This window comes from Neltuma alba, unplaced genomic scaffold (assembly GCF_004799145.2).
Source record: "Neltuma alba isolate B1F8T4 unplaced genomic scaffold, ASM479914v2 tig00012088_pilon, whole genome shotgun sequence".
In the NCBI taxonomy this organism is placed as follows: domain Eukaryota; kingdom Viridiplantae; phylum Streptophyta; class Magnoliopsida; order Fabales; family Fabaceae; genus Neltuma; species Neltuma alba.
In genome coordinates this window covers 440,907-506,823 of record NW_021636646.1, presented here as the reverse complement: position 1 = coordinate 506,823, position 65,917 = coordinate 440,907, and the positions used below count along the sequence as shown (strand labels likewise).

The 65,917-nt window shown below is 38.3% G+C and overlaps 9 protein-coding genes across 14 annotated transcripts in view; 4 read left to right on the top strand and 5 right to left on the bottom strand.

Annotated features, from left to right (window-relative positions):
• The first annotated feature begins 10,742 nt into the window (after positions 1-10,742).
• Positions 10,743-12,950, top strand: LOC114722294 (F-box protein SKIP2-like). Its single transcript, XM_028908288.1, is given in 3 exon segments — positions 10,743-11,527; positions 11,530-12,564; positions 12,787-12,950. Coding segments are annotated over 2 exon segments (1,650 nt in total). The 5' UTR covers positions 10,743-10,851; the 3' UTR covers positions 12,504-12,564; positions 12,787-12,950.
• Positions 12,951-13,990: 1,040 nt separating this feature from the next.
• LOC114722278 (cysteine proteinase COT44-like) lies at positions 13,991-16,587 on the bottom strand. Its single transcript, XM_028908267.1, is given in 5 exon segments — positions 13,991-14,614; positions 14,698-14,720; positions 14,723-14,837; positions 14,961-15,196; positions 16,140-16,587. Coding segments are annotated over 5 exon segments (1,101 nt in total). The 3' UTR covers positions 13,991-14,335.
• A 1,123-nt stretch (positions 16,588-17,710) lies between these two features.
• On the bottom strand, positions 17,711-21,132 carry LOC114722295 (probable beta-1,4-xylosyltransferase IRX14H). The gene is made up of 3 exons (XM_028908289.1): positions 20,200-21,132; positions 19,418-19,975; positions 17,711-18,479 (listed from the first exon to the last, which is right to left on the bottom strand). The coding sequence occupies exons 1-3, from the start codon at positions 20,943-20,945 to the stop codon at positions 18,251-18,253; spliced, it is 1,533 nt and encodes a 510-aa protein (XP_028764122.1). The 5' UTR covers positions 20,946-21,132; the 3' UTR covers positions 17,711-18,250.
• Positions 21,133-28,247: 7,115 nt separating this feature from the next.
• LOC114722296 (probable WRKY transcription factor 15) lies at positions 28,248-30,674 on the top strand. 2 transcript variants are annotated; one of them, XM_028908291.1, is made up of 3 exons: positions 28,248-29,068; positions 29,180-29,308; positions 29,558-30,674. In XM_028908291.1, the coding sequence occupies exons 1-3, from the start codon at positions 28,344-28,346 to the stop codon at positions 29,715-29,717; spliced, it is 1,014 nt and encodes a 337-aa protein (XP_028764124.1). In that variant the 5' UTR covers positions 28,248-28,343; the 3' UTR covers positions 29,718-30,674. The 2 variants fall into 2 exon arrangements, with proteins under 2 accessions (XP_028764124.1, XP_028764125.1); XM_028908292.1 differs by having other exon boundaries at positions 28,250-29,068; positions 29,183-29,308.
• A 475-nt stretch (positions 30,675-31,149) lies between these two features.
• LOC114722297 (probable 2-oxoglutarate-dependent dioxygenase At3g50210) lies at positions 31,150-34,698 on the bottom strand. Of its 2 annotated transcripts, none has more exons than XM_028908294.1 (12): positions 34,442-34,698; positions 34,049-34,146; positions 33,223-33,341; positions 33,053-33,116; positions 32,659-32,726; positions 32,459-32,517; positions 32,176-32,341; positions 32,041-32,060; positions 31,910-31,956; positions 31,718-31,798; positions 31,540-31,629; positions 31,150-31,427 (listed from the first exon to the last, which is right to left on the bottom strand). In XM_028908294.1, the coding sequence occupies exons 1-12, from the start codon at positions 34,473-34,475 to the stop codon at positions 31,296-31,298; spliced, it is 978 nt and encodes a 325-aa protein (XP_028764127.1). In that variant the 5' UTR covers positions 34,476-34,698; the 3' UTR covers positions 31,150-31,295. The 2 variants fall into 2 exon arrangements, with proteins under 2 accessions (XP_028764127.1, XP_028764126.1); XM_028908293.1 differs by having other exon boundaries at positions 34,031-34,146; positions 34,442-34,696.
• A 1,835-nt stretch (positions 34,699-36,533) lies between these two features.
• Positions 36,534-37,922, bottom strand: LOC114722298 (protein IRX15-LIKE). Its single transcript, XM_028908295.1, is given in 2 exon segments — positions 36,534-36,945; positions 36,948-37,922. Coding segments are annotated over 2 exon segments (924 nt in total). The 5' UTR covers positions 37,726-37,922; the 3' UTR covers positions 36,534-36,799.
• Positions 37,923-41,478: 3,556 nt separating this feature from the next.
• LOC114722293 (probable inactive receptor kinase At5g67200) lies at positions 41,479-44,653 on the top strand. Its single transcript, XM_028908287.1, has 2 exons — positions 41,479-43,006; positions 43,734-44,653. Exons 1-2 carry the CDS (start codon positions 41,593-41,595, stop codon positions 44,285-44,287), a joined length of 1,968 nt encoding a protein of 655 aa, XP_028764120.1. The 5' UTR covers positions 41,479-41,592; the 3' UTR covers positions 44,288-44,653.
• On the bottom strand, positions 44,593-56,675 carry LOC114722292 (kinesin-like protein KIN-4A). Of its 2 annotated transcripts, none has more exons than XM_028908285.1 (26): positions 56,075-56,675; positions 54,747-54,893; positions 54,506-54,655; positions 54,095-54,348; positions 53,616-53,803; positions 53,379-53,503; positions 52,978-53,014; positions 52,668-52,759; positions 52,439-52,546; positions 51,539-51,634; positions 51,248-51,338; positions 50,761-50,873; positions 49,783-49,881; positions 49,570-49,683; positions 49,342-49,458; positions 49,168-49,248; positions 48,275-48,346; positions 47,746-47,839; positions 47,640-47,671; positions 47,313-47,410; positions 47,092-47,187; positions 46,757-46,978; positions 46,357-46,519; positions 45,916-46,068; positions 45,533-45,835; positions 44,593-45,091 (listed from the first exon to the last, which is right to left on the bottom strand). In XM_028908285.1, exons 1-25 carry the CDS (start codon positions 56,189-56,191, stop codon positions 45,620-45,622), a joined length of 3,075 nt encoding a protein of 1,024 aa, XP_028764118.1. In that variant the 5' UTR covers positions 56,192-56,675; the 3' UTR covers positions 44,593-45,091; positions 45,533-45,619. The 2 variants fall into 2 exon arrangements, with proteins under 2 accessions (XP_028764118.1, XP_028764119.1); XM_028908286.1 differs by having other exon boundaries at positions 45,533-45,817.
• Positions 56,676-64,189: 7,514 nt separating this feature from the next.
• Positions 64,190-65,917, top strand: part of LOC114722299 (SUMO-conjugating enzyme SCE1) — a 4,211-nt gene continuing 2,483 nt past the window's right edge. For all 3 annotated transcript variants that reach the window (XR_003738145.1, XM_028908297.1, XM_028908296.1), the window contains exons 1-2: positions 64,190-64,607; positions 64,738-64,821. Coding sequence is in view for 2 of the 3 variants with exons in the window: in XM_028908297.1 (XP_028764130.1) it covers positions 64,329-64,607; positions 64,738-64,821 (363 nt within the window). In the remaining variant the exon portion in view is untranslated. The remainder of the gene's footprint in view (positions 64,608-64,737; positions 64,822-65,917) is intronic.

The following is a 65,917-nucleotide window of genomic DNA, read 5'->3' as shown; positions in this document are numbered from 1 at the left end:
ACAACTTTTAACTTTTTCAACTGATTTTTTAAAAGTATCTATCCAAACATAAATTGCATTACACTAACTGACTTTTACTCTAATTTCAGTTACAAAAGTCAGTTGGGTTATAAGTCAGTTTTACCCAACACTAATCCAAACATACCCAAAAAATGCCCAGCACAGCATTAACCTCTCTAAAACAACCCTTTTTGTTATTTCACTCATTTGAGATTTGAAATTCTTCAAAACCAACTAATTAGCATCTCATTACTTCTCGAAATTATTTAATAATCACAAAAAGATTTCCCATAATATATTATTTAACTATTATTATTCTTATCATCTCTCATAAACTTGTAATAATATTTGTTGAAATTACATATCTTAAGTTCAACAGAATAAAAATAACTTTTTCCCAGCAAAATAAAAATAACTTCTAAAATATGTTTATAATCTAGCGCAAACAAGGTACTGAAAACGAGATTCATCATGAACTGGTAGAGTTTTAAATGTAAGCGATAGATTGAATGAGAATCAGATTGGCTTTAATTAAAATAATATAATTGTGTAAAAAGTTTTCACACGTAATATAAAGACGTACCACTTCTTAATATAAGAATTAATTGATTAATTTAATTAAATTAAAAAATTAGTTAAATTAGTTATTTGTAATGATTATGTACTGTCTTTCATAGAATACTATTTTTAATCATGTTTATTAGCTATAATTACTATTTGATAAAACTTTTAACATATACAGATAAATAAATATGAGAGACAAAATGGACTGGAGTATTATACTCCTCTGGTCATATTTATAGATCACTTTTAACTTGTTTCATACAGACCAAGAAAAATCTTAAATTTCATTAACCCTTATTTAAAATTCATCAACTTTATAACTTTATTCCTATTTAATACTCCTTCGGTCCTAAATGTGTGACTACAAGAGCCTTACATTTAGGACCGGAGGAGTATATATTATACTTTATGTAAACAAAACCAACACAATAATCAATAAGGGATAAAATTGTACATTCATATAAAAAATTTCTCTCAATACCTTATAAACAGGACTACAAAATGTCTTTCCCTCTTTGACCTATAAATAAGACCAGGGGAGTATTTGTGAACAAATTAAATGTAAAATTAACTTTTATATTAAATATCAGAGATAGTAGTATTTAAATAAAAGGCATTAAGTAGGATATCTACTTATATGAATATATGTAACCCAATCTATCTGTCCAGCCTGTTCGGTTGCGTTGAGTTTGGTTCAGGCCAACCATGATTTTCAAGTTTTATTTTCTGGTTTAGGTGACTGATTGGAGTGGTCAGGTGACGGTATCATCCATCCCACCGTCTGATTCGGTTTCTATACGATGATCGCGGGGAGGTGGTAGTACGTATTAACTCACAATATTAACTCACAAGCAAGTGAAAATCCCAAAAAAGATAATATTGAGTCATTTGTAATGATTTATAAATAATTTATAAAATATAAGGTGAGTATATACTCCCTCTGTCCCTTTTCTAAGCAACATCGAAACTCATCATATGGAGGAGAGAGAGTATAAGAGAAAGAATAAGATAATTATTATAATAAAGAGAATTACGAAAGAAATAGAATGTTATGAAGAGATGATGATTTGAAAAATAAGATAATAAATATATTCAGTATTAAAATAAATAATTAATAAAGGTAAAATAGAAAATCTGCTGTAAAAATTTAAAATAACTTACAAATGCTATTTATATCTAGGGATAAGAAAAATATGATAGTTTGTTGCTTATAAAATGGAACAGAATGAGTAAGAAAAATTTTATGACAGCTTACATAAAATATATTTATAAATAATTTTAAATGTGATGGCACATTGTTATTTCACTATTTTTTTTTTTACCCGCACTATTTCACTTATTTATTGATGGGATTTTACTGAGCTCTCACAAAGAAACAGCTGGATCTGGGCCCCTGTGACGTCGCCTCCACGCGCTGGTTTTTTTAACCTCTCTCCCTGGCAGTACATTACATTTTACGGAGAAATGGAAAAGCGTTGACCGCGTGTCCCGGAAAGTGCCATGTTTTGTCGTATGAAGAACGCGCCACCTTCTTCATCACCAAACCTTACCCCTTGTAAGTACTCTTGTTATGTTACCTAACAATCTGTTACGTCCACTTTATTGTAGATTGGGCACGATTCTAATATAATTACTACGTTGCACGACTACTCTACATCACGCAATTTTGCATCACAGGACTTAATAAACCAGAGTACCAACGTACGTAAATCAAAAGAGAATTAATATGCATTAGTTGAAGAATCAATACTAGTTGCTAGCCCACCGAATAATTAGCAAGGAAATGACAGCTCCGGTGGGTGTGGGTTTTGTCCGGTAATTAATTGCAAGCCCCAAAAGCAGCTAAAATCCAACGAATCTCGCAAATCGTTATGTTGTTTTGCACACAACAAAAGTAAAATACCAAACGAGAAAGGAAGGGGCACAACTAAGGGCTCTGCCGTCTTCTCTAACCAGGAGGAGAAAAGAGGATGGAAGAAAAGGGGGAATATAAATAGAGCCTAGGTAGCTACATGGAAACCACAAGAGCAGCAGCAATTAATTAAAGGCCACGGGAGAGAAACACACGCCGTACGGCGTTTTTGATGTCTTCCGTTCCCAATTTCCCAAATATATTAGTAATTAATTAATTAATAATTAATGATCCTGCGTATTGCTGCCAACTACACGACATGTGCCATAATATTGGAACCTCGTTCGATGCTCGCCTTCTTCGTCCCACTCTTCCCTTTAAGGCGACGGGTCTTGGTATTTAGTTCTGGTAGATGCATAATTAAACTCTTCAATGCTCCAACCTCTGCATCTTATCATTAATATCAGCTTCCTATATGATTGGCCTGGCCCTTGACCTTACCCACGTGAATATCTTACCGTTTCTCCCTTATCCGCACACCTACACTTCATTTATTCCATCTTCTTGTTTCTTTTCATGATTAATAATCTGCTATACGTCTTCTTTTAAACTCGCCTGGGTTTCTTTCTTATGGCTCTTAAAAACAAAACTGGGGAATATCCCGGAGGTCGCCTTAGATGGGTTTCAATCATTTATGCTGATGCAATTAAGAAAGCCATCATGGCGCATCATTGTCCTTTTTGGTTTTATTACATGTAATGGGTATGTCCTCTGTGATATTACCAGTCACTAATGTCCACTACATTCCATTGTTAAGTGTGTTGTTTTTGGGTGCTTGCAATCACATGCTTCCCCCGTTCTAAATATTCCATTTATTATCCTAATCAAACGTAAAACTTCTAACTGATAAAATTATTCTCTCCGTTTTTTTTTTCCTTGGTAAGTTTTAAATTTAAAGTTGATCACTGAACGAATCTACACGCACTTCTTTCCCCTGCTGCCTATGAAGAAGATCTTTATGTTCTTAATATCGCTGATCGACTTTTAGCCCAGAAGCTGATAATTAAGGACTATAAAAAGAAAAATGGAAAATGACGACTTATTTGTCGTCAAATATTCTGTGTTTCTCTGGCCCTGCCGCTCTTACTCCAACTGCTAATTTCTTAGCGAAGACCCTGACGTTTTATAAGGCTTTTTTTTAAAATTATAAATTATTATTCTAAGAACAAATCTTGATAATATATTTAATACCAAAAATTCGAATTAAAAACCCGGCGATAAAGAGTGCGCTTGAAAAGATTACTGCACACTATACTATAGTGTTTATTGGATAATCATTTCTTTTCAGACGAAAAAGCCGCAGCCCAGGGGCAGACATATATAAAACGTATTCGGGACACTTTCTCGTGGTTTCCAACGTAAATATTTACCAATCCCTGAGACTCAGAGTAAGCTTAAATATCACCATTTTCTTTGGAAGAAAAGGAGCCCAAAATAAATCATGTCGTGATTGATAAATCCTTCACCAAAGGACAAAATTTTAATTGTGAGGCTGAGATTTTTTTTGTCTTCGAAGAATGAGCACTTCATTGAAAATAAATCATCAAACTGGCAATTGTATTTATAAAATCTGCTGCTGCTGAGTAAATTTTTTGATTGAGGTACACGATAAAGGGTCTGAGATGACAGCGAAGAGAGAAGAAAGTTGTATAGGTTCAGAAGAGAAGAGATTCATATTGATTTTGTATTCACCTTTCCGTCTTAAATATGAGTCCTCCCTCTGTTCCTTTCTCATCTCCCAGGGCTCATCCTGCGAGGTCCACCCTCCCCACAGTACACCAACTCCCAGCTTTGAAATAAAAAGCGCATAGGTTCCTGTGGTTTACTTTTCTATTTTCAAGGTCCTTCCCCCCCTTTTTAACCCTAAAGTTCAAACTTGTTTACAAAAATAAACTGGGTTTAGTGGATTTAATTCAATACAATATGTTAAAACGTAAAAAGGCGAGGGGCCAGCCGGCCAGGGTTTGGTAGTAAAAACAAGCACAAGAAACAAAGGATAAAATAGCTCTGTGTCTGCATGCCATTAGCCTTGTTTGAACTTGCAAGTCAACTAATACGTGTTTAGGGTGCCATTAAATGTCACGAGACATTAGTTTGGGGTCAATTCAGCTCTCTCGCACACGCTCTAAGCTCCTTTATCTCTTTTCCCATTTGTAATCTTTTCTTTCACCGTCCTCCACGGCAAATTCCGTATCAAAAGCATGTAAAAGAGTTAAAGAGCCGTGTAACGTACTTCTCTTGGTCTCACTTCCTCTTTCTCCCCACTATTGATTGATTATGCATCTGGCTTTTTCACTCTGGACCATAACCCAACCCGTGACGTGATTCCTTCTAAAGAAAGAAGCAGCAAGAAAAAGCTAATTTGAGATTATGGACTTTTTTTTTCCTTAGCTTTTATTTTTTCCCTGGCCAAACAGGATTTACACTCAACACTTATAGAAGCATGCATGGGCGGATAACTATTCACCAGATAGGAAATTTAGCATGAGGACAAAGGATGCGAGTAGCTGGGTATGGGAAAAAGGGCCCTTTTCAACACAAGCTTGGTACAGATTGAGAAATTATGTTAATTATCAGAGCAGCCAGGTCGGGTGCAAACAGTATTAGCTATCATGAACCAGAATTGCCAGAGAGTGCAGGTATTATAGGTATCTGAGATTGCCCGAGTTCATTACTGATTATTAATTATAATTAATAGGGTGCTTTACGCTGCTTTAAACTACCTTTTAGTCCAAAAATTTATGATTCAGGTAATGAAGTTGTCACTGTCATTTCGAGGGTCTCTTTTTTTCCTTATTTGTTTTCCATCCTTTCCTGTATACATACGCCAAGAGTGATACTTGCCTCCTCTTTTCTAATACTACTTCTTTTTTGTACTAATTGGCCTCTTTAAAATACAATCATGAAAGGAGATAGCTCAATAGGCCTCGAGGCATCCACCTGGAAGCCATCATGGGAGACAGATGATATTATTTTGCTGCGACAGGCAAATGGCAAAAAAAAAAAAAAAAAATCCACGAGTGATGCAAATGAAAGAGGAATAAGTGGGCATTATTAGTTTTTGGATCGAGTGGGAAAGGGCTGGTAGATCTGAGCACTGAGAGCTGCACAACATAATCAAGATTTGAGCACCAAGAAGGCATGCTCTTGCCTTCCACCTAAGCTACAACGTTAATTGTGAAAACCCCATTTAAATTTAAAGTGACACAATCATGCCTTTGACTTGAGGCCGAGAGATTCAAAGCAAAGCTATAAATTGCTCCCCCACCTCCCAACCTGACCATGTTCGGTGACTTTTAATTTGACTGCCCACATCTCCAGCTTTGTCCAATTATTACAACCACACTGCTTTGTTCCATCCTCATCATCTGCCATGTGTTGGATTAACGTCGTCCCACTTTATTCTAGAAACTAAACTAGCACATGCACATTGATATATCCTATATTACTCTTGATCTGCAGGTGTCGATTATATTTGCTTGTCACAAGTTTACGGGGCCTGCCGGCTCATGATTCATAAAAACCAGTGGTTTGTTTGGTTAATTCGGGGGAAACTTGATCTAATTTTAAAACGTATATCATTTATTGGGATCTTATTATCCGTATAATAGATATCAGTTCATTAGACTAAACTATTTTATTTGCAATAGTCAGAGGCTAAGTTTTGATGGGTAATTTATCGCAATTAAATTGGGTTTATATTTTTTTTGGATCAAAGACAAGACTGGCTTCATATTTCACAGGAATTGAATTGAGAAAGAATTACAATCAGGTCTAAATGAAGGAATTTAATTACACTAAAGTTCATTGATAACTAAAAATCATGTAACAAGATTAGGTTAATCACTTGTCATTGGAATTTTTTGATAATTACTTTTTTTTTTTTTTTTGGATCTCATGGTAATTCTCCTTTGAATTAAGTACACACCGCCTCTCTTTTGTTTAATGCTCAAAAAGTCCAGGTAAGTTAAATCCTGAAAAAAAAAAAAAAACCTTTTAATTCAGGCATTGCAGTCTGTGAAGGGCGTGCAATTATTAGAGGGTGTTTTAGGAGGCGTTTACATTGAATTGGGCTGCAGAGCATGTTGGTTAAAGGCGGCGTCTCAGCCTCAGTCACTGACTGGAAGGCCCAATTTGGGGGATTATTTGGGAGCCCAAGGACCATCCTGGAGAAATAGTAGAGAAATAACCGCAATTATTGGACAGAAGCGGTCGTGCCAGAGAGCATTTTGAATTGAATAGAAAAGCGGAAGCACATAGAATCTCTGTCTCTATCCTGTAGGCTGAGGATGATATATACAAGCTGGTGTTGGGACCACCAAAAAAAAAAGAAAAAAAGGCATGTTCGTGTCTTCATGAATAAGTTGATCAAATCAGGATGGGTCCGGCCTCTCTCCTCAGCACCACCAGCAAGACTCTTTCTTTGCATCATGTGATCCCATTTGGCAAGACCAAACTCAGTCGCTTCAACCTTACACCTAATTGTTCGATGTGATATGTCTAAAATGCACACGCCACGTTTGAAGAATCCCCCGTGATGTGTTGGGTGAGTGGATTGTTATTATTATTTTGTTTCTCTTTCTCTCTCTTTATATATACTATTCTGTTTTTTATTATAGCTCACTTTTATTCTAAAAATTTGTTTCAAAATATAAGTCACCTGTAATATAATTAATGATATTTTTTCAATTTTATCCTATTAATTTAATAAAAAATTAATTAATTTAAGTCTAAAATAATGACTTTTCAAAGCACGTCCTTCTCATCTCTATCTCTTTCTTTCAACTTTTCATTTCCTATGTAGTCCGTCATCTCCCTCCCTCCCTCTCAACTTTTAATCCAGCACAACCACAAATACAATCTTTATTTAATAAGGGTAAATGAAAAGAAACTAGTTAATTTAATATATTTTTTGATTTAAGGATTTGGAATGCAAGTAATTTATAATAAGGAACGGAGTGGTATATATTGCCCACAAAAGAAGAATAATCAATCATGGAATTGAACTATCAAAACGGGTCCGCTTGGTCTCCGGCTGATTTGTCACGGATCATGAAATGGTTCAAGTAAGGCGGTTTTGAAATGGGAATGGACGCCGTCCTTGTTAAAATCCATACCATTCCATCCCACCAAGAAGTTTCCCTCTTCACGCTTCAAACCTCACCGCCCAACAATTTGGCGCGCCTCCAATGAAACCTGCATATTCTTCCGGAACAAAATTCCGTGCTAATACTAACAGAAAATAATTAATGCTTCATTAATGCTTTAAAAGGCTGCAATATTCAGCCGTCGGCGCTCAACGTTTTTCTCGTGCCTCCCTCTCTTTCCATCATCTTGTTGACCATTGCCGCGTCGGTATCTGGGCGTGGCGGAACAAGTTTATTCACCTAAACTAGAGCCGGTTCGGGTTCAACCCGTCCAGCACCAAGTAGTGTGCTGTTTGCATGGGTTTAGCGTTCGATTTGAAGTAACTTAGCATTGTTGGAATGCTGGTTAAAAAAAAGAAGCATTGTTAGAATATTTTTAAAATAAAGAGATGTGTTTTTGAAAAGTCATGTCCTTATCTATATTTATTATATTAATAAATTTATCTGAGGGTTATAACCAATGAAAAAAAAATGGATTGGGAATTAAACCGGTCGATGTACTGGGCCAAGGATCATTGGTCGAACCGGTCATATTAAGATAATACAATTTAATTCACAACATTAAAATAGAACAGAATTCATAAATAATAATCACTCAAAAAAGAGATAGAAAATTACAAAAGTAGTTTAAATATTTAATTGTACCAAGCAAATATTAATAAAATACACATCTTTGATGTTCTTACCTTGCTTCTCCAACTTTCTAAACTTTTTTATTAACGAATCCTCTCACACGTGCTGACCAGATATCATCATTTAAATGATGTTCCAAGTAAACAAATCAATCACTATGAGTGTCTGACTGTTATTTTTCTTTTCCCCAATCATACACAATATTTTTCTACATTGGACAAAGGAAATAAATCTCATTTTATCTAAGCCTAGCTACTTTGAGGTTATTAGGGTTGAGAATTCAAATAAATAAATAAAACAGAAGAGAGGATGAAGTTGGCCACTACTTTAGGGAAAACTGGAATAATCACCCATGACCAATGAAGGAAAAAATAGAGCACATTTAACTATCTAAGTCTAACTGAATGAAAATTACTAACTAGACAACAAGAGGCAAGAGCCATAAGTGACCACCTGCGGCTGCGATACTGATTCTGCTACTGTGAAGAAGAAACGATGACGGGAGGTGACCACCTGTGGCTGCAACGTTCAGATATGCTTGAACCACGACAACCTGCTGCTTCGACGTTTGACCTGGACAACCTGACGCGAAGATCTGGGACCTTTGACGGCGAACAAAACTCCGGCACAATGAGGGCAGATTCAGCTAGGGATTTTTGATTTGGGGGAGGGAAGAAAAATAGCAAAAAGCGGAAGACAAAAACTCAACTAAAGCTGGCCTTTGATTTCGACCTACTTGCTTTTTTTTTTAAATTTTCCAATGTTAAACGACGTCATTTCCTGGGATTCAACGTCGAAAAAAAAAAATATTTCAAATCAGGCAACCCATCAAACCGCCAGTTTGCCCAGTTTTTGACTGATTTAAGAACAGTTCACTGCAACAGAAGTTTTTTTAGCAACCCAAACCAGACCAGCCAACAGTTCACTAGTTTTCCAATTGAACCGTCTGGTCCGGTCTAGTTTGGTTCTTTTTCCTTGGTTATATCTTTGTATAAATTAATAAATTTATTTGAAGGGCTGTGTTATCATGTAAATTAATATATTTATATGAGGGGTTGTGTTTTCATATAAATTAAAATATTCATATGAAAGGTTATGTAAGAAGTTACAATACTAAAAAACCTTATATATTAAATATCTTTTATTTATTTAAAATATATTAATTCATGAACTAACATATAGTTATGACTTTTTATTTAATGAGGTATTACTCCAAAAACATTTCTTCAAGGCATCATTCTATGATCTATATAAACCCTTCACCATCACTTCATTTGCATACAACACAACATAAACACAAAAATATACTAAGATCAAACTCGTTGTCATTGTCTTTGAATGCATGTAGAAATAGAGTCAAATTATCACTTTGTAAAGATCAGTGTTGTCTTCACTTAAATCTTGAAAGTGCAATCCATATTCAAGGGTTTTCATTGCATCTTGAAGAAAATTTATTGGTTAACCCAACTTGCCCCCTATAAGATAAGAATAAGTGGGGCCAAATTAAGCCTAAAGGAAAGTGCTGCCCATACCGTAAAGACATCTTGCACAACTTTCTTCTTCATCTCTTTTTATTATACTCTTCAGAAAACCATTCCCATCAACAAGCATCACTTTCAACTCAACCCCCAACGAGGTAGCCCCAGAGTTACAATATAAACCAAGAGCTGTGTTATCTATTTCACGTTGGGAAGCTTTACGAGTTTATAAGTTTAAAGGGTATTCTTTCTAATAAACTAGCTTTTTAAGATTGAACTCTTTCTTTAAGGTATACTCATCACAAGATGCCCATGTTGAATTACCTCTAATAAGAAACAAATTAAAGGACCATGACATGTTAAACACTAGTTGTATGCTCATCTTTATTAAATTTCTCATGAGTCTCAAATAATTTTTTCTGGCAAATTGTAATAAATTTTTAAATAAAAAATAATTTTGGAGCACCATAATTTTGTTCTTTCACTTTTTGCTGGACAAAATGAAAATGCCCCGCAAGTGCCAAAAGATGACTCGACTTCTTTTTAAAAAGCAAAGCGAGGAAAAATTGAAAAAAAGAAAAAGGAGAAAAAAAAAGAAAGAAAGAGGAGCAAGCATTACATGACTTTTCCGGCAAATTATTAGAAATAAAACCAGAAGGATTCCAAAGCTACTAAAGTGACCAGGTCTGAGTCAAAGTTGCAACTTTCTGTGGCCTCTAATAGTTGGATCCTGTCACAAAGCCCAAAGGTTAAGGACACCCTGAGAATCGAAGGACTTCCATGGTCCCCCCACTCCTGCATTCAGTTCCAAGTTTCCTTGAACTAACAAAACCTTCGTTCTAAAATTCAACGAGAACGACAAGTAAAAGAGGACAGCTTCTTTATTATTCGCAACCCGAGGTTAGATGGGTTCCATTCAATTAATTTCGTAGGTCATCCTATTTAACGGCCACGATGGGTATTAAAACATCGCACGCAAGCCCATATGATGCGTGAACCTGTACGGTAGCCTCTCCTTGGCGATTGCGACCATGTCACGCACGCACCTTCAGATTTTGGTAGGTTTCATTAAGTACCTCAAGCCAATTGGCGCTGCGCACTATCCTCGTCTTTTCTTATGATCCACAATCTTTATCTACTTTCGCCAATGGGACAGGCGTCTTCCATCGCCGGTGCTTCGTCGGAGCTGAATCCTTACGAAATTTCTGATGGCGATCGATTTAACTTTCGTTCTTGGCTCGCCGACGTGGGGGAGGACTCAGATACAAATGCTGAATTTGTCGAGAACTCAACGGGAGGCCGCGACTACACTGCCGGTCTCCCCGACGATTGCTTGGCTGGTATCTTCCATTTTCTTGGCTCCGGTGATCGCAAAAGATGCTCCCTTGTGTGCCGACGCTGGCTGCGCGTCGATGGCCAAAGCCGTCATCGACTGTCCCTCAATGCTCAAGAAGGATTGCAGGATTTTGTTCCTTCCCTGTTTGATCGATTCAATCTTGTCACGAAACTTGCCCTGCGATGCGACCGCAGGTCCGCCAGCATAAGCGATGACGTTTTGATGCTGATCTCGCTTCGATGCAAGAACCTCACCCGTCTCAAGCTCCGCGGATGCCGGGAGATCTCCGAAATTGGAATGGCCGGCCTCGCTAAGAACTGCAAGGCCTTGAGGAAGCTCTCTTGTGGGTCTTGTATGTTTGGTACGAAGGGCATGAACGCCGTTATCGATCATTGCGCGGCTCTTGAGGAGCTCTCCGTCAAGCGGCTTCGTGGGGTCCACGATAGCGCGGCGGTTATCGGCCCGGTGCCGCAGCCTCCTCGTTGAAATCTATATGCTTGAAGGAGCTTGTTAATGGCCAAAGCTTCGCACCCCTAATAGTGGGTTCGAAAAAGCTTCGGAGTTTGAAGCTGATTGGGTGTTTGGGCGATTGGGATAGTACTCTGGAAACGGTAGGAAACTCAAACAGTGATTTAATTGAGGTTCATCTCGAGAAGATTCAGGTTAGCGATGTCGGTCTTTCAGGGATATCCAATTGTTTGAACTTGGAGACGCTACACATTGTGAAAACTCCCGAGTGTTCCAATCTGGGGCTCTCCTGTGTTGCTGAGCGATGCAGGTTATTGAGAAAGCTTCACATTGATGGATGGAGGACTAATAACATCGGAGATGATGGTTTGATATCTATAGCTAAACACTGCCCTAACCTGCAAGAACTTGTGTTGATTTGCATTTATCCCGCGTCTTTGAGCTTAACGGCAATAGCTTCCAACTGCAAAAATTTGGAAAGGCTGGCTCTCTGTGGAATTGGCAGCATTGGTGATGCGGAGATTGAAAGCATAGCTACCAAGTGCGTTGCTCTTAAGAAACTATGCATTAAAGGATGTCCGATTACTAATGCAGGGATCGAAGCTCTTGCATTGGGTTGTCCAAATTTGGTTAAAATTAAGGTTAAAAAGTGCAAAAAGGTCACCGGTGGGATTGCAAAGTGGCTGCGGGAACGGAGGGGTTCCTTGGCGTTTAGTTTTGACGAGATTGAACCTGAGATGTTGGATGGGAATGCAAGCGATGGAGGAGCTCAGGAAAATGGAATTGCGAATCCACCGATAATGAGGGAAGAAAACGTGGCTGATGAAGCATCATCAAGTGGTAATAACAACCGACTGGCAATGCTGAGAACCAAGTTTGGATTTTTGGCCGGAAGAAATATAGTGCCCTGTGCCTTAAGAAGGTGGGTAAATGGGGATAACGTCTCTGATAGCAGCTTTTCATGATCATTAGAGGAGTGCCCAAATACGATGCTGACCTGTTCACAATATGTGAGTTGAGTCTTAGGTACTGTGTTCAAAACTTAAAATTGCTTGTTCATTGCAATGTTGCTCACTGAATTTTGTTCCCCTCCTAAGTCCTAACTGCTGCCGAGAAATGGCAAAGCCAGTGTTTTCTTTCTGTCGCTTCTTTGCATCTTGTCAATTACCTTCATTGATGATCCCTTTTCAATTTGTTATTCATATTATCAACTATGAATATCAGTCTTTGTTTTACTTTCTGTGGCAGAATATTTTATTAGCAGGATCATTCCTTGGTCAACGTTTTTATGACTTTGGGCTTAAATTCCGTCATGTATACTTCTGTCGGGACAGTTCTTTGCGTTGAGGATTAGTATGAACATGGAAATCGCATACTCGACGTGATGAATGGGCTTTTATTGTAGGCTGAAACATCAGAATTGATTAAATAATTGACCTCTCGAATCTCGATGGATAGAACGGTTGAGCTGTCAAAGCTCGAGGTGGTGTTTAACGCATTCTTTACTTTGATACTTTATAAAAATGATTTGTTGGCAGGGTTTCGAGTATGATTGTCAAAGTCCTTCTCTAATGTCTTCCATTCGCGCTTTTTGCTATTAAATTGAATTTGAAGAGTAAGTCGTGAATAGTGTAGCTGTGAAAACTCAGTTGCCACATTCAAATTACGCAAAGTACCCTGACTAAAACATGTTGAAGTGTCGAGACCAACAAATCATAACATTTGTACATAATTCAAAATATTTTATCAGCAGGGACTAAAAGATTGTAATAGTGTTTTAATAAGGATTGCAATAGGTGTAGTCTCTAACAAATCGCAGAAATGACAGGTTTTGTTAAGGTTTGTTTAGAAAATCACGATATATGATTTTAAACTAAAATATTTTTAGTTTTTTTTAAAAAAGAAATTCAGAGTAGTCTCAATTTGTTAAAGAAAAAAGACAGTGCTGGATGAAAAGAAATTATTGAAAAGGATGCTTAAGATGGAAACAAAGAGGTTAACCAAACAAACAAGAAAAGCGAAAAAGGGTCTAGCGGTACTGACTCTCAGCGCAGGTTCCAAACTTGCATTTCTTGACATGGCCTGCTTTGAAACTACCTCGCCTGTGGGGCTCAATGTTTTTATTTATACAAAAAGAGTAGCGGGGAAATGACTTCCAAGTAGTAGTTACTAGTTTGTTTGTTTCTGTGCTAGCTAGGGCGCGTTCATGACAGAGTAAATTTCGCACATCTAGTAAATTTTGAATCTGGGGCTTTTTAATTAAGTGTTGACTTTTAGATTAGATGGCTGGGTCCTATGTGCTTCCCCCGCAGCAACTCGCGCTAAGGAAACCCAACGAACTGCTACAGAGGGCGTCCAACATTCCGAATACAAGGCACAACCATCTATTTTACTCAACCTCAGCTTTCAACTTTAGATGTGCTTCTTTATTGATTACTTGCTGCTTTAGCATGGATATTATGGATGTAAATATGGCAGATGGGCAAACGACATGGATATGAAATGATGCAAATAGAAAATGGAACTAGCTGGTGATTCCGCTTCAACTAACAGGAAGGAAATAACATTAAGTGACATCACCTTGAATTTGTCCCCAAGAGCCGTTTTGACAATCGGAAACCTATATACAACAATGGGGAGCCAAATAAGCTTAGCCAGATTGGTTTTTGGTAGACATGGAAAAGCAAAATAACCCAACACAGCACCAGCCACCAGGTAACTGGAACATCACTTCCTTGTAACTTCACCACTCGTTTCGATCCCCCACAACGTAATTACGGGCAAGGCGTTTCAAGATTCAAGCGCTGCTTATCTTTTCCCCAACAGTGGCATAAGTAGAAAGATGATCTGGGGACATTTTGGGATACTTAACAGGATATGAGGGCTCTATTGCGATGCCACACTTGCCAGCGTTGGTACTTCTTACATTACGCTGAATCTTGATGTAACCATCCTCACCCCAGGCGGCGCCCCACGAATTCCTCACCAACCAATAATCCACTCCATTTTCAGTACCGTATCCGACAACAACCACTCCATGATCTAGATTTGTCCCGCATTCACCAGTAAACACACCCTGGGACACAACAAAACACCACGACTTATTAGCAGAATCTCGAGAATTAATTGACCAGACAGAATTTTTTTATTTTAGCTTACAGATTGATACAGTTGGAAGGCCTGCCACCAGCTTCAACAGCCACGCTCACGGGCTGATGAGCCACAGCTTTCTTTAACGCCTTCTCACTGTAAGGGGGAACATCCTCGTACCCGTCAATCGTCACAGCCTTGGCATTCTTCTGCAGTTTGAGAAATCAAACAAGTTGAGTACCCGCCCAGATCATCAGCTTAACCAACTAATTTCGTTATGTTTTGCAGTGCTAGATGGATGCAATAACAATCAAAAGACTGGTAATACGGACCCTGGTTGGATCGCATTGACCGTCAACACCGGCGTAAGGATAATCGTCCTCTGTGTCGATGCCACCATTTCCAATGATGTAGTCGAAGGCGTAGTCCATAAGACCACCATCGCATCCGTTGTTGTATTTTCTGTCACAGTCTACCAGTTGTTGCTCCGACAACGACACCAGCTCGCCGGTGACGATCTTATTTATGGCTTCCACAGCAGCCACTGTTGAGAATGCCCAACAACTTCCTGCAAGCGAAGGCCCAACTATCGTCAACCACATGGCCCGAATAAGTTTTCCTTGCGATAATAGGCTTCTCTGTACCTGGCTCCAGCCTCAAATGCTAACTTTTGTTTTTAATATAAAAATTAGTTTAATTTTTAATTTAGTCTTAAATATAAAATTTTAATTCATTTTATCTTTCATATTTATCTATTTATTTAAAGATAGTCCTTGTAGAAGTTTTACATGTTAAATATTTTATCAAATTGTAATCTAGCTAAGGCACTTACAGAGATATTTTAGGAAATATTATATCTATTTATTATAAATAAAAAACTAAACTAATTTTATTAATCTATTTAAATTAATTAATTAACACTTATATTAAGAATCACGAGTAGTATTAGAAGATCAAACTGTCCTGGGCTGTAACATCATCGGGCTCTGCCTTCGCATTTTTTTTATTTGAGACTAAAATACTAGTAATGCGGGCCTTGAACTTTTTAGAGGATTGATACGAGTGACGTTGCGAATGATTTATAAACATGACAGTCTCTGTGAATGTTAGATTGTGTTTATAGACACAATGTGCTGTATTACAGAGGGTTAAGTCGTGACATGTATATGGTGATGAGAAAATCTCAGTGGATTCATTCATCTAAGCTAATATACTACTAGTCGATTAATTTAAATATATTAAAAAATTAGTTAATTAAGCTAATTATTTATAATAAATAGGTGTTGTTTTTTTTTTAAATATTCCTATTAATCAAGTATATTAGTTAGAACTACCATATTGTAAAGATTATCTTTAAAAAAATAGATAAACAAGTGAGACAAAATGGATTGGGGTCTTATATCTAAAATCAAAATAAAAGTCAAACAAACTCTTATATTAAAAACCTAAAGTGTAATGCCGTAAATGCCGGAAATAATATAAATACGAAGAATAAAGGAAGAAAGGGTTACCGCAAGTCCCTTGATCTCTGACGGCAGTGACGGCCCCTTTTAACCGCCAATCAACGTGATGCGGCAACAGATCATGATGGGCGTTATGAGCATAGCCATGAGAAGCTGTGTTCTTGGCTTTCATGACACTTCGCTTTGGATCAATCCTGGCCCCCAGATACATGGCACGGTATTCCTCATTCCTTAAATCGGCAAACCTATTCAGCCCAAGTCTGTACGTTGTGTTCTCCGCAGCATTATGCTCTTGTATGAATCTCCAGTTATCCTTAAATGCCTCGAACCTCCTGTCCTTCTCTCCTAACACATTGTACACTTTTTGGTTCTTCACCAGCCACTCCTCGTACATCGCCTTCACTCCCTCCTCATGCCCGACAATAGCCCCGTCACCCGGAGCCAGTGTGAAAGTGAGGCAAAGGAAGAGGAAGGAGAGAGCAGGCGGGGCGGCCATTGTTGAGGTGTTGGGTGAGGAAAAGCGGTGAAGATGGTGGGTGTTATATAGAAGGGAGTGCTGTGTTCAATTATTGAAGAGCGGATCAATGGAAGGAGAGGAAAAGGAATAAAAAGAACAAGTGGCGAACAATAATAAGGAGAGAAGAGAGAGCAGAAGCAGAACAGAACTGGCGCGCCATGTGGGAGGGTATGGGCCGATGTTGGATGTAGCAGAAATCTAGATTTATAGGGATGAACCTTTCATGTTATCTTTTCCAAGGAGTTAGGCAGCGTTGTGATCGGATATGGGAGTGAGAAGCAATTGGGCGTGGTTTTCTGCGAAAGGAATCAGATATTGCCATATTGTCTCCCTTACATTTATTGGAATTAATAAGTAATGCTATGTGATAATATAAAACATAAAATTTAAATCTTGAAATTTTGAGTTAAAGAGAAGTGAATGCCCATTTTTCACTTAAAAGGGCAAAAAAGGCTTCTGCTACTCTTTATCAAGAGATCACATGATGAATGGTGCCTGTGACAGAGACAGTTCAGTAAGGATGAGCCCCGGGGGCGGGAGCAATGGGCTTTGATCTTTTCATATCAGCAGTGAGAGGAGGTCGGTGGATTCCGATTGCTTCTGACATCCGCAACTCTCAACTGTGTGTATGTATGGTACTTCTGCAAATATCTTTCCCTCGCCACAAAGATTTATCGGTGATTTCGAACATGGTTTGTTTTATTTGATACTTTCTCTTACCATATGTTTAAAAATAATATTTTGGACAACTTCGTTAGAGCTTCTTCACAAGTGGACGTAGCTCTGGCATTTGTAGGCTACTTCGCTTTTGTCCAGAAATGGAGCTATGGGGTCACTTCCATGGGGTGATCATGCACATTTTACGCGCCAAATTCAACAACTGAGCAAAATTCAACTTCAAAATTTGAAATATCTTGCATGAAATTAATTTGACGGAATCAATTATTTACGTGTAATAAATGATTACAAAATGAATATCTTATTTTAATTAATGTTTGATGCTTCGCCGGATGAAAATAATAGCTAAAAAGCTCTTCGCACGAAATTTCCAAAAAATATATATCATCATGCTTTTTTAAAGACATGAAAACTGGGATCAATGGATCACTGCAAAATGATATAATAAAAATAATGGAATACAGTTAAACTTACATCCCGTTTCCAAGATCAGCAGGCATTTCCATTGAAAATTTGATGGAATCCAAATTCCTCAATTGGGAAAAATGAATCACAATGCAAGATGGAACCAAAATTGAATTGCTGCTAATCATACACGATAACTGAAATAAGCTCTCACATTCCCATGCTATATACTCCAATGCCTCGATCCAAACAGGCATGTAGTTTATCAATTTCCTTGACAAGTATATATCTGTTTAACACCCCAGCTTGAGGTCGTACACCAATTTGGCACTCCGTTCGCTTGGGTTTGCTTCTAAAAAGTGTGACTGGTTATATCTACCAACTTAAAGAACTTCAAATGGATATTTCTTTTTCAAAGGGAATAGAAAGAAATGCAAACAACAGAAATGTCGCCAGCTTCTCCATTTGGTCAAATCCATGCAATAGTCACCCAAGGCGAGCAGACAGCAGTCTTGTATCCACAAGGCAGTGAACTTTGCCAGATGCTCTTATTACCATCTTAGTTCTGTTCCAAATGTGTAGCGACTTGAGAACCTATCACTTTGATTTCACTCTTCCTCTTTCGGCTGCGCCTGGATCTGGACGATCGAGATTTTGTAGTGTGTTTGGTTGGCAGCTCTTGAGTGCTAATTGACAACTTTTCATTTGATGGGAGCTCAGGAGGAGCATCTGGCCAAGGAGTCCTTTTCGATGGAACAGTGATGTCTAGAGGAGGGTCAATTATCCATCTGCATTAATTTGTGTCAAATATTCAGATGTATGCACAGAATCATGCTAAAGACTATCTACTATCACGTCTAAAATTTTGAGAAGACATAAATCCACGTAGTATCTGTTTTGACAACAGGTTCTCAATACACGATGCTTTGAGGACTGATGAAATCCAGAATTTTCAATGTAATAATCATTAAGTTCAATGGAATCCTAGAAATAAAAATCTCTTCACCAACAAGTATTAAAACGGTGACTCCCATTTTCAAGGGAAACAGCATGTAGAAACAAATTTCAGAAGCAGAACTTCGCGAACAGCAAAAGTAGACCAAGCAGATGAGAGTGCTAAGAAAGAGTAGCTGTAGGACATGCACTTAAGACGGGCTATATACATTTCTCAGTTGAAGAACCGTTGCGTTAGAATTCAGACTCCTAATTAATAAGTTCCTCTAGGCTTCAAGTGGCAATAATGGAAACCATTGTTCTTGTTTCATGATGTCATGTAGCTTCAACAAATCTTTTCTCTGGCCAAACCTCTTTTTTTCGAAAAATGAAAATGAAAAAACTTATTGTTTCATTATGCCGTTTTACTTTTTTATATACACAGCAGGATAATGCAACATTGCAACAAAATATAGTCTTTGGGTGCTCGAGAAAGCAACTGTAAGATCAATCAGTTTAAAACAGTTTTGGATTTCAAACACCCACCGGGGGCGAATAGAAGTCCATGAGCGATATAGACATTTTAAACTGATGTGTGCTATGAAACGAGCATATTACAACATCAGCGCTCAGAAGTTCTAGTGTACCACCAAAAAGGATTTTTCAAATCTACGAGACATGTTTTAAGATAAGCATTTGCATAGTCGTATGGAGAAATAAGCTTCAGGGATAAGTTTATTGCATAGATGAACTTAGTGGGAACTCTACCGAAAATCATGAGGAAACGGCTCACCTGGGAGGGAATTTGCTGTCTGTCCGCGCTTCAACACGCAGCCACCAAAGCAAAACTTGGCGTCCACAGCTCCCAAGGGGTTCCACCACAGAGGTGTCCTTGATCAAAGACAGCGGACTCTCTATGTCCTCATCAACTCCACCTAATCCATCAAGATCCCTAATCCACTCCGGTTTATCATCAAAATCCTTCCAGAGCAACCTGGAATTCAACACAAACCCAGACCATTCAAGTTTTCGGGGCAGCACAGGTGCTCGGTCATCAATGTAAACAGCACTTTTCCCAGCATATGGTAGTGAATTGAAGGTGTGCCACCCAACCAATTTATTGCTAGAATTACAAGCAGGGCCTTGCACGGGTATTGGGGGGGTTTCCTCCCCATCCTTTCTCTGAGGCAGGGATGTAGATTCATCTGTATTGAGAGAATGAACAAGTATTCCAACTGAAACAGCACCTATCCATTTCACACTTTGGATTTCATCAAATAGCTCCATACTATGCATATTACTGTCATCCGCAAACATCACAACTCCATCCAGCTTCTCTTTCCTCACAATTCTGTTGCACATATAGGAAGATGAGCAAACCACAAAATTGTAAACAAGCTATTCCTTACAGATCGCACAATGGGCTGACCAAAAAAATGAAGAGGGAAAAAAGATTAACCATGTATTTCTATTATTTTCAGCACAAAAGAACATTTCAGTCTCTAATTGTCAGTAAATACGTTTTCCCCAGTAACGAAAGAAGTTAATTGGTGGCGCGAAGAACAAGTGATTTACCTCAAAGCGTGAAGCCGCATCCGGGCTTCCAATTTATGCCTTGCATCCCATGAATTCGGCATCCGCTGATTGAACCCCACGTGGATGGTTCTAAGCTTGGACTTGGCAATAATTGAAGAGGTCTCGTTGGTGACTCCTCCGGCCTCCACCACAATCCACACTAAGTCGTATGGCACCAGCATTAGCGAGTGCATCACCCCAGTCAAATGAAGTGCCTGAAACGTCCGTGCATAAGTTGGGGTGACCGCAATCACCTTCTTAGGGTTCTTCACTCCAAACTGGAGCCTCTGCTCCCTCTGAACTCTGTTAATTATCTGGTGAGCCTTCATCACCTCCACAGGATCTGGATGTGGCCAGGGTCGGATTCGGATTCCATGCCGCCCAACGATGACCCTGCTGGTGGAGCTAGCAATGGTGGTTCTATTAGCAGGATTTTCAATGTTGGTGAAAGGATTGGAAGTTAAAGCGGATTGAAGATCGAGGGATCCAGTGAACTGAGTAGCAGTGCGGAATGGAACCATCTGGAGGTTGTTAGATGAAGTGGAGACAAGAAAGAAGAAGACGAGGCGAGAGAAACGGAAACCAAGGACCAGACTAATGAGACAGCAGATGCCATGAAGGACGAGCCAGAAAACGGCAGCAGGAGACTTAATGGGGCCGTCGCCGGAGGAATCCAACTGGGGCGATCCACGGAAGCTGTTGGTTCGGCGGTTGAGGTAGCTCTGCTGCAACGCCGAGAGCTTCATAATGAGGAAGTACCCAAGAGCCCACCAAGTCGGAAAGAGTCAATTGACGACAACGGCGGAGGGCGATGGAGAGGGCGAGTTGGCTTTGAAATTGGGATTTGATTTGCAAAGATGATCGCGAGAGAGAAAGAAGGTTACAAGACAACAAAGGAAGCCGAAGAGAATGGAGATGGTGGGAGAGTCTAATCATGACATTTCTTTTTGGTTTACGCGTTACTCGGTGTCCGCCTCATTTTTATAATATCTAAATTATCCACATTATCTGTATTAAATTGAAATTAGATTTTTAGCTTGTAATTTTTAAATAACGTATTTATTTTTTTAATAAAATATTCAAAAAATAATTTTTATTTTATATTATATATCAATTAAATAAAAAAAGAATAAAACAATATGGATAATCCAAATTCATGTAAATCCCCGATGGGTATGAATTATGAAATCCTTCCGACAACTTCCGTTACACAAAAAGGCAGGGAGGGCTCAGTCTTGAGGGAAAAAGTCAAGGGCTCAGGGTAAGGTGATATATAAGCTATAACATTATTAGAAAATTGACAAGAACAAAAGTGTGTAAAGAGCCGTGAAATTAGGAAAGAAATTAGAGACAGTATTATAAATGAGGATTTATAATTAATATTTGTCTCTTGAATTCCAGTTCACCTAATTTTTTTGTTTATTCTTTTTGCCAACATTTGTTTTAGTATACATAAAGGAACAAAATAAATAATAAGTTAAATCTTTTAAAATTAAAGAAAATTACTCAAACTTAGTAAAATGAGTGAAAAAATTAAACACGGAAAGAATAAAAATTTGCATGAAATATATTTAAAAAAAAAGGGCATTGTTCATAATTAAATTAATAAATAACATGGTTCCCATCAATTTGGTAATTTACATGAACTGACACTTGATTGCCTCCAAGAGATTCTCAGTTTCCTGAATGGCATTTTCGGGAGTAACCGGAACTGCGACTGAAAAGTAAAATAATGATAAGCCCTACGATGTGGAGAATGAAAGAGAGGCGCTGAGGAAAGTCTTTCGTGTTTGGATCTCTTCTGTCTTCTGTATTTCTCGTCCATCAAACATGTAAATAATAAATAAAATTATATCTCGACCATCTAAATCAAATACTAATACTTACTAGTTCATATTATCTGTATTTAATGATTGAAAAGGTAGGCAAACATAAGGATCTTATCTGTATTATTTATTCACCAAATCCGCGCGTTGTCCTCTTTCCATTTACGATGACAAATGCAGCAATAATTAGGCGATTACACCAGGTTGTTGGTTGCATTTAGTGCATGCGCATTAATTTGATGTCAAATTTTGAGGATGATTCCCCTCCAAATGAATTGCAGGAACAGCAATACATGGAATGGTTTGCTGTAAATAACAAGAGACGTGGGATATGGCACACTTGGGAAATTTAGAAAAGGAGAAACTGATGGGCACAAGTTTGATGGGGTCCAATAATGGCAGAGAGAAGTTAGGTAGAGGAGGAACCAGGGGACGGGGTTGGTGAGTTGCTTCACTCATTAGAAACCCAGACTCATCAAACTCGTCTGCTGTAATATCCTATACATGCTTCCTTCAAAATATGGCCACCGAAATCCAAAAGGGTTTCCATTTTTATTGCTTTCTGCAACACACATCCCCCAGTGAATGGGGGGAGAAGGGAGAAAAGGTGCTATTGGGAAGTTGAAATCTGATAAATGAAGCGTCTGCATCAGAAAAGAGCACTGCTCACTACCTTAGGATCAAAGGAACGGTGGCGTGTGATGAGGCAACCATCAGGTGAAAGGGACATCAAGTGCTCAAGGGTTCATGATTATATGTGTATATATATATTGTCATTAGGTAGATGTTGTTGACTCACTTTGATTACAACATTCCACCCTTTATGAGGAATTATACTAATTAACAGAGCCTAGTTGGCTCAACGACTTGTTCCTTCCCTACGCTAATTTCTAATTAACATCGTCACACTGCATACAACCAACATGCTCTGTCATTTGTATTAACTATTAAGTAATAAGCTTGCTTCCACGTGTGCGGGTTGGAAAGCCATTATAAATGGCGCCCTCCCTCTTGGGCCTAACACAGAATAGCTAGGGGCATTTTGGTGCTGTGAGCCCACTTCAACTCGTGGGTTAAATCTCAAATGACAGCAGCATAAAAATAAAATTAACACATGCAGGCGATTGTTTCCCACTCTCTTTCTGGTCTGCTGCTAGACATCAACCAATCTGAATTTTGTATTTCAACACGCAGTATAGAATATAACGACGTGTGAATGGTGTTCTGACATGGCATATTCGAGTTGTATTAAACTCCATTTTTCTTATTATTTTCTAATTAATTTTAATAACACAAGACTCATTTTTCTTTTCGAATTTCAGGCCGTCGTCTATTTGTAATCGATATCGTAAAACGAACGCGAGATCATTTTAGGTTTTCTGAAATAATTCCTTGCTTGTACAGTATCCATCATATTTCAACATCCGGACGCCCCCTTTAGCCGATAGCAAATGATAATGGGTAACAAACATAACTCCCGGCCCACAATTGGCCTTTCTTTCGTAGAGGAGAGTAGGAAAAGAGAAAATGGGCCATGGGCCTTGATTGCTTGGTCAATTGGATCAGTCTGTTCCCATATGTAGCTCGAAATAACTATTTTTTAACATTGCCAACAAAAAGTTAAAAACAATCTGACCAACGTGGGGAAAAAGGAAAAAGAAGAAAGAATTACAATGAGATTCTAAAAAAAAAAAAATTATAAAAGAAATCCTAGAAATTGTCATTTTCTACTATGAAACTTATCATTACAGACTGCTTAGGTTATTATTGGGACTTTTTTGTAATTATTTTTTTTATCCTCATTATAATTCTCCCAAGAAAAAAGTCTCAACATTGAGAGAAGACTATATGTGTGGAAATTGTGCTGACTATTTGTTGATGTACTGGCAATCAAGACGAAGAGTTAGGATTTTCATGTAATATGAACTTGGATTTATGAGCTATGACCTTATTTTACGGATTATTTACCATATGCAGATTTAAAAAAAAAAGAAAAAGGAATGAATATGAGGTATCATATAAAATAGCAGGAGAGATAGGAAGATTGTTGATAAACCACGAGTTGGACAGTGAGATTCTGCGCTTGAACCCAACCACCGTCCACCACGTTGAACGCCGCCTGTTCGTGGAGCCTCTGACGATTTGCATTCCAATATTGTTTTTTTCCTCAATAATTAGTGATCATCAATCAGTAACAGTGACACGGTTCATCATGGTCAACACTGCATAGCAATCAGCTGGACCTGCTGAAGAAAATAGCACCGAATCCCTTTTGTTTTTTCAGTTTTTGTGGTTATTGGTCTATTTTTATAAACAACGATACGTGTTTATTCCCTTCCCTTCTTTTTCCTGGACTCGCTCATAGTAATTGGTTGGGGGCTGTGATTGCCGACTAGGCATGGACGATCACTGTGCTCAAATTAAAAATAATTGACAGGGGAATTGGGGGAAAAAAAATAATTCGATGCAAAATGTGAAGGGAGAAATGGAGAGGGTCGACCTGATAAGGACGCGTCCCCATGAAGGCGTTGAGGAGATGCAGAATGAATCCAATCGAAAAGAATGGTAAGATGTGAACTGTCCCTCTGAACAACCAACCACGCGTGTTACACTCGCACGCTGATCCCTGAGATATTCACAGTCGTGTTTGAAAACAAAAAATCCCAACCATAAAATATGACGTGGCCAGTATGAAATATTAAGTATTAATCGTTGAATTTTCAATCAAGGGTGGAGATAGGCATAGAACGAGGAGGAAAAAAATAAGAAAATAATTATACCCATAATAAATGCCAGGATTGTTTTCTAGTACTGAGAGGAAGTTAGTTAAGGAGACAGATAGGAGCGACTGAAGTCTTACAAATATAATTAAAATAATCTTACGAACTAAATCCCATATTTAAAAGCAGGGGGGTGTTAATTAATTATGCGTGCGTATATTTGGGCCATCGTATTTATTTATATATACAGTGAGAGAGAATTGTGGGTGGGAAGGGGCGGGAAGAGAAGTTTGACACGTATCTGATTGCGTTTGTGTCATGCGATGAGTGAGGCGGAGGCCTCAAGGCTTAAACGTCAATGTTTGCGTCTGTTGACTTTTGGGAGCATCTCTCCTGGTCCTAGTCCTCTTTCCTCCCGCCCGCATGTGATTTCCATTCCCCGCACCGCGAAATTCAATCCTTTTAATTTATTCAATTCCTTTTATTGCCCAGTGAAAAACAGATATCCATTATCCTCTTTTACACCCATTTTGGCTTTTCTTCGCATCGCCAAGTCGTATGAGCAAATAATCATCATTCCCGCGTCAAAGACGTGGCATTCACTGTAAAAAAATATGGTAGACTTTACCATATAATGGCTTTCCTCATTATTTACGTAGCCAGCTATGAAAGATATTATTTCCGATCATAATTATAAGATTTTTTTATAGGTTATAAAAAAATTTATAGTTAAGGTGATAAGTAGTATATATTATTAGTACCCACTAGCGCCGGTAGCAATAGTTAAAAGTAGGTACTTGAGCCTAAGATTGAAAGTTCAACCCTTGAAAAAAACAAAAAACTATTGGGAAGACTTTCGGCCTTTATCACACTGGGTGAAATCGGATGTCAAATTAGATTAGTCAATTATTAGGATATTTGTGAATAGGATGCAAATCAAGTATTACAACAACAAAAAAAAGCTGTATATCATTAGTGCTGGTGTACGCAATTAATTTGCTCCCCCGAGTGGATCCTGCACCTCTAGAACCCTTAATATTTTTTAGTGATCATGATTACTATTACTACTAAATTAGTTTGGTATTAGTAGCTTTCTTCGTCCTGTCAACGTGCCTAACTGCTTTTCCCCCATCACCTTTTTTCTCATAAACACCCACTTACCACAAATGATTGATGACTCACAAAAAAAAAAAAACCCCAAAACTTAATTTCTTATATATATGTGCCTGTGTGCGCGTGTGCGTGTGTGTGTAAAGGACATGCTCATGGAGAAGTCCAGGCTATCGAATCATGCACGACCTGATCTGGTTTCAAATATACGATACCGTTAACTCTTTTTTTTTTTTGGGGTCAAATGACACTGTTAACTAATTTACACATAAAAAACTGTTAAAATTAATTTGTTCTAATTAAGTTTGTCTTAAAACATAATTTTCCCCATTTCCCTCCTATTAAATGACTGATCTCTCCCCCCACGAGTATTCTTCATGATTGAAGATTCGCAGTTAGTGCTGCTGAAAAAAGATTAATTAATGCATAGACGCAATCCTACGTGTATTTTCGTTTAGGCTAAAGAAACCTCCCGTCCAGTGTTTTATATTTGAGAATTGAGACTCAATGGAGCACTAGATGTAAGGATTATTACATTACGTCAAGCGCCTTTAACTACTTTTTAAATAACATTTAGTAATTTAAATTAATTTTTAATAAATTCAACACCCTAAAACCTATCATTAAAGTGCTGGGAAAAAAAACTATTTTTAAAGTAATTCTCAGTGCAATTTTGATTTTAAAGTTTTTAGTGAAAATGAATACTTTAAAATTTAGGATATTAAGTATTACTGAAAAACATTTCTAACCCTGAATTCACGAAACATTATTTTAGGATATTGAGTATTATTGAAAAATATTGTAGAGAGATAAATACACACAAAAAAATTAATGTAATTTAAAAAATATTTTATGACGCAAGGTGTAGCTTAGTCCTAGACACAATTGAAAGCCCGACAAACTATAGTAGACATTATACCAAAAAAAAAAAGTCAGACACATATGCGGAAATGGATTAACTCTAATTAGAGATTAATAAGAGACCCGAATACGAGTGACGAGTGTAAATTTTTAGGGGATGAAGATATTAGGAAAAAAGATAATGCAGGGAAAAAATGGGGTTAAGAAACCCAAAACAAAACCACAGCTAATGCCAATGTAGTTTAACTTAATATTAAATGGTTGCGAAGAACAACTTCGGGAACTACGTGTATCTTCATCCACAAACAAGGAAAAAAATAATCTAGGGTATTACTCTCACCGGTATTTAGAAAGAGAAATACAGTTAAGATATAAATTTATTTTAAAATTTTTTACTCAGGAGCTATAGATATTTGTAAGTATTTTTAAAGCAAATTTATCTTGAAAATTTAGAATCATGATAATATTACCCATGCCATCATAAAACTAATGTTAATCATTAAAATAGTAATATTAATTGTTAATATTTTTAATGGTATGAGATAATATTGTTATGATTTTAAATTTTCAGAATAAATTTGTTCCAAAATTTTTTTTGAATGCTCAAACTATCTTGGGTAAATGCTTTTGAAATAAATTTATAGCTTAACAAAAAAAAAAAACTACTTCCAGTCTTAATATAAGACCCTTTTACTTTTATTTTAGTCCTAAATATAAGACCCTAATCCACTTTGTTTCTCATATTTACTTAATATTTTTTCAAGATAGTTCTTGTAATAATTATAGTTATAGTTAATACACTTCATTAGCAAGGATATTTTAGAAAAGATAATACTTATTTAGGATAAATAACTAACTCAACTTATTCTTTTAATCTTTTCAAATTAATTAACTAGTTCTTATAATTAGAATCGACGTAGTATCCAAGATTGACGAATTTGAGGAGGTGACCGTCTGATTGGGGAAATTTGGCCATTAAAAAGGACCAGTGAGAAATCAGATAGGCAATTTGACAAACGAGGATACGAACAGAGAGAGGAAAGAGAGATATATTTTTTTTTTTAAAAAAAAAGAAACTGCGAGCAGAGAGTAGTAAGAACGCTGGGGAAGGTGTCAATGCAAGTCAACTAAAGCATACGGAAGCAACCAATAGATTCGTGTCCACTTTCAAACGCGGGGGGTATCGATCGGACGGCTCCAACATTAGTTTGACCTTATTTTTAATGCCCCCCACATCGTCCCTCAGATCCATAAGAATAATAATTCGTCTGGGTCCCACTCCACAGAAAAGGTCAATATCCGCCACTTTGCTTTCCAAACATTTCCCTCCCAACTTCCCCAAAACACCTTCCTTCATCTTATTCCCACCTACATTTGACGGTAACAGTGGCCTATGAGCCTTGAACCACTAGCGTCACAGTTCGGTCACCTTGGTCCCCATATCACCCACTCCGCCTTTCTTCCCTTTTTTTTTTTTTTTCTTAACCTTCTTTGTTTTTTTATTTGCTAGTCCTAGGCCGATCCAATCTATTTGACCAGGTTTCTCGCTTTATCATAACCATTTCGTTTTTTCTTGCTTCGGTTCATCTCCTTTGCTCCGCCCTTCCTCTTTCATGGTTCTGTGAGCATGGCCGTAGAGCTCGTGATGGGTTACAGGAACGACAGTTTCGTGGCCAAAATGGATGATAATGTTGTTCAAGAAGCTGCATCTGGCCTGGAGAGCGTGGAGAAGCTCATCAGGTTGCTTTCTCAGAGTCAGCAACAATTCCAGTCTTCTTCTTCTTCCGCTTCAAAGTCTCCCGTGGAAATTGAGATGGACTGTAAAGCCGTAGCAGACGTCGCCGTTTCCAAGTTCAAGAAGGTGATTTCTCTTCTGGGTCGAACCAGAACCGGTCATGCTCGATTTAGAAGAGCCCCTTTGGTGCCGCCTCCTCCTCCTCCTAGCGTTAATCAAAACCCTGAGCGACAGCCTCCTGAACCCAAAGTATATTATGCGACGCCGTTGCAGCAGATCCCGCCTGCCCTTCTTCAACACCAAACTCTGGGCGAGCAGCATCCCCTGATCCCCAAAAGTGGGGTGATTGAGAGGAAGGACTCGTTTAAGACCATTAATTTCTCGTATTCCTCTGCCGCGACGTCGTTTATGTCGTCTCTTACTGGCGATACTGATAGTAAACAACCATCCTCGTCGTCGCCGGCGACCGCTTTTCAGATCACGAATCTGTCTCAGGTCTCCTCAGCGGGAAAGCCTCCTCTTTCTTCTTCCTCGTTGAAGAGAAAGTGTAGCTCCGAGAACCTGGGTTCTGGCAGGTGCGGCAGTTCTTCCAGTCGTTGCCATTGTTCTAAAAAGAGGTAGGCGATGGGTCTTTCTCCAAACTCGTTCCATTTTCCTTAAGAAATTGAAAAGTCAAAATCTTTGAGATGTTTCTGTTAAATGTTCTGTTTTCACTTGATGCTTTGTAGCAGAAAAATGAGGTTGAAAAGGGTAGTGAGGGTGCCGGCAATAAGCTTGAAGATGGCTGATATTCCACCTGATGATTATTCATGGAGGAAGTACGGACAGAAACCCATTAAAGGATCCCCTCATCCTAGGTACATAAACTCTTCCAAGCTATTAGCTCATGTCATAGAGCTCCGATTTCAATTTAAAATTAAGTTTAGTGTTTGACCTCTGTATTGGAAATTCAGATTCTAGAAAGGACTGGAATTTATTTTATTAGTTTCCTTTTTCGCTGATTCGCTTATTTTAGAAGACCCAGAATGGTCTTTATCCTTTATACTCTATTCCGAGTTGATACCAGATCTCTCATACTGATAAAGTTGCTTGTGGAACAACCACAGGGGATACTACAAGTGCAGTAGCGTTAGAGGGTGTCCGGCGCGCAAACACGTAGAGCGAGCTCTGGACGATCCATCAATGCTAGTAGTCACCTATGAAGGCGATCATAATCACTCGCTCTCTGCCACCGATTCAACAAATCTCATACTGGAATCCTCTTAGCTTGTAATCAATTTGACGGAAAGGATTGGCAGAAGCAGAGCTCTTCAAGACATCTGAGTTTTCATGGTCAACATTTCAAAGGATGCTTTATCAATCTCGAAGGAGATGATTAGCGGGTTACTTGCTCCCTTTCCCTGTACAATATTGGATTCCTTTTATCTTTCCTGTTCACTCTCTTGAAGACTGAGACCCTGTGCATCCATTATCCATTATTATATATTAAAACAAACAAAAAAAAGAAACGCGAAGATGGTGGATTTGGTAACGGGTTTCAACATGATGGAAAGAAAGAGAGAAAGTGGAGGTGGTGTTCGAATTTTTTATTTGGTTGCTTTCTTTTTTTCTCCTTTGCCTTATTGGTGATTTACCTTGGATGCTCCTCCTCTCTCTCAACTTTTATCATCTGGATACCGTCACGATGTCCGATTGCCCTCCCTCCGTCCCTCCCTTTCTTTATTTTTATTTCTCGGTTGTCTGAATTTCCAATGTCTGCATTGAAATTTGAAACAGTAAAAAGAGAGAGAGAGAGGGGAAATAAAAGAGCAAGGAAAGGGACCGAGTCAAGGAACTGGACAGAAATGCAGGGACATGACATGTCGTGTAGAGGACGGTTGACCATAAGAAAGGAACAGAGGGTGGCAGTTGCCAGTTGGGGACGGCTCGATTAGTGAATGAAAGCTTCGAGGGATTTAAAATAAAACGGGTTCTTCAGTGGAAATAGTGTTTGGACTTTGGACCGTTTGAGGCGTGGGCGAGCATTTGGTGAAACGCAGAACAGTGAAGGGTGGTGTAGAAAATAGGAGAAAAATGTTTGTTCGGGAAAAAGGATGCCAAAAGTCAAAAAGGGTGGGTGTGGAATTGATTGACATGTTGGGGGCACTAGAAGGGTCCTCCCTCGTTCCCAAATTTGTAGTTTTCCTCACTTTGCCTTTGCCTTAACGTCAACTTTGTCGTGCCCATTGGACCCTCCCTTCTTCATCATCATTATCATCCACTTCCTTATTCGCACCCCACGCAACTGGCTTCCTCAATCATCCATTTAATAATATCCTCCTTTTTGTTTCTTTTCTCCTCCACTCACATGCCTTCTTGCAGTCCAGGTCAAACGTTTCTTTTGGACTCATCTAGTTCCTGTTCAAATACAACCCCTTAATTTAAGTTTTGTGCCATTTTTACCTTCGTTGTTCACACCACTGCTGTGGTGGCCTCGAGGAATTGACCGACCTCATCTATCTTTAAATTATTCTCTCTGAGATTTGCGTTTCACATCTTGAACGGTCATCTTATAACTATAAACACAAAGGCAGAAAAATATTTAATTTAATTATATGTACTAAAACGATGCCACATTTGATACGAAAATGCTCGGCCGAGTCTGAAGTTTTCCGCGGAGATGCTCGAGTAATCTGGTTTGTTCGTCGTGACAAGTTCCTTATTTTTTTGGGTGGGCTAGCTATTGTAAACTACTAATTGCTAGCATGTAAACGTAAATTTTGAGAACGAGGAAGTCAATGGATAAGGGACACGTGAGTCATAAATAAACAAAATGGGCATTGGGAACTAGCTCGATAACAAGATCTAGATATCCACGAAGTTGGTGGTGACTTTGCTAACTAGATGCTCGCCATACACGGCTCTCTTAAACTTGTTGGGACCATTCGCCCTCGTTTTAATGGTATCCAAAGGCTCCACTGCCGTATCGAAGTTTGTCTGTTCCCTCACATGTGCGACACAATCACACCCTTGTTACTATTAGCAACCAAACAATCAAAAACAGCAAGCAGGTCAGGGATAAGCTCGCCAAAAAAAAAATGCTTATCACCTCGTAAAAATATACTACGCTGACTCTGTATCTTTCTGAGTTGTTTATCACCCGATGCAGAGTTGACTCGTACAAACCGTTGGAATATATCTGCATTGCTAAACACGTTACTCATACAATCCCAGAAAGTAAGGGATTGCCTTAATGAATGAAAAAACTAAGTTCAACAATTGTATACCTTAAGCATGTCACCGATGTTGCACACAAATGATCCAGGAACCGCAGGTGCTGATATCCATTCCCCGGACACGTTCCTTACCTTCAACAATATGAACTTAAGGTGAATGATTGATTTCCTGAAGAATCCCAGGAAATGAATATAATATCCATCGCTGTGCCCTTACAGCACTGATCTGAGTGAAGTTCATACCTGGAGTGCATTTATATCGTCATCCTGATTAAGCAATGTCAATAAACCTGTCAAGCAACATACCAAGAGGATTGAGAATGATTTGCCAAACATTCTAGGTTTCTAACAATTTTAAGCTCAGCAAGATTTACCATAATCAGTGTGAGCTCCGCTGTATTAGTTTTGGAGAATTAAGAAGAACAAAATGGGAAAGACATCAGTGATGGAAGGCTCAGTCATGGAAATAAAAGGGCAAACCCCGAGAAAGAACTGCAATATTTCATTACCATCCAGTGTCATTTTTGACATCAGCTTTTCCATTTGCAGTGGATACACCTGGATAACCAATAAGTCTCATGACCCAAAAAGGATCCCCAGCTCGCTGACCTTCAAATTCATCTGGTGATCCACCTAGTGCTAAGGCAATTCCCCTCATAATTTTTCTTGCAAGCTCTGCTGGTACCAAGGATCCACAAAAGGCCAAAAAAAAAGGAAGAAGAAAGTTTCAACCATAGAAGCCTAATCATATAAAGTATGAGCAACAGAAGTGAGGGAGACGAAAGCGCGCGCCTGTGCAGAGACTAATATACTCCTCCATAAGAGCTTTGAAGTTTGAAGGATTTCGTGGCCTACACCATTGACCGAAACAAAGTGAATCAAGCAAGGATATTTATATTTACTCTCACGAGCATAATACTCGGCCAAAATTGTGGGAGGGGCGGGTGGAATATTGGCATCAATTAAAGAAAACAGACCCTGATTCCACATACCACAGGTTGCATCCTTCCATGGGTTTGCCAAGCGTTCCATACATGCCTTCGGTCACTTCCCTATAGCACTGTTCCAGAAAGAGGAGTTGTTGATTAACTTATTAAGCCCGTTATGCTAGTCTCCAATCCAAGAATAAAATAACAAAACAAATTATGAGAGGTTTCCATACATTACACATCGCAAGGTCAAAAAAAATACAGTACGCATCGTCAAGTTGAGTTTGACATTTCTAGTGTACTAAATAAATTGGATCACCGAGGGAAGAGTTTGAATGAAGGGCAGATGGTTGTCTTCAATGTATGTAGTTTTGTCACGAAAGCACTAGCTAGCCAGTAAGAAAGCATTAAAACAAGAATAATTACTGTGTTGAAAGGAAAAAAAATTAAGACCTACATCTATAGCTTCATGCATATCAGGTACGCCTTTAGTTATGTTTTCTCCGATGCTCTGATATCCTCTGTATTCAATTCAGAAGTTGGATGGTTAAATCTGATGTGGAAAACGCACAAGTGATCTACGCATAATAATTTGTGATGCAGGGGAATCTATGCAATGAAACAAACCTGAAACCAGTGCCCGCAGTCATTTTGATCTTCATCTTTTCTTCGTATGGAAGTTGAAAGAATCTACGTGTTAAGTCCTTAGCCTCTTTCAGAAGAGTAGCAGGAATACCATGACCTTTCTGATCAAGGAAGAAGAATTGAAGACATCAACCACTTAAATGGCCATAGTCTTGCTTCGAATCATACAGAAAATATATTACCATGGTCTCGCAATTACTTTTAAATTTCAATCTCTGCTGATTTTAGTTACTAACCATCACAAGTGACATAAACATTATTGCCAAAGAAAAACACAACCTGTAAGAAAGTAATAATATCGGATATGCTGATAGAGGTGCTGGTGGACCCACTGAGTAGAAAACAACCTCCAGTCATAGTGAACTAACTACCTTACTGATGTTAAGAAAGTTGTTAAAGACGGTTTAACTTCTTCAGTTCATCTCAAATTGCAATCATTTTTTAGAATTATCCTAATAAATGGTTTACTCTTTAACATAAGTTTAGGTAATCCTTGATCTCTCCATTGATTAATGAGGGTGGAAAAAACATAAATTGATGATTCAAGCATTCCACCAATTATACTTTAGTCCATAGAGCTCTCCGTCAAGTTAATAGGGAGAGAAGGAAGTAATTACATAAATCCCAGAAAACAAGGGAAAATAAACAGATTGTAGAATTACAGAATGTAATGATTCTTCCCAAGCTCCAGAAAAAATTGTGCTGTTCTTTCTCCAGCCATAATAATAAAGCAAGGGAGAGAGTGATAGAAACAGAAGTCAAAAGATACAGAGAATCGATGGGAAAGTACCACGTAGAAGAAACCTGCCTCTCTACAAGCCTGATCCAATTGTCGAACAACCTCAGAGACTGCAGGGTCCTCAGCAATATTTGGATCATCGGACTTGGCTATAAGGGCGCTAATATCTGCGTTCAAAAATGAAACATTAACACAGGAAACAAAGCACACAACGAGGCCCTCCTCTTGACTCTTGCAAATTTTACTCAACACTCCTGTGCTCATGAACTATGAGCATAAAATACTTGAGGTAATATTTACAATTGTGACTGGCAAGCATTCGGATTCACTTGCAAAATCAATTATATAACGTGTTAATGAAACATGTAGAGTTCAAGGGAAGAAAAGAACCGAAGGGTGTCAAATTTGAGGATAATCAGATTCCTAGTACGAGAAGATTCCGGAACTGGATGAGGAGTTTACCAATAATGGGGATGCTACTAAAGTCGGTGGCCATCCGTCGCTGGGATTATCTCTCTCTCTCTCTCTGTTGCGAGGGAGGCCCGGTGGAGCTGTGGTGATATCGAAAGTCGACTTCTCTTACAATATTTGTGATTCAGCGCCTGATTGCCAGTGCCATCATCTTCTTGGAGAAAAGCTTGACCGGGGACCACCTTTGACGAAGATAGACATCACGACGACGAACGTGATGATTCTGAGTCATAAATCCATAATAAAACAGCAATTATGAGACTCGATTCCTTCTCCGGCCCGTCCAAAGAGATCTTTTCTTTTTAGCCAATTTTCTATTGCGTTTTGATACTTAGTTATGTCATCGAGCAATTATTTTATAAAAATTAAAACATAAGTTGGGTTTTTTTTTTTAAACCATTTGACCTTGTAGTCAGATGAGGTCGAAGAATCATGCCAACCAACTAATCATTAGTCAATGCTAGTTCGAATTATTTTGTTTTTTATATTTATTTTTTTTTATTTAAGGTAATCCTTGTAATAGATGCACAAATTACTATGTTAGAGATTTCATCAAATAATAATTCTACCTAATATACATGATTAGTAGAGATATTTAAGAAAAGATAACACATATTTATAAATAACTAAATTTACTAATTTTTTTAATTTACTTAAATTAATCAACTAACTCTTATATTAAAAATCTTATTCCAGCAATGTCCCCATTTCGTCTTATCATTTTCTTTACCCTGGGCGTGTGGTTTTTTTAATCTGTTGGTTTGGTTTTTGACTTTGTGATAAGGAAAAAAAAAAGAATTATCTATCGTTCAAGAAAAGAAAGCTCCTGATTTTGAGTAATTTATTAGACGCTGTCAAGAAAAGAGGTTACTTTGTTCCCATGCCAAGTCAAAAAAATCACATTGCTTTATTTAAAATTTTTTAGACAAAAAAGTTTTGATAATTTGCGTCTACTTCGTATTAATTATATTGAGGATAAACCATATGCTAATATCTTTGTTAATTTACACTCAATATTTCTCCTATTTAAGAAAAATTACATTCAACTTTCTTAATATTTAAATATGCATTTTTAAGAATCTCCCCTCATCAAGTTTAATTTCGACATGAGGTGGGATTATGCTTTTATCCTTGATATGATATTAAAAGTAATTTTAAGTAAATGCTTATTTTTATTGTGAAACAACCAATTTATTTCTAACACAATGTGCATCAAAAATTGTAATGGTTTACATATTACACGAAATAAGGTGCATATGTAATTTCATTAATATATATATGTATATATTATACTAGTTATCTGAGGCTAGCTTAAATTTTAAAAATAAAACGGCGTATCAAGGGTTCAGATCACTCGATATATTTAATACAAAATCTACTATATCACATGTAAATCCAGAGAGGTATACATATTTTGATACATAAAGGGTAGCTAGCAGCAGTAGCTTTCAAGCCACCTATTAATCCACTAGTACGTTCACGTGGGAAACAACTTGATGCAGCAGAGATAGCCAAGTCAAGAAAAGAAATATGAAGTTGACTTCGAAGCTTTCTCTCTATTCATGTAACCACCATTGGCAGGTAAAGCTGAACCATAATATCATAGTTTGTCTAAGAGAGTTAGGTTAAAAATATTTAAAAAAAAAAAGAAAAGAAAAGGAAGAAGCAAGTAAATTAAACCAGAGAAAAAAAAAAGGAAAAAATTATTCTGTCTGGGAGATTATGGTAAACAACTTCTCGGGGAAGTGACGTTGAATTTAAAAGCCAGGCCGTAGTATAGTTTGTGATCACATAACTAATGCACCACCTAATGCATAATTTCAAGTGGAGAAGGAACCTACCTGCACTAATAGAATAATGGCTGCTCAACCTCCTAATATTATTGTAGACACTATTGCTTGTTTTCTCGTGAAGAGCCTGCCAATTAAATATTACTTCATTTGGTCTTTGTTTTCCAGTTGTTTTGCTGTGCGATTATTTTACAGGTCTTTTTTGCTTCCCACTCCCCCCATCAAACCACTTGACCAGCTTCACTATCTCCTTTTTGTTGGCTATAATAATCGAAAGTAACCATGAAGTCAGCTTTTGGAATTTGGTGAAGTTAATTAGGATTCATGGGAAAATAAAATAAATTACAGTGTCCATACAGGGGCACAGAATGAAATGGAAGAAAAGGAAGTCTTTTTACAGCGCTAGCCAAGAACATGGAGCAAAATGAGAAGGATCATAAATAACGAGACAGAGGCGTTTGTGATGACTATGTTTGTTTAGCGGTATTCGTGACGGTAATGTGGACTTGAACGTAACCAACCAAGAAAGAAAGCTGAAAAAGAAGGTGATGGATCACGACTAGGACGACGACGATGTCTGATGCTTGCAATACTGGAAGCTATTCTCATCCATCCTTTCCAAAACGTAATGGCCCAAATTGCCGGTAGCCTCCACCAGATTTTCCTGGCACAGAAACTCCCTCCCGCAAAACTTCTCCACTTCCCCTGAAAATCGTGCACGAACACGTGCGTCTTGGGGTTGCCTCCCTTCTTGCTTCTTGCCAGCACGCCGGCGGTGAATATCGCCGACATCCTTCCCGGCGCGTCCGGCCAGTTCCCCCGTGGCCCGTCCACCAATATCACATCCCATTCCACGTCGTAAACGTGATTCGGAAGGTCATTGATTCCCAGCTTACATTCGGAAAACAGCAGATTCTGCACCGGCCTACACTCGTTCCTCACCTGCTCTTTCGCCGAAGCTATGAGCTCCTTCATGTCCCGCCTCTTTGTCGTGTACTGCACGTCATACGCATCGATTTCCGGATGCTTCTCTTCAATGTACGCAGCGTAGTAACGGTTCTCGTCGATGAACACGGTCCTGCCATTGTGATTCAGGGCTTTCCATAACAGAGTCTCGGGGGTGAGACCGAAGACGAGGAGATTACAAGGCGAGGAGCATTTTCGAAGGATGTCGGAGATGGGCTTGAGGTCGGAGTAGGGCATGTGGTAGGTGTCGTTGGATTTGGAGGCGAAATGGAGGAGCGTGTTGATGACGGTGGGCGGCAAGGGGGCGGCGTTGTTGATCCCAGAAACAGAGGCGGTGATGATGGAGGGCGTTGCAGGGGCGGGAGAGATCGACTCTCGAGTGTAAATGAGGGTGAGGAGGAAGGCGACCGTGAGGAGGGATATGAAAGCCAGAAGCCACAGGCGATTGGAGCTTCCTTGTTTTTGGATGTAAGGGTGGAGCAGGATGAGCTTCGTGTTGTTAGTGCTTGGGTTCTTCATGGTCGTGTTGTGGGGCTTAGAACAGAATCTCTGTGCTTTGAAGCAGAGAGGAGCTGGAGAGAGACTGTGAGAGGGAAGCAGAAAAGAAGGCTTTGATTTTAAACAAGTGTTAGAGAGAATTGAAGCAATGGTGAAGCGAGACAATTGGAGGCCTGGAGGATGACCTCACAATGACCCTGCTTTTAATCAAGACTAGAAACTGATAAAAAACGATTGTGTCGGGAGCGAGCATATATATTAAGAAAAGATATATATCAGGTTTTAAATGGGTTTTTATAATTTGTCAACATCGGACACGGTTGGTACTAATTTGACAATGATTAATTGGTGATACGCATATAAAAGATTAGTTAATTATGAAAGGAGGAGAGTGCAGACCTCGGGGGGTGGTTGAGGGAGAGGATAGCTGCAGCGAGCGACTGAATAACTAATGACAAGCCAGGAGTCGCTTTTCCTTCTCGTTTTCTGTCCTATTTCCCACGTAACCCCCACCTTAGAATATTGGAAGTGCCATAGCTGCCTCCGAACAAGACCACGTACCTGCTCAGATTCCCATTTCCCATCTACATTTTATTGTCCTTTGTGTCATCAGCATCCTGTTGGTTACAAACTAAGACGACTTCACTTCGAACCAATAATACGCCCACGGGTGTGGTTGAGCGGTGGGGCTCATCCTCCCTTAACCAAGTGTTGAGGGTTCGATCTTTGCTTTGGGCATGGAAAAACTTTAAAACCCTGGGCCAGCTGCTCCACCCATTGAGGTGCCTACAAGCCAGTGAAAGGATTAGTCACCGGATCCGCCAGTGGATACCCTAATGTTTCATCAAAAAAATAATACGCCCACAGCAAATGCGTTGCGTAGAACCACCACCTCATGGACCTAGTCAATGAGTACTATTATGCGTATGAGTCATGAGGCTACAAAACATGTGGGCCCAACATTAAGTATCATTGGGCTAATGCATTAAACAGGTTTATCTTTTCGTCCCTATTAAATATGGCTTATCTTGATTAACAAAACAAACAAGGTCCTTGATCCATAAGGCCCAATCCGTTACGTAGCGGCTCAGACTGGGTACGAATTTAGGCTTAAAAGGTACCCCAAGTCTTGCCTTTTTCTTTTTGGTTAACACTAATACGGGCAGCACCAGAGCGGGCCTCTCTGATTAGAAAGGCTTCCTTAATTTGCATGGTTGATGGCTTTATTAACATGCCTTTATCCTTAAATAGATCCGTTTCTCCTGTGCCGGAGTGATGCGCATTTGAAATTCTGGGAGAGGAGAGGAAAAGGAGGTATGTGGAGGGACCTTCCATGAGACAAATGGTCCAATTATAGAAGCCACGTAATTTCCTTTGGAAAAAGAAGGGGCGAAAATTAAAGTGCTCTCTGGAATCAACATTTGCACGCATCTCATCGTTCATCAGCCCCTGAATAGTAGAGGCCACTTGAAGCCACGCACGTTCCCCAAAAGCATAGATTCCCAAAATTGGTCAGCATGATTATTTTAAGATCGGCTGAGAAGAGATCATGTTGTACTATAATTTTGAGGTTACTGGAAGGGCACCCCCTTTTCACAGCACCGTTTTTCATCTTGTCTTTCACCTGCGCAGTCTTTTTCACATTAACGAATGATTAAAGTTAGGGACTTTGTTTTGTCTCTTGCCCCCACAATAAAATGGCTCTTTCTTTTGTTCAATCTCCTACGTCTTTTATTTATTTATGCCCAAACTTTTAAAACTCCTCACCGCATGGTAAACCCATCTTAGAATAACTTTTTTTGGGTAAACTGAAAGTTGGCTCGCACCGAATTAAAGATGTGATGGGTCAAATATAGAAGACTCGGGTGTTGAAAGGGGTGGAGGTCATGATGAATGGGGGGACATTGAGGGAAGCATACATAACGTGTTTATTGGGACGCAGAATGACGTCAACTATTATTCTTTTCATTCAAACACTTGGCATTCACTCTCACATACTTTAATTTCATCAAAATTGCATTGTTAATGAGTCCACAAAATAACGGATTCATGCACTCCACTGTTCATTACCGTTGCCCTATTCATGCGCAGGCATTATTCACGTGTAGATCTTCTGCCTGCGCCAAGCAATGTTTTTAGTTTGTTTTTGTTCGTATTTCGTCTTTTGAAAATTGGATTCAACCTAAGATTTAAATTGTGTTCCATTCTTGTCTGAGTTTACTCGGAGGGAGATTGAGTTCAACTTGACACGAGTTGGTTAAATTACTTGGTATCAGGTGAAGAAAGAGATAATTTTTAAATAAATTTATTAGCCAGTTATTGTGTTGATTAAGGTAGAAAATATTTTTGGGAAAACAACTGCCATGAAGAATCGACCAATTTCGTGGCTTATTTACAACAAAATATTACTGGTGGTTAATATAAAATTTAGTTAACTAATTTGAGTAAATTAAAATAGTTTGTTAAATTAGTTATTTGTAACCAATATATATTGTCTTTTCTAGAGTCCTATTATTAATCATGTATATTAGTTAGAACAACTATTTAATGAAATTTTTAACATGTGCAAATACAATGATTTTTTTGAAAAAAAAATAAATAAATATGAGAGATAAAGTGAATTGGAATCACATATTTAGAATTAAATTGAATATCAAACTAACTTTTATATTAAGAATTAAGAAATGATGGTAATATTTGGTGAGAAATGAGTAATGAAAAGGACATAAAAGAGGAGTCATAAATGTGAGAATAGGAGAAACTAGCTGGGATTAAAGACAAGGAGAGGGGAAGGCAACAAATTGGGGAGGATGGGAATGGGAGGAGGGGAGGGGCGTTTTGATTTGTGGCTGTCAAGAAGCAAAGGCGCTTCCCAACAAAAACAAAAGAGGCATTTCCCCATCATTCACGTGCCTCTCTGCCATCCTCACCCAGCCCAGCTGCTTCCCACTCTACGCCCTCCGGCTTCCCATTTCTTCTTTTCCCAACAAAAATAAAAAATTGCCTATTAGCAAAACCTTTTTCAAAACATATTTTTTTAGTCAGAGAGATTACACACACATGAGATGATCTCGCGATTTCTTACTTATATGGGAGACTTTAGCTAGTCATAACTTTTTGAGAAAATTACAATACAGTTCCACTCAAGAAAATTAAATAAAAAAAATCTATCAAAATTATTAAGTTATTTTGAAAGCGCCAAGGATTTTATTGCAAGAAAATTCGGTTATTTAATTACCAAATTTTTTTTTTAAAGTTTGTATTGATAACTGAAAGAGCAGTTATTGACAATTTCAGATGTAAGGATTAACAGCTATCACAGCAGATATTCACAACATATTTTCTCAGATGAATTGTCAATACCTGTCATAATAGTTATTAATCCTTACATCTTAAGTTGTCAACAACTATTTTTTTAATTATTAATACAAATTGTTTTTTAAAAATAAGAATAATTTGGTAGTTAAATAAATAAAGTTTATTATAATAAGGTTTCTTGAGACTTCAAAATAATTTGATAATTTTAAGGGATCATTTTGTACCTAATTCCCATGGATGAGATCTAATTATAATTTTCCCTCACTTTTTTCGAACTGATTTGTTTTTGTCAGGTGAGAATTGTTTCTTTGTAGTTTGATCAAAAATTACCATGTGATGTTATCAAAAAAAAAAAAAAATTACCATGTGATCGCCTGACGAGGATTTAGAATTAAAAATACAGACCCCACGGGGCGGGACACAGGAGGCACACAGTGGCAAGCGGCAAGTGAGAAATGAGAAGGTCGTTTTCTTATATCCTCATTCCGCAGGCCTAAACGAATCAGCGTACCCCTTCTCCGTCTTCGTCTGTATGAAGATTCCGCTCACAAGTCACAAGCTCTTCTAGCCATGCCTCCTTCCCACACACCCTTCCTTGTCCTCTTCTTCCTGCCCCTTCTGTCCTCCTCTTCCCGCGCCGCCTCCCCCACCATCGACTTGCTCCTCCCTTCCGACGCCGTTTACCTCCTCTCCTTCAAATCCAAGGCTGACCGAGACAACAAGCTCCTTTACGCCCTCAACGAGCGCTATGACTACTGTCAATGGCAGGGCGTCAAATGCGCCCATGGCAGAGTCGTTCGCTTCGTCCTTCAGAACTTCGGTCTCCGTGGCGTCTTCCCCCCCGACACCTTGTCTCGTCTCGACCAGCTTCGAGTTCTCAGTCTTCGCAACAACTCCCTCTCTGGTCCCATCCCCGACCTCTCCTTTCTTGTCAACCTCAAATCCCTCTTTCTCGACCATAATTCCTTCTCTGGTTCTTTCCCGCCTTCCATTCTCTTCCTCCATCGCCTTCTCACTCTTTCTCTCTCCCACAACAACCTCACCGGCTCTGTTCCCGCCGGGTTAACTCTCCTGGACCGCTTGATTTCTCTTCGCCTCGATTTCAACGGGTTTAACGGAACCCTTCCCCCCTTGAACCAGTCCTCGCTTCGAATCCTCAATGTGTCCGGAAACAATTTGACTGGGCCGGTTCCGATGACGCCTACACTCAGTCGTTTACCGCCGGCGTCGTTCTCCGGGAACCAGGGTCTCTGTGGGGAGATCATCCACATAGCATGTAATTCTCGGCCTCCCTTCTTCAGTCCCTCCAATGCCTCCACCTCCGCGGCGCCACTTGGGCAAAGCGCGGAATCGCAGGGAATCATGGTCGTTCCTTCAAATTCATCTACTAAAAAGAAGCATAAGGACACTGCCTTGATTCTAGGATTTACCATTGGGTTCTCGGTGCTCATTGCATCCATCCTGTTCGCGATTGCATTGCTTAGGAAACGAAGCAATTCCAGAAGACCAGAGACCATGAAAGTACAGGAGTCCTTGGAAACCAAAGATGTAAATGCGCCTCCTCCTCCATCTTTAGCTGTCGAAACAGAGACAGAGCAAAATAGGGAATGGAGTGAGAAGGCAAAAAAGATAGAGAAAATAAAAGAAGCACATAAGAGTGGGAATTTGGTGTTCTGCAGTGAGGAGCCACAGTTGTGTACAATAGAGCAGCTGATGAGAGCTTCGGCGGAGTTGCTGGGTAGGGGAAACATAGGAACCACATACAAGGCTGTGTTGGATGGCCATCTCATAATGACAGTGAAGAGGCTGGATGCTATTAAAACAGCAATAACTAGCAGCCAAGAATTCGAGCATCACATGGAAATGGTGGGCGAGCTCCGGCACCCAAATTTGGTGCCGGTTAGAGCTTATTTCCAGGCAAAGGGCGAGAGGCTGGTGATCTATGATTATCAACCTAATGGCAGCCTCTTTAACCTGATACATGGTAAGTCCAATCTACAACAATGATGCTCTTTAACTCACTCATTCTGTAGTTCTAGTACTTTAGTTCAGCAGAATTAGCTAATCGCTGGTGTTAGATAGTCAGAGTTAGTGGTGCAAAAGTTGTGTAACTCATGGGGCCTATGTGTGGATTTAGAAATTCAGTGTGACGTGTTTTGCTGCTTTGGGTGAATGGTGGTGTTCAATGTGCGAATTGGATCTCCCAGATGTAGTGTTTGGTGGATGTGAAAAGTGGAATCCGATCTATGATTCAGATACTTTTTCCGGCTGCCGATCTGGAGAATATTTTCCCCTTTTCTTTTTCATTGCTCTGCCTTCTGGCTGGGGCATCTCCGGCGTATCCCTTTCTACGCATCGATCTTCCCCATTGCCGACAATCACGGGATTGGACTATTTAATGTGTTCTTTTTGGGTCCAAGGGTTGGAATATTTAAAACGCTCGCTTAAATAGGAGGGTCAGGCTATTCAGTTTGACTGCGTGCAGACAATCTGACTAGGCTGCATTCAATGATCTCTTGTGATTCGATTACCTGCTCAAAAATTAACAGCGGGTCACTCGTTTGTCCGTTCTATTTTTTTGGGACGATTTTTTTTTTGAGTGAAATTTTTTTGGGACGATTTTAGACATTGCATAGCGCATGTATGCGTATTAGATATGCGCTTTGATGTATGATGATAATTTCCTGACTAGAATACCACTATCTCTGCAGGTTCGAAATCAACGAGAGCGAAGCCTCTTCACTGGACGTCATGCTTAAAGATTGCCGAAGATGTAGCCCATGGACTCGCCTATATACATCAAGCCTCGAGATTAATCCACGGCAACCTGAAGTCGACTAATGTCCTTCTTGGCGTGGACTTTGAAGCTTGTGTCACAGACTACGGCTTGGCCCTCCTTGCGGAGTTTTCATCAACTGAAGACCCTGACTCGGCAGCTTATAAAGCACCAGAGACTCGCAACTCTAGCCGCCGAGCCACTCCCAAGTCTGATGTATATGCCTTTGGGGTGCTTCTGTTGGAGCTTCTTACGGGTAAACATCCTTCTCAACATCCTTTCCTTGTGCCCGCGGATATGCAACATTGGGTTAGAGCAATGAGGGATGATGACGGTGCTGAACATAATGGGCTTGGAATGCTCACGGAAGTCGCTAGTATTTGCAGTGCAACGTCGCCTGAGCAGAGGCCGGCAATGTGGCAAGTCTTGAAGATGATACAGGAGATAAAGGACAGTGTAACGATGGAAGATACAACTGCTAGGATTTAATAGCTGCTGTCAAGAACTTAAAGGATTGGATGTAGTCATGTTGGGGAGGTAAAGGCAAGAGACTGTAAACTCTGATTGTGGGGAGATGAAGGAGCGTTGCACGAGAAGATCTGAAGAGTATTTTAGCAGTCCGAGTTTATTCGACCAGTTGTGTAAGAGTCTTCATGAATACGCAAGTACACGCAAATACCATACGTTACGCTTTTTTAGTCGATGCAGGAATCGCTTGGTGCGAGGCCGGTAGTTCCATGTATTCGACCAATTTTGTTAGAATATTCCATGAATACGTAAGTACACAACATTGATGTTTTCTGATGCTTTGATCCAAGTATTATAGTAGTGAAGAATAGCTGCACAGTTGTCAAACAAATCATTGATACGGTGAAGACAACTACAAAATAGACAATTTAGTTCGGAGCAATTTGGAGAGTTTGTACATATGTACAGAACACATCCAAGTACCTACGGTCCCCTAAAGAGGAAAATATTTTTCCCCCCTTGTACGCTTTGAATCTCCGGCACAGCAAAACCATCGCACAGCAGGAGATCCAAAGAGAAGCTGCATCATCACCAATCATAGCTTCCTCCATATATCCAGTGTGGCGCACCATTCTTTCAAGTTTCAACCTTCTCAAAATATTACTTTCCTGCGACTTTGTCCATGACACCAAGTTGCCTTTATATGCGGTTACAACCTGCACATAACACCATGGAAGAATTTCCTCCAACAAGCGAACTACATCTTGGCAAAAGCACTCGAGACAAGGAGGAAGACAAGAAACTCATTCCCAACATGCAACATGCCTGCAAACGGAAAGCAGATTGTAAGAACCAATCCTGTGCATATAATTTCGGCAAAAGGGAGCATCCACTAAAGAGCTGCACGCTTTTAGAAATCAAGGCTGTCACTCAATGTAAAAGATTTATCGGCGATCTTTTGATGAAGAATTCTCATATCAGTACAAGACATCTTTTGGAGAAACATCATAGGATGGTGATGTATGTTCTTACCAGGAATAAAACGCAACTTGATGGAGAAATAAGGCTACTGGACTTCCATTAGTCACAGAATCGAATTCGGTCGGATTATTTTGTATTAACTAGGAAAAGCCTCTCTCGCCCAATACAGCTTTTTTGGCAGAGCTGGGCTGTCTTAAACTCTCTTTTAATTAACTACTTTGTGATCATAAACATAATATGCTGTTGTGATAAACAAACAAAACAAATCCATTATTCAAGGATTACCTGCTACTAATTGGACTGTCGCCAAACCATGTGTTTTAATACATGGCAGTCAATGTGGTGATAACGTCACGAGAATTTTTCCTTAATTCAAGACGTTACATCAATTGAATGAAGTGCTCGAGGCCTCGACCGCATGATTGTCTCATCACTGTGCTTGATCCATTCTGAGAGTTTCCATGGCTTCTGCCACTTCCATTTGAACTGCAGCAACCATTGATGGTGACTTCTCTTCCACCTCCAAAGTTTTCCAGCGTGTCCTACGGCTGCTAGCTTCTTTGTTGACAACTGTCCAATGGGTATCATCTGAATATAAAACATTACTATTTAACTGGAAAAAGAAATACGATCATTATGTAAAGAAGAGTATGAAGGGGGATATTTACCTTTCGAGTTTCATCTAGAAATGCAGCTGACCCTCTGACTGAGCCATTAACAATTCCAGAGGTGAATTTGAGCTGCTTTGGCGCATGAAATGACATGGGAGACAATGGACCACTCAATTCATCAGCGAAGTGTTTCAGCGATCGCGAATTTGCCTGTTAGTTCCGGTCACAAAACATATAAATGGATGAAATAAATTCTGAAGCACAATCCAGGTCTTCGTGTGCTCATCATCAATCCAGACCGTTTAAATTAATTTGACTGTCTGTATTTAATTTAATTTAATTTAATTTTTTATTGCAAATAACTTTTTATTTTAGCATATGCAGAACCCAAAACAAAGATAAATTAATAAACGTCACTTTTAAAAAATAAATTTATTTTTCAAAAGAAATCAAAAATTAAAAACCCAACAACGACCCAATGAAAAATGAAATTCTCACCGATGCAGATGTACTCAATGCAATGGCAACGGTTTGTTCCCTCATTTTTTGCTCCTTCAGGAGGTCTTTTCGCTGTATTTCGCTTTGCTGTAGTAGCATTACAAGCTCATTTAGTTGCTCTTTCATGTCCTTAAGTTCCATGTTCTTTTCCCACAATTGGCACCTGTTAAGGATTATAAGCACTATTGTTACTTGTAATAGGGAAGAGCTGAGTCTCTACAATTAAACACAACTGGCATTTCAAAAGCAAGTTAGAAGAGAAGATTTAGTAGCGAAACCCATGTGGCAAGCAAGTCCATTGACCACTTCATTCAATACACGTCTTTCATGGACTGCGAAGATTTTCCTTAAATAAAACACTGGAGAATTTTATTAAGATTCTCATAAGATGTGTGAGCACCTGGCTTCCACTGCTGCATTAAACAAATACTGAAGCATGTTCTTAGCATCTCCGATTGAGCGGCATTGGTTCCAACGTCCACGATTGTTTAATGTACGTTCCCTTTCTTCTGCATCACTAAGTTGTGAAGCCATGCTTTTTGAAGCAACTGAAGACATGCTGAGCATGTTCTCAAGAGAAGCTATTCTTGCCGTTCTCACATCTGGTGACATGGATAACAGTCTGCCAAAGGGGGGATCAAGGAAAAAGGGCAAGTTAAAGATTTCTTGAATTGCTCAAAAATACCAGCAGAAAGACATCCACATAAACACAAGCATGGAATCCGATATACGTACCTGGAATATCTGTCCTTTCCTTTAGGGATACTTGGTCCATCTGGCAACTGATCTACTTGTTTCAGTAAAGCCAGCTCTTCTTCCAATGCAGATCGTCTAAATTAATATTTTTCAATCAATAGTGAGAGAGTGAGAGAGAGAGAGAGAGTACATCCGTGAATGTGAAAGTTTTCACCCCAGAAAAAGAGAATTGGAGAAAGAAATAAGGATTAAACACGTACACATGGTTTTGCTTATCATATTCAGCACGAACTTCATGCATATTGACCATGACTTCAAGCTCATGATCGAGCCACCTCTGGAAAGATTTTTCATTCGTCTACATATAAAATCAGGTTATAACTGGTCAACTCAAATTTATTTTTAATCAAACATAATGGTTTAAAACATAAGGAAGCATGAGGATAACATGACTTCGGTTGTGCGGTTCAAAAGGTAGCTAATCTGACATAAAACAGTCCCGCTCTTCGGTTGGTTGGGACACTAATTTTTAGGCCATTAAGCATATAAATTGTTTAGTTATATAGAACAAAATGACCGATAATTACCTGCCCAGGCAGCAGATGTCCATTAGAATTAACTGAAATATAGAGCAAATAATTAATAATAAAGAATATCTATCCATTTAAACAAAATAATAGTAAACAATGCTACCTGAATTGTCACGGGGAGAAGATTTGCGAGCTTCCAACAATTCTTTTAGCCTTTTTGTAGCCATTGCCGCTTCCTCTGTCTTCCTCTGAAGAACCTGCAAGTATAGACTAATGAGTGATGAGCTAACAGCAGTCAGTGTGTTTCACTTTTCATGCATTCATTCTCATGGGCACATGTAAACTCATCTATTCAGAATCTCCAATCTTCAGTTTATAGTCCGTGCCATCAAGTTCAGAGTAATGTTTTCTTTTCCCCCCTCTTTGCTGAATAGTTGCAACATTACCTAACTCGCACATTTTAGCCCCCTTTACCCATTAACATAATTTTGTTGCTCATAAGAGCAGCAAAAGAGGCATAGCCTATATGTGGTTATTATACAAGAGAAATCCTTTCTGGAAAACATAAAAGGAACAATGTAGCAGCTAACATCTAATTTATATTGTACACTCTTAAGTAATCAAGAAATGTCAAGGAACACAAAACAGGAGGCAGACACCATAAACAGCAAAATATCAGATTTTCAACTTACCATTCTTTGGCGCTGGTTTAGAGCCGCAAGTTTATGCCTTTCATATTCATTCCTCCTCCCCTCTTTTTTCAGCTGCTCAGGAGTAAAACAAAGATTTAAAATTGCAGTTGTGCGCATGGTTTTAAGAAATGGACCGAACATTTCAATAACCCGACAAAAGAATGGACTGAACTACCACCAGTGAACCAAACGTCAATCAGGACAAGATAAGCATCGGAGAAGGAAGATACAAACTCATAAATTTTAAAATTAGCATATGCATCATAAATATATTACAGATCATAATTATCTCACTTTTATTTTTTAAATTATAAAATAGTTACCAAAATTTTCAAATTTTATTTTTACTCTTAGTCTTTATTTTTCTAAAATTTCATTGTTGCTTTTTTTTAAAATAATTTTTTTAATTCAAAATAGTTGGCAGCTTGGTATATATTTAAAATTAAACATATATTAATTTAATTATGAGTAGTTCGACCATAGTTTAACCATTGATTCGGGAATCAATGCCTTGACTAGTCCAATGGCCGAGTCTAGTTTTTAATACCTTAATTGTATGAGCGAAGCAACCATTAACCCAAAATCTTCATTACTCCCATAGCATTATTAAATTCAAGCTATTGTTTCTATGACCATATGTTGTCAACCAGAGTTTCAAATAAATGCCTAGGGCTTCTAAAAGAAACCTTAGACTCGATGACTTAATGCAAAGAGAACGTTTGAAAAGAAAAAAAGTGGCTCAGCACAAGGCCTTTGAAAGGCATATACATTAACATGTCAATGTCAACAAAACAGCTTGAAATCGTTAGACAATCACAATTGGCAGCATAAAATTTCAAAGTAGAATATGCGAAAATTGAAGCATAATATATTTATATGAGAAAGCAAACAACCTGAAGCAATTCCTTCTCACGAGAGGCCTTCCACTGTCGAAATTGCTCGGCCTCTTGCTTCATTTTGTGCTGCAACTGAACCTGCATTGTAAAAGGATGTGAATGAGATCCAAAACAAGAACCATAGTTAGTTAAGTGGGTGGGGGGAAAAAAAACCAAAGAAAAGAAAGTAACCTTTTGAGCCTTAATATATTGTATTTCAGCTTGCAGCCTTTTTGCAGCTTCTTCACTTTTTTCCTTTTGCTTTAAAAGCTGAACCTGGCTTTCTTGTTTCTTCTTTAGATCTAAAATCTGCAGTTCAATATTTATAAAAATCAATATATTGACCAACGGCAGTAATTTGTGATTCCAGTGATTTCAATCTTCACTTCAGAATTGCATCAAGTTAAGGAAAATTATCACCTGTGATTCCAGTGACTTCAATCTTTGGGCACGAATATCTTGATTTTTATGTGCTTGTCCATCCGAATTAGTGGCACGATTTTCTACCTCAGCTAACAAATGGTCCCTTTCTTTCTGCTCATTTTCAAACCATAATCAGTAGCTACTGGTAGTATGGAAACATAAACTTTATGTTCAGTTCAAAAGATATTTTAAATTTCTTTCCAATGAAACCTGCACTTGTCTCTTCTCTTCCTCGAGTTCCATAATTTTTCTTCCAAAGTGCTGTCTGAGAGTTTCCACCTCGATTCCCCCAATGAGTTTCATCTCAGACTGCAAAACATGAAAAGGATAGATATAGATGTTCAGTTGGAGTTACAATTCCTGCTCATTATTTGAATCATATCAGAAAAGAAGTGAACAGTGTCTGTTAACAGAAGTCACCAAAAGTTCAGCATGCATTAACAGAAATAATGTTGGTTAGTGCTGTAATCTTAGTGCGCATGCGCAATTCATATCAAAATCTACCATAAACATAAGGGAATCAAGTAATTCAGATAAAGAACAGTAGATTGGCATTCATTCAAATAACCGGCTAAATCATTCCAGGATCATTTAATTTTAATTTTTCCTTTCTACAATCGTGTTTCTCAAAGAATATGACCTTGCTGGTGCTTGATCTATTTTGTACAAAACCCCTTTTGAGAGAGAAAAAAGACACACATGTAAAGATATATTAATTTAGCAATGATAGAACATGGAAATTTTCACCACAGGTCCACATCTGCGCCACTGGATGCGATATTTACTGCATAAACTAAATCTGTTGAGAGCACTTGCAAATAAAAAGCCAAATCTTTTGTGGTAACAGGCTCCTTGGAAAATTATTAGAGGTACCACAACTAAGTAACCTAAGGTTCAACCATTGTAGCAACCGTTCTTAATGATTAAATTAAATTTCAGCAGAGCTGAGGACGGCTTGCACTTTGTCTACCCTTCAACTTCAATGTGCTTTTGCACAAGGCAGCACATCAGAAATGAAAAGTCATTATTTGGCTTGCACCAACCAATTTAAGCGGCCGAGATGAATTGGGAATTCACAAACACCAAAATGTTGAAAATGATTATCAAGACGCATCATGATTTTACTCTTGGGACCTTTATGATCAGCCGTTAGATTAGATGCATAAGTAAAAGTCTTATAGATGAAACCTCTTTCTGCTCCAAGCGCTTATTTAACTCATTCATCTCTTTATCCATAGTATTTTGCAAGAGTGCGTGCTCCAACTCTTTCGTTGCTTCATCTGATTCTATAGAATTTTCCTCTGCAAAATAAGACACAATGGCCCAACGTTATTCAAACATTATAAGAGCCATGCAGCAAAACAAAACCAACAGACTGCAACATTATTCAAACACATGATACAACAATAAAACCCCCAAGTAATGCTTAATTCCGCATCACTGTGTGCAGGTTCCCTTACACAAGAAAATATATTGATTTGATACAAAAGCACCTTTCACAAAGAATGTAGTGAAATCTCGTTTACGTAAGAAAAGTTCATATATTCTTCTAGAGATATGGAGGAAGCAAATCATCTCGTTCCTCTTCTGCACCTGTCCCCTTCCCCTCTTTTATAAAGCATAATAAACAATATTCCTATTTTTCATTAAAAATCACAAATAAATTAATATCCACCTGATATGCTTTCAGCCATTTGGTGGTCAGACGAGTCTAGGCTCTGAAGGCCACTATCAAGTCCATCAATCACAGGACAAATATCCCCATCCTGAGCAAAGAAAAAGAAATACAAGTACCAATTCAATTGTAATTCTATCCTTAAAGTGAAATTAACATGGGTTTAACCATAACCATAAATATCCAATGATGACATGCAAAACTATTCCAAGTATTGAAATTTAAATTGATCCATTATCAACAGAAGAAAAGGAAACAAGCGGGCATCTGAAGCTCTTTATATGCACATACTTGCGTGTCAGTTGCACATCTACTGCGGTACTCATGAAGTTCCCGACAGAGATCCTCATTAGTTGCCTCAAGCCAAGCAACCCTTTCCTTAAGAACCTGTGCAACAATAACATGAAGCCAGATGCCAAAGTTCCAACTCAATTAATCTAATGTTCATTCGCAGTGAAAACTTCAGCAATGATATTGTTAGGACCACTTTTAGAGACCTAGGAAGATACGTGAAAAGGGAAAATTACTTTTTGTAGGGCAGAAGTTTGACTTGCTATTTTGAAGAAAGAAGTTGAGAGTAGAGTAGCTATAGGACTGCTATAGTCAAAGTCTGAGATAAGGGCTGTGAAAGTCATTTTTGGATCTATAAATCTTCCCTTCTGGTTAAGTAAGGGGGCAGAGAAGAATTTTGAGAAGTGTGGCTGAGGCCTTCGGTAGGAGAGAGCCAATCCTCTCGAAAGATTGGTATCCTGTGTGTTGTATCTTGTGAGAGTTGTGTCTGAGTGTATTGTATCTTTTGTTTGTCATATATCATGTTGTAGTCATCTTTTATGCAGTAAAAGTATTACTACCTCCGGTCCTAATTATAAGACCCAGTTGACTAATTTGAGAAGATTAAGGAAAGAAATTAAGTTAGTTATTTGTAATAAATAGGTGTTGTCTTTTCTAAAATATCCTTACTAATAAGCTATATTGGCTAGAATTACAATTATTAGAAGGACTATCTTGGAAAAAAATGCATAAATATGAGAGATAAAGTAGATTGGGGTCTTATATTTAGGACCAAAATAAAAGTCAAACAAGGTCTTATATTAAGGACCGGAGTAGTATTAATCTTAAGTGTTCCCATTCTGTGTTGTTTATTTTGGGTTTTTTCTCTGTTTATAAGCTTCCTCAGGATCAGATATATACCCGCACTTCATTAGTAGGACATCCACCACGAGCACAAAGTTCAGCCTGTAAGCATTTTAACTGCTGACGAAGTTGCTGCATCTCATTGGATAGTAAATCTCTATTGACCTGCAAAGGAAACAACAAAATGTTGCAATATATCAGAATCAGGAATTTTGACCATATCAAGTTTCCAAAATCGGCCAAAGGCAGAGAATGCACTTGAAAGTAAAAGGCCATGAAAACTTACAACAGGCTTGTTCTGAATATTGCGTGCACGATTTGCATATTTAAGAGTGTTAAGACTTTCCTCGGCATTGATATCGGCAGGACTGATACAAGCTGAAAAAAGCGTGCCAATTGTGAGGCAATACAGGTTTAATAACTAAGCTTTTATCCCAAAAAAGATTATAGTGATCGTGTGCACATTCTCTGCAATACGCTGCCTCGACTGAAACAGAATGCACTAAACAAAGGAACATTCAATGATTGTAAAGCAGGGGCACATAAAGATGCTTAAACACAGCGATTTGTACATAGGAATCAAATTTCAGAACTACCTATCATGACAGTTTTGCTGTTTCCACCAAGTGAATCCTGCACCCAAAAAGGTAAAAACGAGAAGACCAGCAATTGCTCCAGATTAGAATACACATAAGAGATTGACATAAAGAAACCAGCGTAGAATTCACAATCCACATCTTAAATATGAAAGCCAAGTCCCCTACCAACATCAATCTTGACCTTTTCCCACCTCACATGTCAGTTGCTTATCACCCATATCAAAAATCGATTTTAATTATTTAATGCTATGTAACGCGTTCGAGTTCTTTATCCAATAACAATAATTTTTAAAGCACAACCACTTAATTGCTAATACTGGTAAGTTATACTAGGGAAATATGTGGGTATGGGTGGGTGAGTGTGTAGAAATCCTCAAACAGCATGATGTTAATCTAACCTGCAAAAGTCGAGTGAGTTTGCTATCCCGGTAAGGGACGTGTACACCCTCTTTTCGCTTTTTTTCATCTCCCAGTGCACTAATGACATTACCAAGTGCAAGAAGACCTCTATTAATGTGGATACCTGGCAACAAATAAATATAGCTAATGTCACTAACCTTACCATCATTGTTACTATTACTAAAATGGCGTGGCTCATAATATTGAAACGAAAATTTACATGGTATATGACCCACCTTCTTTTAATCGAAGACCATCAGATCCTGTTCTTTTAGCTCGTTCAGATCCCGCTAGATCCACCAAATGGAGCTTTGCACAAAGATATTCTTCACCCATGTCCTCATCGGAAGTGTCACTGCCAGGAGAATTTGAATGAAGCCTGTGCATCTGTTCCAATGTAATGGTGAAGATGGCATGCGACCGGCTGATTCAAACAGAAGTAAAACCACGAGTCACTTGTATATTAAGATTCAATCTACAGTAATTCATTAAGCAAACTCTTTCCACGGTTCAAATTTTTTACTTTAGTCAATAATACAAAAGAAATAATAAAGAAAATAAAACTTCAATCTCTACTTGAATATAAGAGTAATAATAACAAAAAAAAAAAAATTCCAAATTCAATCACAATCAACAATATGCAAAAGCAATATCATTGACAATTGACCGAGCACCCTTTTAGTCAGACAACAAAGGGTGGAGGATCATGAATTACCTGGACTGGTTGTTCATATTTGTACTTCCTGTTGCCCTGCTTAATGAACCCTGCTCCAAGCAAGCAGCCATTGCCTGTAAAGTACTAACAGAAACTTCAGTTGAACCTGCTAGTGTTATCACTCCATTTGATGTTTCACGAATCTGTATTGATGACCTCCCAGGGACAGATAGTTTTCCAGAATGACCATTAGAGATTTCAGGTTTGGCCACGGATGACGTATCCAACAAATCTCTCACCTCCTCCTTCAGAATCTTCAGAATAAAAAATACTAAAAAATTAGTTGCATAAATATGAGAATTTTTGGAAATGAGCTTTTGCTATAGACGAGTTAACTGTGATCTGCTCATGTTTTATGCATGCAAGTCAATATATCTTGAATATTTAATTTCTACATGCATGTGGATGCACCTCAATGAATGAGACATGCAACTGAAATTCTGTTTGATGCTTTGATGTCTCAATCTTGTTGAACAAGGCATCCATAACTTGAGGAATTATTCCAGTTCGGCAATTGTCACTATAGCCAGTTCCCATCGTGTAAGTTTTCCCAGATCCCGTCTGTGGCATATACATACATCAAAAAATAATAATTAATAAATAACACAATCTTTTTCAACTTTGAATAGAAGACATGCACGATTGACATTACCTGACCATAAGCAAGAACAGTAGCATTGTATCCTTGAAACAAACCATCAACCAATGGAGTAATGCATTCTTCGAACATAGCAGACGAAGGTGATCCACCATTTCCATAAACATGATCGAATGTAAATGAATGTGACCCTATTTGAACCTGGGTCAGCACTAAACTGTGATCAGATCCTCGAGATCTAAGACCATAAAGAGCATGCTGCAGACTATTAAGCTCACATTTGTATAGCATCTTGAATAACCTTTTCAATTTCTAACTGGGATATAATGAAAGCAAATGTGGTGTCAATATGGCTTTATTCTTTCGAAGATGAAGTCCATATTAATACATCAATGATAAAAAAAAACAAGAGAGCTTCGTACTTCTCTTTTTCCTAAAACTTTCTATGACTCCATAAACAGACAAGCTTATATTCTTGGTTTTTATTTGTAAGGAGATGTCTAGTTATACTGGGGCGCTCTTGCAGCTAATACCAAAACCTTATCGTATAAGAACCCAAAAATCTGCTGAAGGCTATGGATTAATAAGAATTGAAAAATCTTAACCCCATCCTTCTATTTAAAGTTTAGCTAGAAAATAACGCTAGAAGCAACAAATAAGGCACCACGTGGGAGAAGACCACACAACAGATAATGAGGAAATGTCTTGGTTTTGTGGACCTGAAGAACTTTTAAAATGTCAATATTTGGTGAGGAAATTGATCACTCACCCAGCTCTTCCTAAGCTTACAAGTCAATGGATTTGTTGAAACACCAAACCCGAATTGTATAACTACGTTAAGAAGATATACTCATCGTGAAGCATATGCTCGCGCAAAGAAGAAGGTAAGAAATGCATTGATAACACTCGGGCTGCTTTTCTGGGTAAACACTGAGGCTGGAACTTTGAAACTGGACATATGATGTTTTGGATGGAGCGTAGAGAAAATATAAAAATTGAGTAATCACAAAAGAGTTGCTTGCAAGTTACAAAGCATAAATTAATAAAACTCGGACGAAAGAAAACAGGTTTCTGTGCCTTTGGTCTCAATTACTGTTAGGAAAACTCATGTCATGAGGCGTTAAATAAAAAACGAATCTCTCAGGACTCGGGAGATATAGCCAATCCCGTAAAAAAACGATTAAACTATTCATTAACCAATCCTCCGTGGGATGAGAAAATACAGGCAAAATCTAGCTGTCAAGAAATTGATAGGAAAAATATTTCACCGTAAAAAAAATAAGAAATTGATTGGAAAAATATACGTATTCAAGAAACGTGCAAAAGGAAGCAGCTCAAAGTCCAAGAATCTCAGTTCTTGAAGATAGGGAAGAGCTGAGTACCTGGGGCTTTCCTGGAGTGACGCTAACACATTCTCTACAACCTTGCTGGCGTTCATCAGCAATGAGAGGACGAATGTGCAGAGCAACCTTGACAGAACAATTCTCGGATGTTTCCATCGGTTGGGGGGGAGGGACAGAGACAGGTGAGGGGAAATGGACGTATACAAGAACTTGATAGAAGCACTTAATTAAGAATCCGGAGAAATTAACCCAAGCTTCTGATCGGTTAGGATTAGAGTTAAGAAAATGAATACGGGAGCCGAAAGAGGAAGAAGAGAGAATGAAGGTGGATTTAACAGAGCGAGAGGTGGTTGTTGGAAGATAATAGAAAGGGGAAAAAGAAAGCGCGACTTATGAGGACTTTGAAGGCGGGAAGTCCAGAAAAGAAGAGGTAGCTGCACTCTGCAGGGATGATAACATTAACTGCAACAACCACCACCACTGTCACTTTCCTTGTTCTTCACCTCTTCCACAGCTCTGATACCCCCAGCCTTTGAACGATGCTCTCTGCTCTCCAGTCTCTACGCACAACAGCCTCTTCTACCATCACTCATTTTCCGGTATTGCCCCTGCATAACAACAGCCCTCCTCGCTTTACTCTCACAAAATCTCTCTCTCTTATTTATTTTGCTCTGATTCCTCGTCGCAAGTTTCAGCGTCCAACTGTCCGCCCTCTTGTCAGTCCCCTTTGTCTCCTTTTATAATATTTTTTCTTTTTCTTTTTTGTCTTTTAAGAACCATGGAAAGCCTCCAAGTCCAGAGAGACAAATATGAAAATAACCAGCATATATATATATATATATATATTGGCAGTATATGTCCCGATCTGAAGAGCAGAATACGCGTCCTTTTTCTACTATAAGGCTACACATTGTGATTTGTTTCTGGGCTTTTTGGACGTAGCGCGTATTCAATGCTGCGCATTGCCCAGACCTTGTCGTTGACTGATTAACTGTTAATACGGAGTATCTTTTTCTTTTTCCTAACGAAAATTTTAACTGACGCAATATACTCGTCGAGTTTTCTCTTGATGCAATCTTGTTGAACAGGGCATCCATAACCTTGAACATACAGTTTTCTTTTGCCCAAAGAAAAAAAAAATTACGTGCAGCATCTTTTGAAGTTTCCTTCTTAATTTGCTCCCAAGTAAGATATCCAATGCTTGGCCTCAGTGAACCTTTGTTTTCAGCAAACTCTAGCCACGAAAGAATTTACCGCTCGTAAAGTTTATGCAAAAGGGTCTGGGCATCAATTGATCTTATCAGTAACACCTTTTTTCCTCCCGTGAATTGTCAATAATATCCTCTTGTACGCTAAAAAAATAAATAATCCACACCAATATATTGAAAACGGAGGGAAGAAAATGGACATAGTAGATCATATATTTTATATCAGATGTTTTCACGCAAAAATTCTCTTACTCAAAGAAATTTACATACTCGTTACCTCTATGAAAGAATCAAACCCACAATCTCGTGTTTTAAAATTTAATGAAAATTGCTTAATCTTGTTGGTTTAAAAGGCCCCTGCAACAAATACATGCTTACTTCATTATAATTAATATTTTTTCTATCATATATAATTTGGAAAAAAAATAAAGTTTACTGTTTCTAGATCAAAATAAAATGACTGTTATATGTGATTACATGGTGAGCAAATGTTTGATGACAAAATGATGAAAGACCTGACAAAGGAACATCTAGGCTCAGATGGTATTTTCATGAACCGTATGAAAGGAAAAATGGGTGGCTGATTTATGATGCTATCTTTGACCATAAAAAATGGAGGGGAAACGAGGTTGCGTTGGATTACTTTTTTACCTGAAATGCAGTATTTTTCCTTTTTCGTTTGAAATTTTGGGAGAAAAAACAGTTTGGGGGCAAACTGGGAAAGAAAGGACAGGGGAAGCGGGGAAAGTGATGGGCATCAGCCATCTTCACAGTGAGATGAAACGTAGAAAAAGGGCAATGATGCCTCAGCCTTGGTGGTGGGGCCCTCGCTCACGTGTCCCCTGGCCATTTCTCCCCATTGCTTTTTTCCTATTTACATTTCCTCTTTCATTATTTCTTTCCTTTCAATCCCTCACACAAATTATTTAGCCTTCTACGTATGTACTATTATATATAAAGTCACTTCACCAGTAAACCATAAATTAATTATTTAATACTATTTGTTATTATGCCGTTTTAATAAATGTTCATAATAATAATTTAGATTGTCTATGTGAGCAAAGTTATTTGTTTATATGTGCGGACTTTTTTCTGGTAAGTGGCAGCCTTCGAAAAGGGCATCTGCATGGGCATAGATGTTAGAAAAGGCCAACGTACATTCGATGGCGTCTATAAAAGATTTATGGAAATTTCCAAGCATATTTTGTTTTGGTTTGGGCTTGGACTTGGAGGTTTGGATTCCATGGCAGAGCATCTGGGGAGCATGCCGGAAAGATGACACAGCGCTGACTCTGGCCTTCTGGGAACAGGGACACTGTCAGACTTGCATGCCCTGCCAGCCATTGCTTTACCACCAACTGTTTCAGTACAGCCACCATTTCGCGTTTCTGCAGTGCCACAGCAGAGTTTTTCTCAACGGGGGAAACGGTTAGCCCAAAAAAGTACACAGTAATATATTACCGGATTTAAATATAAAAATTAGTTAACTAATTTAAATATATTAAAAAATAAATTAAGTTAATTATTTATTATAAATAGGTATTGCATTTCTTAAAATATTTTTACTAATCAAATATATTGATTAGAACTATCATTATTAGAAAGATTATCTTGAGAAAAATAAATAAATATGATAGATAAAGTAGACTAGGATCTTATATTTAGAACAAAAATAAAAAATCAAATAAAGTCTTATATCAAAGACCGGGGGAAGGTTAAGTTGCATCAGTACTCGAAATATTTTGCCAAATGCTAATATTTTACAGTATATTTAATATTTTAAAATATTTTTTAAAGTATATCTAGTATTGTAAAATACTTTTTAATACGTCCAACACCTTAAAATATTTTTTTAGGTGTGTTCAGTATTCATAAATATTTTTTAGTGAGGTAAAAAAGATATTTCAATGTGCTAAACATAATTAAAAAGTATTTTAAAATACTAGATGCATTACAATATATTTTAAAATATTAAATATACTTAAAAAAATATTTTGGAAAGTTGGGTATATCTTAACCCGATAATAAATATAGCATAAATTTCTTGGGTCTTAATCGTGTGAAATGTAAGTAGAGCAATGACTTAAATTTTGATGCAGGGTTTTGGGTTTTATAATCGGTCATACGCTATTGCTCCAAAGGGGCCGAAGAGGGCGGTGAAGAAAGCAAAGGGTGTATAACAATTGTTTATATTTTAATTTAACTTCCCTTTCTCCACCTAACTCTCTCTATCATTGGATTCTTCCAAAGTCTCCTCTTGGATTGCACAAGCGCCAAGTAACCCCGTCTGGACCCCACCGCATAGACCAAGGGGCCGCGTTTGGTTTCTGCTTAGGAATTAGGATGCCCCGTTAGCGCATTCCAAATTTTATGCTATCTTTGGTTTTTAATGAGATCTCATTTAAATTTTATTTTATCTTAATTATAATGTTTTAATTTTATATTTATTTATTTTTGTTAAGGTAATTTTTTAATAAAATTAGTTCTAACCAATATATTTGATTAATAAGGATATTTAAAAAAAACAACACATGTTTATTATAAATATAACTTAACTTCTTTTTTTAGTCTCATCAAATTAGCCAACTAGTTTTTATAATTAAGGCCGAAGGTAGTATTATTTTTTTGCTGCTTGTAAATTATTTTATTCGTTCAAATATTTGTACTTTTGAAAAATTTATCGCGGTCGTCGTCGTCATCATTTCTTATCAAAATTTATGGAAGCATGCATTCATCACACATCACCTGAGCATCTCAGAATGATGGTTTAATACGCATATTTTTCTTTAAAATAAAAATAAAATACGTGTTATGCGTTTTTTAACGGGTATGTGTATTGGATTAGCGATCCACCACACCGACAGACAATAGAGAACCTTAACTCCCAACAGGGGGGATATATGAGATTAGACTTGGGACCAGTATTAGATTAACGAAGCCAAAACAAATTTGTTAATGCCCCCACCATTGTTTTGTCCCCTTGGGTGAGAGCTAGCACGTCCCTTTCAGTCACACCCATGCCAGAACCACATCCCTCATGCCACGTGGTCTCTATTTTGTGCCTTTCCTTTTGGCTTTCATATCACTCCCTTTTATCTACCATAGCCTCTCTCATTTTTCTAAGGGGTATTTTGTTCAAAAAATAATTAAAAATTAAAAACGGAGAAATTCAAACCCATACCCAAACACCGTACGTAAATAAAAGGAAGGTGACTGTTAAGTGTCAGCTCTGAGCCCCATGTAGCTCTTCTAAGTTCAAACAGGTGAACGAATTGCGTCGGCTCAAACTGTAATGAAAGTCGCAAACAACAATGGGAGTGGTGGTTTTTTGAACGTAAACAACTTATAATTTGCAAGACCCAAGCCGGCGACCTGTGATGCTTATTCACCGCATCTGAATCGTTCTGATATGATTGAAAGTTGAAATGTCAAAGAGGATTACTACAGAAAGTGGGCAGGAACTTTTGGGTTTTACCTCGTTGTGCCCTTTTTCTCCCCAGCATGTTACGCCAGCCCCAGAGGACATGAAAGTAGCAAAAAGAATAAATTATAGTAGTTTTACACTCAGTCGATTGATTTTTTTTAATAAATGGGTATATTTAATTATAAATAGTAAACAAAAATACAAGCATTTTAGATGATAGAACTGTATCTTGCCTTTGCGGGCCCAAAAAAAAAAAAAGCATGCTTCTATTTTTTTTAGGCAGAATAATCTTGCCTATATAAGATATGTGATGAATGTGGATTGATCCCTTAAAGTCGTAAATGTTTTGAAGGAAAAAAAATAAAAAAGATAAATCATTGTAGTTGGTCGGATGTACAGTAGAGCTGGATCCTCCTTTTGGAATATTATATGATATATGATGATTTTATTATTCATCTTTAAGCAATTATGATAGCCCTCATTGAATGGAGTGGGCAATGAATAGTCAATATCTCTCGTCAAACTGAGAAGACAACCAAAAAAAGTAAAGAAGGGAAACAAGGAAAGAAGGAAAGAAAAGAACCTGTTAAGCGTTTGAGAAGCTCCTCCACATTTGTTTCGCTTCTCTCGCGTCTTGATCATCCAATGTTAGCTCTTAGCTACTCCCAACTCCACTTAATTAGAGTTCAGCGTCGTTACTTGCTGTAATACGCATTTTGCATTTAATCTTATTTATTGTCATCTACTGTCAAATAAATAGACACATGTCTTTGTTTTTTTTTTTTTCCTTGACCGGCAAATAGTCAGATATCACTTGGTAAATTTTAAGCTTTATTATCATCATCAAAAGTCAAAACCCATAAATACTCCCAACTCAGTCTCAAGCTTTATAATTGCCCATGATTAGCTGAGTAAGTAAAGATGTGGTGAAATGCAGATGACCTTCATAAGTTAAAATTAAATCACGTTAATGCGACAAATTGTCAAAAAAATTTTATCAGAAAAGATGTATGGAGTAATTATTACATAAAGAGAAGATAATAATCAATATTTCTTTTCAAATTTCACTGAAAATTAAAAACTAAAACTTACCCCAGGAATGCAGACATTTGGTAGACAACGATCTTCTTTTTATGCTTTATTGGACTTTTATGCGCCAAGTGGGCCTCTTCTCACATGCCCCCTCACCGGTCTCTATACTTTTCCTCCCCCCATGATCGGTAAGCCAACGAAAAACGCGTACACATATTCACCAAGTGAGTGTCGAAGATCAGTCTTATATCCGGTCGTTATTATTAGAAAAATCAAAATTTTAAGCTACCCCTGATGCTAAGCTAGCCAATAATAAGTCGAATGCACGCAATACTAAGATTGAAGTCCTATAGGTAAAAAAAATCAAGGGGTTTTCCTTTTCTCATCATTGAAGTTGAAAAATTAAGGCTGTAAAGCTGCAACCTCCAACCATGATCAATAAAAAGTGGGAGGTCAAGATAAGAATTAAGGCAGCTTTAATAGCTGTGGTCCTGTTAACACTTGCTTTTTGGCTGTGAAGCTAGAGGCACCATCAAGTGCGTTGGATCATCCAAGCCTCGTATTCATGTCTCAATTAACTCCATATAGGTTTCAGTGTTCTTTTTCTGGGCTAGCTCGAGAGCCCTTGTCAGTTATCAGCATTATTACATTTGAGATCAGCCATCGCGCAAGTGTCATGCACTGTGTGAGAGAGATTGCTTTATTAGATGCCCACACGAAACTGTTTTAGCAACTTCAGAAAATGACCCACCAAGCACTCTTCTCCACCTGACAACTTATCTTCAGAACTCACATGATGATGGTTATTGCGTGACATCTATCCGTGAATGAGAAAGAGTATTTAGATAATCTATCAAAGGTGGGAAATTTACTAAATTAAATTACCTTGCATGTGTGATTAAAGGCCATAAAAACTAGATCAGACGTCCAGGGTCGGTGGCTTAACCAAGTGGGACCTTGGTGGGCTTAATGATAGCTTTTAAAGTAAGAAACGGGAATAATGTACTTTGATCGTTTAACCAGCTAGGAAACAAAAAGCAACAGAATTGTCAAAATGATCTATCGGGTAAATTATTAAACCAGCTTTGATTGGGTTTGGTAAGTGTTGTTGGAGAGAGTTACTCAACATCGTCACCCACACGATCATTTTTAAAAACCATCCTCAAGTCACTTTAAAAATTGGCAAAATGTACTTATCTCGTCCACTACGTGCTGATTAATTAGTTTACTGTTCCATTGTCGACTATTTCCGACTAATTAATCATGACAGATGAGATCAGCTCGAATTTCTTTGACTGTTTTGACGAGAGATCAGCACATCGATCCAAGGAATTATATTATTCCAACAACTGAGTTAATCTTAAACCATCCATCTCACCATAATAACTGTTTCCTTAGCGGCTCTCCGTATACATGCATGCCGACTACGGTTTAGTGCTTAATTCCCAAGTGAAAGCGCCATGTACACAGTTTTGAGTTTTTCCTATGTAAATTTTAAGTTATGTTGTTTCCATATGGGGTATATTTGTCCTAGGTACAGTCCATCATTTTGGCAGTAGCAGGAGTTGTTTTCATTACAATATACACAACTATATTAGGCTTGTTTAAAAAGAAATTCACTGTCCGTGCGTACGCACCAACTAACATTGCTTGTAATTCACTTTTGTAGGCGCTCTCATAGTAGATTTGCCCACGGCTAGAAATCCAACAAACACATTTGTCTGGATTTCTGTAAGAATCCGATGTTCATTTATCTGCCATAAGTCTTCGCCTCCTTTTCTATAAAAGGGGATATCTGTTGGAGCCACTCTTCTTTTTCTTCAATCTCAAAGAGACAAAATAAGGACTGGGAGGTCTAGTTGCAGTGAGGGGATATTGATACAAATGTTCATGATGAAAAATCCGCCGATACCACTTTTTCCCTCGACATTACATGTGAGTCTCAAACGTTGAATGTCTTTTTTAGAAGTACAACAACATCATGCCATATCATAACCTGGCCTCACCGTTTCAAAGTTCCCAAATCTTTATCATGCCAAATCATTCTATATTATTATAACTGATCCTCGTCACCACCTTCACATCACCGCTCTGCCTCCATTCTAAATTTGAATTGTGGACTGTGCTTTGTGTAGATCATGAGACACTATATTGTTAAATAATTTATTATTGTACCAAAAAAAACACTAGTTTTTTTTTTGGTAACAAAAAAACACAAGTTTGAATAATATTTATACTTCTATGTTGTTTTGGGCTTCTATGATCGAAGGCCCAAGAAAGCCCATGAATTTGGTCGGCTCGTCTGGTGATGGAGGGAGGGATGAGTCACGTGATGCGGGCCCAATGACAGCAGCGTGATTCTCACGCGTTGTTGGAAAACGACAGAAGAACCAACAAATATTAGTCCAAGTAAAAAAGATTTAGGCACTTTAAATATCATGTCTTGGGTTTGATTCTTGAAACAGTATGTATGGAATAAATATTGTTGGAAAGGATTTCTACTACAGCGCTTGACAGTACTTTAAGTGATTAGTCTTTTATTGGAGGATACTCTGAAATAAAAAAACCGATGGAAGAACATTGACTTTTTTTATTCCAAAAAAAAATAGAGAGAAGACAAGGCGGTGCGATGCTCAAAATCAAATCCCGACCGTACGTTGATGAGATTCGAACGCGGCATAGAAAGTTCGACATCGATACCGCAAGGCAGAGCCGCAGGACAGTCCTCTGCTCTCTGCACCGTATATTAATATATTCAAAACATAGGAGCCGGAGACTCCGCGTCACTTCTTCGGAGCATTATCGAGGGACGCAGTGTTTGAGAGCTAACGAGGAGAGAGAGATGTCGGGTATTGCTCGTGGACGCCTTGCTGAGGAAAGAAAGGCATGGCGTAAGAACCATCCTCATGTATGTACTATCCCTCCCTCTCTCCCTCCCTGCTTCTGTTTCTTTTCAGTGCCGATTCGGTCATTTTCTTACACGGTTCTCCTATGCGTCTGCGGGATTTGAATCGATGCTGCTGTTTTCTGTGTTTTAGGGTTTTGTTGCGAAGCCGGAGACGCTGCCAGATGGTACGGTGAATTTGATGATGTGGCATTGTACTATTCCTGGCAAGGCTGGGGTATGTTCTCCTTTCCATCTTTTTATTTGAAATTTAATTCACTTATCCCTGGTATTATTTTCTGATCTATGAGATCAGATTCTCGAGGCTTTACAATCTTGCTGTACCATTGTTCTGCGATCCGGTCGTTTATTAATGCTAGTGAATACATCACCCTTATAAACTCCCAACAGCCGAGGAGAATTGAGTAAAACTGGGCATGGAAGGGTGACATTCTAATAAAGCTAGAGAACTGTTGTTGGCACTTTTGGCAGGAATGGGTTGTTAGCAAGAATACCAAATTGGTTGACATGCCATGATACAAGTATAAGAGAAAGAAACTTTAAGACTTGTATTTGCCTCAGGGCTGATATGTCATATCAGATGCTTGTCTAAATCCTATTAATGGAATCAATGATGACATAGCAGTCTAGAATTGAATATATATCCTTGTTGAAATCTCAATTCATATCGTGAATCAGGAAACTAATTTTTTATTTGGCAATTTTATTGAATTGTAAGATGTAGATATGTTATGAAGTATAGCTTGAATTATATCATATAAATGATATGCACCATAAAGAAGGTAGAGGTATAAGGAAAACATTTCACTCTTGAATCTGCCAATGTTATTGAGTCCTTTGAGGCGATTCACACGTAGCACAACTGACAGGGAGATGTGCTAGCTTCTAGCTTAACTAGTGGTCTCAAGTTTGATCTCCGAGCATTTAGTTGTGTTTAAAACTTGTCAGGAGGTTATGCTATCCTTGTGGTCCTACATGGTTTGACCTAGATGAATTGGAATTTAACATGTTTTTTCATTCCTATTCTTAGTTCTTTTAGCCTGAAGATCAACTCTAAAGTTTTCCTCGTTGTTATTCAAGTATTTACTGGATGAGGTACAAATTACATAACCTAATACTCACACAAATATGCATATAAACTCTGCGTTTTCTGGCTACATGCAGCATGTAAAACATGTTCCTCTGTCCCTTTACTGAACGGAGTTTTCTGTCCTCACAAGTTTTTCTATATCATAGATGAAGCCTTTTGTTGATTCGATTCCATTAGTTTCTTTTTTTTTTTAAAAAAAAAGTTTCTTGCTTTCTTTCCTCTC

Coding starts and splice junctions, on each gene's coding strand:
- LOC114722293 (XM_028908287.1), top strand. CDS start 41,593: ATGCCTCCTTCCCACACACCCTTCCTTGTCCTCTTCTTCCTGCCCCTT. Junction 43,007..43,733: donor CCTCTTTAACCTGATACATG/GTAAGTCCAATC, acceptor CTATCTCTGCAG/GTTCGAAATCAACGAGAGCG.
- LOC114722297 (XM_028908293.1), bottom strand. CDS start 34,475: ATGGCCACCGACTTTAGTAGCATCCCCATTATTG. Junction 33,342..34,030: donor AGGCAGGTTTCTTCTACGTG/GTACTTTCCCAT, acceptor TTCCTTGATCAG/AAAGGTCATGGTATTCCTGC. Junction 33,117..33,222: donor ACTGCGGGCACTGGTTTCAG/GTTTGTTTCATT, acceptor AATTGAATACAG/AGGATATCAGAGCATCGGAG.
- LOC114722295 (XM_028908289.1), bottom strand. CDS start 20,945: ATGAAGCTCTCGGCGTTGCAGCAGAGCTACCTCAACCGCCGAACCAAC. Junction 19,976..20,199: donor ATGCGGCTTCACGCTTTGAG/GTAAATCACTTG, acceptor TATGTGCAACAG/AATTGTGAGGAAAGAGAAGC. Junction 18,480..19,417: donor GACAGCAAATTCCCTCCCAG/GTGAGCCGTTTC, acceptor AAATTAATGCAG/ATGGATAATTGACCCTCCTC.
- LOC114722292 (XM_028908285.1), bottom strand. CDS start 56,191: ATGGAAACATCCGAGAATTGTTCTGTCAAGGTTGCTCTGCACATTCGT. Junction 51,635..52,438: donor GTCCTACTAATGAAGTGCGG/GTATATATCTGA, acceptor ATTGTTGCACAG/GTTCTTAAGGAAAGGGTTGC. Junction 47,188..47,312: donor TATGATAAGCAAAACCATGT/GTACGTGTTTAA, acceptor ATATTAATTTAG/ACGATCTGCATTGGAAGAAG.
- LOC114722296 (XM_028908291.1), top strand. CDS start 28,344: ATGGCCGTAGAGCTCGTGATGGGTTACAGGAACGACAGTTTCGTGGCC. Junction 29,069..29,179: donor TGCCATTGTTCTAAAAAGAG/GTAGGCGATGGG, acceptor GATGCTTTGTAG/CAGAAAAATGAGGTTGAAAA. Junction 29,309..29,557: donor AAAGGATCCCCTCATCCTAG/GTACATAAACTC, acceptor GAACAACCACAG/GGGATACTACAAGTGCAGTA.